The sequence below is a fragment of the Apodemus sylvaticus genome, chromosome 22 (assembly GCF_947179515.1).
Source record: "Apodemus sylvaticus chromosome 22, mApoSyl1.1, whole genome shotgun sequence".
NCBI classification, from domain to species: Eukaryota; Metazoa; Chordata; class Mammalia; order Rodentia; family Muridae; genus Apodemus; species Apodemus sylvaticus.
In genome coordinates this window covers 8915317-8969656 of record NC_067493.1, presented here as the reverse complement: position 1 = coordinate 8969656, position 54340 = coordinate 8915317, and the positions used below count along the sequence as shown (strand labels likewise).

The following is a 54340-nucleotide window of genomic DNA, read 5'->3' as shown; positions in this document are numbered from 1 at the left end:
CATAGGAGCTGAGGCTTGGCACCATGGAAAATGCCTTCATATGTGAAGCCTAGTTATGGCAGAAAACAGCAGTGTTTTGGAGATGCCAGTGCCATGAGATGACCACCAAGAACAGCAGCAGCAGTGGAGTACAGGCAGCTGGATCCTAGAAGAAAAGTTGTGTGCTACAAAGGGCAGAGTGGGAGAAATGAGCCCAGCCCTCAGAGGAGCCTGGAAGTTCTTGAGTTGCATTCCAGACATTGAAGAATTTAAGTTTGAGTTTTGCTTTTGATTGTGACTGTGCCCAGATATTTTTCCCTCTTGAAGGAAGAAAGTATTTAGTGGAGCCCACAGTTAAGAGAATTTGAATTTTTAAAATACTTTGAATTTTAATAGATATTGGACCTTTTAAAGGAATTGAATTTTTAACATGTAAAGAGTATGGGACTTGTAAAGTTATTTAGATCTTAGAGATGAATAAGAAAGTAGGGATATAGGATTAATAGTGATATGTTGGTGTGTCAAGTGACAAGGGGTCAAATATATTGGCTGGATTTGTGTGTCAACTTGACACAGGCTGGAGTTATCACATAGAAATGAGCTTATCTTGGGGAATTTCCTCCAAGAGATCCAACTGTGGGCCATTTTTTTTCAATTAGTGATTAAGAGGGAGGGTCTCTTGTGGATTGGGACCATCCATGGACTGGTATTCTTAGTTTATATAAGAGAGCAGATTGAGCAAGCCAGGTGAAGCAAGCCAGTAAGAAACATCCCTCCATGACTTCTGCATCAGCCTGCTTCCTGACCTGCTTGAGTTCCAGTCCTGACTTCCTTTAGTGATGAACAGCAGCATGGAAGTTTAAGCTGAATAAACCCTTTCCTCCCGAACTTGCTTCTTGGTCAAGATGCAGGAATAGAACCTTGACTAAGACAAGGAGTAATGAAAATGAGTAGCAGTTGAGCCTTGCCAGTATGAGAGGCCAGGAGAGGTCGGTGGAGAGGTGAAGACACATGGGCAGTTGAAGATTCAGGACTGAAGAGATTTTGAAATGAAGCTGGGTCTTGCAGAGCTTGTGTGTGTGTGTGTGTGTGTGTGTGTGTGTGTGTGTGTGTGTGTGTGTGTGTGTGTGTTGTAGGGACAAGCTAGTCCTTATCTGGTTACCAACTTTTTTCTATTGTCTTATCATGGAGGTTCACCATTCTTTACATCCCAAGTGTATTCTTCCTTTATTTCCCCTAATTGCTTTTGGAGAAACTTGGAAACACAGTTTTGCCATTGGGAAGGTGGTGGTGTAACTTAGCGGATCCTTGAAGAGCTTTGTTACTTTACTTTAAAAACAAAACAAAACCAAAGTAGAATTGCCCATCTGTTGAGTCTGAAATTCAAAGGAGTGAAAAAAATGTATAACAGCATTTAATCAACATTTTTGTATTTATTTGGGATTTTCAAGACAGTTATTTTTTTCTATGTAGCCCTGGCTGTTCTTGAACTTGCTCTGTAGACAAGTCTGGCCTTGAACTTACAAGAGGATCCACCTGTCTCTGCCTACCGAGTGCTGGGACTAAAGGCTTTTGCCACCACCAACAGGCTTAAGAATTCAGGAGAAAGGCATTTCAGTTTTTTGGTGACATGCTGATTATCATGTTTGCGGAAATTTAATTTGCATTTATGATGGAAATTAAGTATCTGGGTGGTTAAGATAATGTTCATCTACCTGTAGAAAGGAATGTGAGTTGATATCACTTAATAATGGCTTTCCCTGTTGTGCTACCACAGTTGGCGAACCCTACAGCTCCCACAGCATTGCTGATGGAGACCGTGCTAACATTAACACGGGCTGAGTTTGATAACACGTGTGTGTATGTGTTTGTGTGTGTGTATGTGTGTATGTGTGTATGTGTGTGTGTGTTAGGCATTAGGGATTCTGCACAGCACCAGTATCAGGTACAGGTATCACTTTGACAACTGTAATGGCTGCTGCTTATGCCTGGGATGGCAGAGATGATAAGAGTTTATTTGTTAAACAAATGAGATCGTGGAGTTGATGTGTTAATCAGGGAGCCTGGCATCTAATCAGTTATCGAGTGCCCAGGGAATGGAAATATGGAAACTTTGGCTGAGCCTTATTCAAGTATGCATGCATATATTTTAAAAATAAGAGCAGTGCATTTAAAAGGTTGACAGACTCTAAAATTAAATTTCTTACAGGAAATGGGCCAGATTTTCTTTTTAACTTTGAGAACTACCATAAAGTAATAATGAATGAATGTCCCCAGATGTCTAGAAAAGACAATGATAAATATGTTTTGATTTTTTTCTCTTTAAAGGCCTCCATAATAGACGTGCTATGAATAGGATTTGATTAGACAACTAAAACCACAACATACAATTTTTTAATTAAGAAAACAAACATATTTGGAGGTGGGATTTACCTTGCAATTAAATGCAGAAGTGTGACTCCTGAGGCTCAGACTTAACCCATCAGGGAGTGAGCTAGCTGGGAATTAAAGTGATGTTGACTTGTTATGGTGAGATGAGACTATGGGGGAAGATGATCTGGAAGGGTCTTCAATGGATTGGTAAGGGGGATAGCCTTGGATTAGGTTTGAGACAGGTGGAATATTTTGCATGTTTGTCAAGGGTGTTTTGTTTGATTGTTTGGTTTGCTTGCTTTTTTTTTTTTTTTTTTTTTTTGAGAAAGAGTTTCATCATTAGGACTAGCTGCCCCTAGATCTTGTTCTGTGGACCAGACTGGCCTCAAAATCGCAAGATATCCACCTCCCTCTGTCCCCCAAGTTCTGGGATTAAAGGTGTGTGCCACTACTGATTGGCTGTCGAGCTTCTTTATAAATGTGGGAGGACATAGACTAACAGTGAGAGCTAACTGAGTCCTAAAACCACATGGAAACTGCTAAGTGCCAAATATGTTCTTGCTGTCCTACTGTGTAGTTGAAGCAGTAGGGACACATGAGGGTTTTAGAAGGGTGGAAACATCAGCAGCCAAGCCATTAGCTCAATGGCGAAACTTTTGGCCCATGTATTTTTTTGACAGTGTTTGCAGTTATCACTGTAAAGCTGTAAGGTCGGCCAGTGTTATTTAATATTCCCTCTGAGAAAGGAGTCCATGTCCTGTGATCAGAGGATGCTGTGTTGAAGTGACTTGTCGTAATTTTTAAATGTTGCCTACACCATTTGTTCTCAAACTGAAGTCCTTTGCGTGCATACATGTAGTGGGTGATGTTTATTAACCTGCGAGTTTTGATACAGTATCTTGCAGCATCGTCTATGGCTGCCCTAGATCTCACTGTGTCTTCCAGGTTGGATGGAACTCACTGCACTCTCCTGGTTTACAAGTGCCCAGTGATGTGTGTGTGGTGGTGGCAGTGTACGCGTGCCTTGCCTGGCTAGGCTTATGATTTTTAAAGAAGCTCTCCTTGAGCCTGAGGAGCGATGAGGTGTGTCCTGACCTAGGAGTAAGTAATAAATTGATCAGCAAGTACTAACTAATAACAAGGACATTTTACTGCCATTCTTTAATAATCTTAAGAATTTCTTTAGGTGTAGTGTGTTTGTAAGCTTGGGAAAACTGATGTTGTGAGTCATATTTACTCTTCTGTTGTATGTGAACTGGGACCCATAATAATGTAAAGATATTTCCCATCTGGGAAATTTAGATTCTTGGATAACTCACATTGCACTTTAATTGGGGCAGGAAAGATTTTGATATTGTGAAAATGAGGACTAGGAAGGCAGATGGCCGAAGAGATAGAAGCTGAGTACACATAGCACAGCAAACAAATATTTTGACCTAATCCTGAGACTGACCCAATCCCTGACATTTTTTCATTGTGTAACAGGGATACTATTGATTCAGTGGGACCATCAAGAGTAATGGTGGCCATCTTAACCTTAAACATGACCCTAACCCTGGGACTTCCTCTAAATCTCTAATCCTATCTAAACCCCTTAATTTCCTAAGCATCCTAATCCTAAAAACCCTTATACTGATCCTAACCATAATCTCTACTCCCCTAACCATAACTATAGCCCTGTTTACTGTGGGGGATGTTTCTTAATTATACCTTTTGAAGTGAGAAACCCTTTCTTAATCTTGAACTTTTGAGATTTTCTGATCCACCTTTGATCTTGGCTATATGCGTTTTTTGCAGCCTACCTATAGAAGTGTCATGAAAGAGCAGTTCTTTTGTTTTGGTATTTGTACTATTTTATTTTATAAAACAAAGGTGATTTGTTTGTTTGTTTGCTTGTTTTTTAAACTGGCATTCAGAAGTATTTGTTTCTTAAATATACTGGTATATACTGAAGATCATCTACAATATCCTGCCACATGAAATCCACCAGTCCTTGATTTTTCTAACTCCCCTTGGCTGACAGCCTTTATTAGGACATTCTGTTAACTACCCTTTCTATATACATAGAAAGATTCATTTTCTATATGACTTGAGATAGGCTTATTTAGACAATCTGTACTAATCCAACTGTATTTTGCTTTTTAATTTGCCACTGTCGAAAATGTGCTGACTAGTAATAGTGCTCAACAGTGTTTCCATTATGTTTCTAGCTTTTCTTATGAGGTTGTTTGAGAAGGGAGCTTCAGTTTCCCTGAGCCCAGGATTTAGACAAAAACAAAACACTGAGTTTGTTTTTGTTAGTTTTTCTTTCTTTCTTTCTTTCTTTCTTTCTTTCTTTCTTTCTTTCTTTCTTTCTTTCTTTCTTTCTTTTTCTTTCTTTCTTTCTTTCTTTTTCTTTCTTTCTTTTTCTTTCTTTTTCTTTCTTTCTTTCTTTCTTTTTTCTTTCTTTCTTTCTTTCTTCCTTTCTTTTTCTTTCTTTCTTTCTTTCTTTCCTCTCTCTCTTTCTCTCTCTCTTCTTTCTTTCTTTCTTTCTTTCTTTCTTTCTTTCTTTCTTTCTTTCTTTCTTTCTTTCTTTCTTTCTTTCTTTCTTTCTTTCTTTCTTTCTTTCTTTTTTTGAGACAGGGTTTCTCTGTATAGCAGAGGCTGACCTGGAACTCACTCTGTAGATCAGGCTAGCCTCGAACTCAGAAACTCATCTGCCTGCTACCCAAATGCAAGGATTACAGGCATGTACCTGGCTAAAACTGTTGTTTCTAAATATCAATATTAAATGTTAGTAACCTGGGTGATACATTTGGTCATCAATCCCTGGGTCTGATTGATATGTCCAATGCATCTTCAGTAATGGCCTAGGCAAACTATCATGATTATGGGAAAAAGGCAAGTGCTTTGAGGAAAGCTCAGGCACAGATACTGGTAAGTGTAGAGTCTTGCCTCAGAGAGGGAAGGAGCAGGCAGCTGACCAGCCTGGGCTGGAATGTTGTTCCTCCCAAAGAGCTGGGTGGGGTGAGATACCTATTGGAATGTTACTTCAAATGTTAATGGAGTGCAAACCACTCCTGAGATGTTGAAAAGGTGTGGCCCTAGATAAGAAGCTCACTTTAACCTGAGGAAGGCTAAGAGTCACTGGCCAATCAAGGGCGTGAGGCAGACCTGCCAGTCAGACAAAGAGGCGGGATCTTCCGGGTGCCTTTTGGTGTGTTCCCTGTGGCTGTGCAGCTTGAATGATTCTCTGTGTCATGCTCTGAGCTCTGCTGTTGTTTGCTGTGAGGGGACCACAGGGAAGCTCTGAAATTAAGACATGGTGAGCACAGGATCACTGCCAACAATGGGGAGGAACATGCAGTTGAGCTGTATGCACTGGGGTGGTGAGTCCTCTATGGGGTTGGATTGGAAGCTTCAGCCAGATGTGACTACCTGTGAGGTTTCTAGTATTGCTTCTTACTTGATAGTTCAGGACATAACCTCTTAATAACTTCAGTATCACGGATGATTGTAATTCTGTCCAAAATATCTGGACCAGTTGCATTCTTGTAGAAGCATGGGTGCTTTCTGTGACTATGCAGTGCCTGTGCCCAAAGCTTTTTGTCTTTTACAATATACATTAAGAAGGCAGGATTAGGCCAGCAGTGATGGCTCAGAGGTTCAGAATTCTGGTTGTTCTTACACAGGCCATGAGTTCAATTCTTAGCAACCACATGGTCTCATGACCATATGTCATGGGACCTGGTGCCCTCTACTGGACTGCAGTAATACATGCAGGGAGAATATAATATATGTAATGAATTTATCCCTTAAAAAAAAGAACAGAGATATGAATCTAATAGTTCTAATTTCAAACATTACTAGTTTTTGTTTTGATTGGTTTGTTAATTTTTTTCTGCTGCAATGTTTTGTTGTTTTTTGTTTTTTTTAGCTAATATGTTTAGTGTTTTGATTAGGATGTGGGAAAAGTCTCTTCCCAATCTGTTTGGTATTTTTGATGCATTAACAGGCACCTTCCTTTAGTCAATGAAAGCTTTCATTTGTAGTTTTCTTGGAAATATTTTCTTTATGCTGATTTTCTTCTTCTTCTTCTTCTTCTTCTTCTTCTTCTTCTTCTTCTTCTTCTTCTTCTTCTTCTTCTTCTTCTTCTTCTTCTTCTTCTTCTTCTTCTCCTCCTCCTCCTCCTCCTCCTCCTCCTCCTCCTCCTCTTCCCTCTCCTCTTCCTCCTCTTCCTCCTCGTTCTCTAACATATATTGAGAAAGTAAAACACATAAGAGCTTTGATACAAAAGAGGTTGTTTGTGGAAAAGGAGAGAAGTGAGAGCCCGAGGATGGGGACTTATTTTCCTGGCTGGTATTACATATCTTTCTATGCTGGTCCTAGCTTTTGCATTTTTGGTGATTATTGGTCTAGGTACTAGTTTCTCAGTTTGTCTTGTTTTGTGGGAGTGTTATTTCTGTGTTACAGTTTTCTTTGTAGATTTTTAGCATGTTAGCTGAGTGCTGGCTCTGTTACTGACCTGTTTGATATGTTCAAGAGAGATTGCTTGTTGATGTTGGAAGCTAGGAGAGGAGGTGGGCCGGGTAAGAAAATCCTAGCAATCCATAAGGAAACATAATCAGGAGAGAGGTGACGTTGATAACATTTCAACCTTTCAGAGCTAAAGTCATCTGAAGGATGGCTGGTGGCTCAGTCTCTGAGAGCTTCCTAGTGCCCAGGCTGGTTGACACGGAGGGACTTCTTATGGGTTTCTTTTTCTTTCGAGACCCTCAGTTCTTTCCCCAACTCTTCCAAAGATCCCCTGTATTCTGTGCAATGTTAGGCTGTGGGCTCTGCATCTGTTTCAGTCAGGTGCTGGATGGAGACTCTCAGAGAACAATTATGCTAAGCTACTCTCTGGAAGTACTACAAAGTAATGGGATGGGTCTCAACTTGGGCAGGGTATAGATTGGCGAGTCCCTCGTTCTCTACTCCATATTTTTGCCTGTATTTCTTGTAGACAAGATAAATTTTGGTTGGAAAGGTTTTTGGTTTGGTTGGCGTAGTTAACTTTCCACTGGGAGTTCTGCCTGTCTTTAGGGTATGGCCCTCTTCAGTGTCCAAATCTCACTGCTATGTATTTCAGCTATGATCACCCCCCATAGACTGCCTGTTGCCCTCCCTTTCATGGTCTGTAGCAAATCCTAAAGATGCCTAAACTCTTAGATCCCTGTCAGCTGGAGATTTCAATTCATTTTCCTTGTCCTATGGCCCTTCCTTTTCTCTCACCACAGCTGTTCTTTACCTCCCCCTCCCCTTTCTTAACTACTGGACCTTCCAGTTCTATGTTTCACCTGCCTCCTTTGACTGTTTTATTTCCACTTAAGAGTGTGATTCAATCATGCTCATTTTAGTCTTCATTCTTTTTAAAAATATATTTATTTTGTATATGTAAGTACCCTGTATTTGTTTTCAGACACACCAAAAGAGGGCATCAGATCTCATTATTGGTTGTTGTGAGCCACCATGTCGGTGCTGGGATATGAACTCAGGACCTTCACAAGAGCAATCAGTGCTTTTGCCAACTGAGCCATCTATCTAGCCCTTTAGCATTCCTTCTTGTTTAGCTTCTTCCGGACCAAGAAATGTCATGTTTGTTGTTAGCAATTGTTCATACAATTTTTCAGATGTGTGCTCGGTATTGTGGATCTGTTTCCTCTGCATCTCCCTCTCAATTTGCATTTCTCTGGCAAAGCTGTACCCTATTCAAAGTGTTCAAAAGTAACAGAGGTGTATCTTATAATTAAAGTTCCTTCTAAAATGACACAGTAATTATAAAGTCTGAGTCAGAAAATAAGTAGAGAAAGCATGAGAATTATGTGAATATATATTTGAGAAAGCATATATTTATTTTCCGGTGATGTTAGTATCATGCTTTGTGTTGTACATGTACGGGATATTTAGGATGCAGTGACTTTTGATGATGTGCATGTGAAATTCACTGAGGAAGAGTGGAATTTGCTGGATCCTTCCCAGAAGAGTCTCTACAAAAATGTGATGTTGGAAACCTACCTGAACCTCGAAGCTATAGGTAAGACTGTTATTTTTTTTTTCTAAAGGAAAGAAATGTTTCTTGGTTATTGATGATCTTCTATTATTTTAATTGTGAATAATGAAGATTGAGCTGAATAATTCAGTTTTACTGAATTTTAATTGTAACATTCATAATGCAGTGATAATTCACAGTACCTTGAATTTTGCCTAATTTCCAATTGTATATCATTGATTTTCTGGTACTGTGTTTTAGGCTATTATCGGGGAGATCATCATCTTGAAGAAAATTGTCAAATTAGTAGAAGATATGAAAGGTAATTTTTATGTGCAAGCTGATACAAATTTGCCTCTGAGGAAGTGTCCGTATGTTCTGGAATCTCCATTGAAAAGCAAGAGTGTAAAATAACAGTCCTTTAAGAGTAGCTCTAATTATAATATTCTGACAAAACCATATATATACCTTAAGATCTGATATCTGGTTAGTGTATCCATTTGATATGTAGCTCCTTTAGAACTATGCTATGCACCTGTCAATCTGTATAGTCTCATAGTACTTAGAAGTTGTATATTGAATAGAGAAAAATTTATATCCAAAACATCCTAATAAGCATAGAGTCCATAGTAAGATTATAGTGATATTGAAGGAAGCAAAAAAATTTTTTTTTTGTTCTAGAACAAAGAGAAGATATGTAGCATTCTGCCTTTGCTAGACATTAGGAATATGATGTGCATTTGCAACTAAGTTGTCTTATAGTTTTACGGGGAATATCCCCAAACTCATAGTGTAGAAAATCTTTATGGGTACTAGGAATTTGGAAATTTTTCTGTGTATCCTGGTTCACAGTAAAATGTGTTGTAATTTACTCTATAGGGGAAATTATGAATGTAATTAGTGTTGCAAAGATGAGAATTGTTCAAACTTTCTTCAGATAGCTGAAATATATTATATAAAAATCCCTTATATAAAGAGGATGATATAAATATGAGCCATGTAATAACGATCACAAGTGACTTGAACAACTCATGATGAGGGAGAACACCATAAACATGCCAGTCTGGCCTCAAACTCACAAGATATCAGCCTGTTTCTGCCCCCCCCCAAGTGCTCGGATTAAAGGTGTATTCCACCACTGCTTGGTTGTCCATGTTCTTTTGAAATATGGTAGGATGTAGACCAACACTGAGAGCCACCTGATACCTGAGACCACGTGGCAACTGCTAAGTGCAAAACCTACTCTTGCTGTCCTACTGTATTGTTGAAAAGGAAGGGATTCGAGAGGGGTTTAGAAGGGTGGTAACTTCATCAGCCAAGCCATTAGCTCAGTGGCTAAACTTTTTGCCCATATTTTTTATTGACTGTGTTTGAAGTTATCACTGTAAAGCAGTAATGTTGCCCAGTGTTATTTAATATTCCCTCTGATAAAGGTGTCCAAGCCCCAGATCCAGAGGTTGCTGCGTTGAAGTAACTTGCTGTAATTTCTAAATGTCGCCTGCAATCTTTCTTCTCAAACTGGAGTGGTTTGAGTAGCACACATGTAGTGTGTGATGTTTATTAACTTGAGTGTTTTGAGACAGGATCTTGCTCTGTAGTCTGGGGCTGCCCTAGAACTCACTACATCTTCTAGGTTGGCTGGAGCTCACTGCAGTCTCCTGGTTGACAAGTGCCCAGTGATGTGTGTGTGGTGGTGGCAGTGTATGCGTGCCTCACCTGGCTAGGCTGATGCTTTTAAAGACGCTCTTCAGAGCCTGGGGAGGGATGAGCTGAGTCCTGACCTCAGAGTAGGTAATAAATTGATCAACAACGACTAACTAATATCAAGGACATTTACTGCCATCTTTAAAAAGCATAATAATTAGCCGGGCATGGTGGCGCACGCCTGTAATCCCAGCACTTGGCAGGCAGAGGAAGGCGGATTTCTGAGTTTGAGGCCAGCCTGGTCTACAGAGTGAGTTCCAGTACAGCCAGGGCTACACAGAGAAACCCTGTCTCAAAAAACAAAAAACAAAAAAAAAAAACAAAAAACAAAAAAAACAACAACAAAAACATAATAATTTTTTTTAGGTGCAGTGTGTCTGTGAGCTTGGGAAAGCTGATGTTGGGAGTCATAGGTACTCTTCTGTTGTACGTGAACTGGGCCCCATGATGACGTAATGATGTTTCCCATCTGGGAATTCTGCCTATGCAGATAACTCACTTTCTACTTTCATTGGGGGCTGGAAAGAAGATTTTAATATTATGAAAAAGAGGACTAGGAAGGCAGATGAGTGAAAAGATAGAACCTGATTTCACATAGCACAACAAACAATTCCTCTGACACGATCCTGAGACTAACCCTAACTCTGACATTTCTTCTTTGTAAAATAGGGGAACTATTGATTCAGTGAAACCATGAAGAATAATGGTGGCCATCTTGAACCTAACCCTGAGCCTATCCCTGTGACTTATTCTAAATCTCTAATCTTATGTTATCTCCGTAATTTCCTAAGCATCTTAACCATAACAACCCTTGTTCTGATCCTAACCACAACCCTCTAATCCCCTAGGGGTGTTTGTAAATTATACATTTTGTATTGAGAAACTGTTTCTTACTCTTGATCTTTACAGATGTTCTGACCCACCTTTGATCTAGACTAGAGATGCTTTTTCAACCTATATATGGAAAGGTCATTTTTGTTTTTTGTATTTGTACTACTTTATTTTACAAAACAAAAAGAGATTTGTTTAACTTTGCTTTTTTAAAACTCGCATCAGAAGTAATTGTTTCCTAAGTATTCCCTGTAAGATCCTGCAACGTGAAATTAACCAGTTCTTGATATATTTAACTTCCCTTGGCTGACAGCCTTTATCAGGACATTCTATTAATTACCCTTTCTATATACACAGAAAGATTCATTTTCACTATGATTTGAGATAGGCTTTTCTAGAAAATCTATACTAATCTAACTGTGTGTTTTTTCTCTAATTTGCCACTGATGAAAATTGTCTGGATAATAATAGTGTTCAACAACGATTGCCTTACATATCTGGCTTTTTATCTGAGGTTGTCTATTACCTATCATCTGTTTAATGGAGCTTCAGTTTCCCTGATCCAAGCATTTAGACATAAACAAACCTCTTGGTTTGTTTGTTTGTTTGTTTGTTTTGCGACAGATTTTCTCTATAGTCCCAGCTGTCCTCTAACTCACTTTGTAGACCAGGCTGTTATTCCTGTGTTACAGTTTTCTGTCTAGATTTATAGAGTGTTGGCTGAGTGTGGCCTCTTTCCCTGACCTCTTTGATATGTTCATGAGAGATTGCTGGTTATTGTTGACTGCTAGGAGAGCAGGTGGGCAGCAAGAGATCATCTTTTCAATCCACAAGGGGACATAGTCAGAAGAGAGGTGAATCTGCCAGCATTTCTTCATGTCAGAGCTAAGTTCATCTGAAGGAGCCTCAGTTGAGGGTGTGCTCTCATCACAATGGCAGTTGTTATGTCTGTGTGAGGTAGTATTCATGATTCTGAATGTGACAATATTCATAATCAAGTGGGCCTAAGCTGGATAAGAGAGCTACCTGAGCATGGGACAATGCCCAAGCCAGAGAGCAAGCCAGGAGGCACAGCTTGTCCATGTTTTTACCTTCAGTTTGTAGCTCCAGATTCATAAAAAAGGCCTAAACAGACACAAAAAGTTTGACGATAATCCCATGCATCCTATCACATCACCAAAGACTTCGGCTGGGTTTGAAATAATAAGAGAAGTCCCACATCAACATGGATGCCGAACAACACCCTACTCCAAGATAACTTGGACAAGGATGAATTAAAGAAAAAATGATTAGAATTTAGTGAAAATGAAGGCAGAACAAATCCAAACCTTTGACACACAATGGACGCAGTGCTGATAAGAAAACTCACAGCTCTGATTATTTGTAATTCACACAAAAAAACAAGGAGTAGGTGAATAGTCTCCCACTGACTACAGACAATGCTGTCCTCTGATGCATATGTGACCGGGGTCCCGCCCAAGCCCATGTGTGCTCTTTGCTGGATGGCTTAGACGCTGTGAGCTCCCAGGGGTCTGGGTTACTGATACTGTTGGTCTTCTTAAGTTATTGGAATTCCCTACAGCTCCTTCCATTCTTCTTCTAACTCTACCATAGTGATCCATGACCTGAGTGCAATGATTGGCTGTGAGTATCTGCGTCTGTCTCAGTTGTTGTCAGAGCCTCTCAGAGGACAGCCATGCTAGGCTCCTGTCTGCAAGAACATAGGGTTTCTTCCCTTCTCAAATGACTGTCTCCCAATATAGATTTTTGTATTGAAAAGAAGAATTAAAAACAGTTTATGAATAAATTGAAGATTTTCATGGAAAATATTTCTGATAATATAGAAGAGATATATAGAAAAGAGTTTAAAATTTAAAATTTTCATGGAAAGTTAAAGAGTAAAATGATATACATAAAACATTGCTATATTATTTCAAAAATAAAATAGAGCCTTTTATGGTTGAATTAAAGTTTTACATGGAAAGTATTTCTGATAAAATTATAGAAAATTTTAGAAAAAAATGTTAAAATTGAAGATTATCATGGAAAATATTATATAGATAAAATAATGGTAGGCATTAAAGGAATGGTTACATTAGGACAAGATTACATTCAGCTAAACATATGGATTTGAAGTTGTATGAAAGTGATATGTATCATGTTAGGAATTATTACCTGGATACTGTTTTGATGTAGACACATGAAGATACAATTATGTGTCAAATGGCCAAGAGATAGATTTGGATTCTGGGTTCTGAATTTAAAATATAAAATAGAAAGGCTTAGTTCCAGGCATGGTATTACATACTTTTTAACCCACCATTCACGAGACAGAGTCATGCATATCTTTGAGATCAAGGTAGATCTCTAAGCAAGTTCGAGGAAAAAAAAGCCAAGATTAGGCAGAGATATATTTGAAATATTGAAAGCTGCTGATAATGGAATAGAAGGAGCCATGTTCCAGCCCCAGTAAGCACCAGAACTCCGAGAATTTTATCCTGAAGTGGTGTTGAATATTGTGAGAGAATTTTACATTACCTCATGAGATGATCAATTCTTGGTTTTTCTTACACTTTAATCCCATTTTGTTGAACCATCACTGTTTCTAGAATGAAGCCTTCCTCACTGTTAATGGTGGACGATCTTTTGATGTGTTTTATATTTTATATTATTTGTTTTATCTTTTAAGTATTTTTGTATCTGTGGTTTTAGGGATAATTTGTCTGTAATTCTCTTTAATTGCTCAGTCTTTCCTGACTGGATATATGAGTAATCAGGGGTTCAGAAAATAAATTATTTTGTTTCTATATTGTTGAATGCACTGAATTCTTGTTCAATCCTCTTTGAAAGTCTGGTAGGATTCTACCCTAAAACTCATAGACGTGGGCTCATATTGGGGACATATTTTTAATGAATTCTGTTTTACTTCATGTTTATGTCAGTTTAAGTTGTTTTTCTCTAGTTTACTTTTGGGATGTGGAATCTATTGAGGAAGTTAGCTATTTCTTTTAGAATTTCCTAGTTGGTGGAATGCACCCTTTTTAAACTATGTCTTTACGACTCTCTAGATTCCATTACCTGTTATTTAATCCCCCATTTCATTTTAGATTTCATTAAATTGTATATTCTTTATCTTTTAATAGGGGTTTGTTTATCTTGTCTAATAAAAGGATCAAAAGACCAATTCCATGTCTCATTAACTCTTTGAATTGTTCTCATTCTATTTTATCAATTTCATCCCCCAACTTGCAAATTTCTTGATGTCTCCTCGTTTTTTTTGTTTTTTGTTTTTTTTTTTCCTCCCTCACTTCTTTTTGTTGTAGCCTTAAAAACATGCTGTTAAATTGCCTGCATGGGAGTTCTCCAATTTTTTCACGTAGGCATTTTGTGCTGTGAACTTTCTTTTAGCTCCACTTTCATTTTTTGTGTTCCATGAGATTGTGCATGTTGCATATTCATTTATATTGAACGCTAGAAAGTCTCTGATTTCTTCCTTTATGTCTGTGTAGACCCATTTTCTCTCACACAATTAGTTAGTAGTCATTTAGCTGTCTTCTGTCATCAGTTACAACACTGATACATCAACAGGATTTTGGCCCAGGTCACATCTTTTGTCTGATTAGGGAGTGTGGCTTCTCCTGGATCTGGTTCAATCAAGGATATTAGGAACCCAATTTCTAGGGGCCACCAACTGGGCTTTCTTGTTGCTCACTGGGTTGCAATTTAGTCCTTCCCCATCAAATCAGTCCTCTCCTTACAAATGGCCCCGTGGATATGAGAGGTAACAATAGCACACCAGCCATATGTGTCTTGTCTTTTCTCAGCTCTAATGACATTTCAGAGCTGCCAGTTCAGCTTCCTGGGCTGACATTCCTGCCAGGTGTGGTCCTCCACATGTGATCTCGGTATTTGACACCACCACTGCCCCAGCACACCTCTGTCCATCCTGAATGAGGCAGTTGCCATTGGTGAACACTGTTACCCCTACATCCATTTGAGCCATCATGCAGAGGCCCATCCAGTGAGGTCAGGGTCTGACAGCAGGACAGCTGAGTAGTTACTCTGGGGAGATTCAAGAAGGTTCGCTGGTAATGAGTCCTTCTGGTATCATTTTTACCCAGAAGCCATTGTGACTGAGGTGTAAATAGAGTGGTTGTTAGCTTGTGCCCATTGGTGACACATTGGCCATTTGCTAACGCCAGGACCCCTGGTCTGAGTATGCAGTCCACAGGTCTACAAAGGTCACCTGAAGTTGGCAGAGTAAGACTTTTTTTCTTTGCAGAGGCTTAAATAGCCTCAATTTTAAGGCATCTAAGAGGTCCTCCATTTTTATTTTCTTCAGGGTCCTCTATGGATCAAACTCACCAGAAGCCTGGAAGCATTTGGCATGCAGTACAGTTTTCTGGGTCTGTTACATGGGGCAGATGGCAAAAAGGAAAGAAACTGAAGCAGGTGTGGGTACCTGGGACAGTGAACTCAAGATCTAAAGATCCATGTTAAACTGCACACTGGGCAACAACTCAGATTGTGTGTGGACCAAAGCTCACACAGTGTTTTAGAATCTGCCTTAAGCAACAACACAGGCCAGGAGTGGTGGCTCACGCTTTTAACTCAGCTGTTGGGAGTCTGTGGCAGGTGGATTTCTGTGAGTTTCAGGCCAGCCTGGTCTACATAGTGAATTCTAGGACAGCCAGAGTTCCAGAGTGAGACCGAGTCTTAAAAAACAAAACAAACAAGCAAAAAAAAAAATTTCAAATTGGTCAAACCATAGCAATAACAAGAACACCACCGGACCCGAGGCCTTTCCCAGGGCGTCCAAAGCTGCAGATCCAAAGTGCGGCTTGAAGCCCGCGCTTCCAGCCTCTAGGAAGAAGATGGTGAGAGAAAGCAAACGGATGTTACACAACAGCAGTTTAAATACTGCAATGGGTTAAGTAAACACCAAGACATGCTTTGGATATTTGAAATGAGTCTCTTTGTCTACCCATTTAATAAATCAAGCAAAAGTGAGTGCTGGATATTTTCATTTCAGTTCTTTTTACTTCATTTCATTTCATTTCATTTTATTTTATTATTTTATTTTATTTTGTTTTTTGAGACAGGGTTTCTCTGTGTAGCCCTGGCTGCCCTGCCCTGGAGCTCACTCTGTAAACCAGGCTGGTCTCAAACTCAGAAATCTGCCTGCCTCTGCCTCCCAAGTGCTGGAATTAAAGGCATTCACTACAACTGCCCAGAGTCACAGTAGCTGGTAAAACAGCAACCATGCTGCAAACGACACTTCCCAGAAGCCCTCGGGCTCAGAGGAACATGCCTGCATCTCCCCTCCCCACCACCCGCCCAGCCATTAGGGGTTCAAAGACTACAATTTCTAGCATGGATCAATATAAGGACCACAACACACATCATGCCCACCGTAGTGACAGGTAAGTAAGGTCTTCCTCTTGTCCCACCTCTCCTCGCCACTCGCAGCCAATGGGAAGGCTCTGTACTAGGGGTGAGGCACTGTGGGCAAGTCAAGAGTCTAGGGAAGCAGATAGCCTTATGTGCAGTGTCTGCTGAGGCTGATAGGTTTGTTGCAGTGCATAAGGTTTTTTTTTAGGCTGTGCCCAGTGCAGATAGCCTTATGTAAAACTGTGCCACAGTCTTTGAGGGGTGTGTGTGTGTGTGTGTGGGTGTGTGTGTTTTGCGACAGGTTTTCTCTGTATACCCCTGGCTTTCCTGGAACTCACTTTGTAGACCAGGCTGGCCTATAACTCAGTTTATCACTCTCTCTGCCACCCAAGTGCTAGGGTTACAGGCATGCACCACCGCTGCCTGGCTAAAACTCTTTTTAGTAAAAATACATCCTTATTGTTAATAGCCTGGGTCATCCACTGGATCATCCATTCCTGGGTCACACTGATACCTCAAATGCACCTTGAGCAGTGGGCTTTGCAAGCTGTTCACCATGATTATGGGAAGAAGATAAGTTCTTTATGGAATGCTCAGGCAAGGTCTGAAGTAAGGTCCTGGTAAGTGCAGTGTCCTGGCTCACAGAGAGGAGGAACAGGCAGCTGACCAGCCTGTCTTGGAATGTTGAGTCCTCCCCCAGGACTGGGTGAAGTGAGATTCATCTTGGAATCTTATTTCAAATGGTAATGGAGTGAAAACCACTCCTGAGATCTTGGAAAGGTCTGGCCCTAGACCTGAAGCACACTTTATCCTGAGGATGGCTAAGACTCACTGGCCAATTCAGGGTGCCAGGCAGACCTGTCAGCCAGACAAAGAGACGAGATCTCCCAGATGTGTTTCTGTGTGTTCACAGTAGCATTGCAGCTTGAATGGTTCCCTGTGGGGTAATGAAAATGAGTAGCAGCTGAGTTTTGCCAGTATGAGAGGCTGGGAAAGGTCAGTGGAGAGGTGAAGACACAGGGGCAGTTGAAGATTCAGGACTGACCAGACTTTGAAATGAAACTGGGTCTTGCAAAGTTTGGTGTGTGTGTGTGTGTGTGTGTGTGTGTGTGTGTGTGTGTGTGTGTTTTGTGGGGACATGCTAATCTTGATCTGGTTACCCATTTTTTTTTCTATTACCTCATCGTGGAGTTTCACAATTCTTTTCTTCTGAGTGTAGTCTTCCTTTCCATCCCCTAATTGCTTTTGGAGAAACGTGGAAACACAGTTTTGCCATTGGGAAGGCAGTGGTGAAACTTAACAGATCTTTGAAGAGCTTCGTTTCTTTTAAAAAAAAATAGAAAACAAAACAAAACTAGAATTGTCCATCTGTTGAGTCTGGAATTCAAAACAGTGAAAAAAAAGTCTATCAGGACTTTATCACCATTACTATTATTATCTTGAATTTTCAAGACCTTTTTCTTTATTTATTTATTTTTCTGTGTAGACCTGGCTGTTCTGGAACTTGCTGTTTAGGCCAGGCTGGCCTCGAACTCACAAGAGATCTGCCTGTCTCTGCCCCACAAGTGCTGGGAATAAAGGTGTGCACCACCACTGCTTGGCTTTCCAGGTTCTTTTGAAATATTGGAGGACATAGACTAAGAGTGAGAGCTACCTGAGACCTGAGACCACATGGCAACTGAAAAGTGCAAAACCTGTTCATGCTGTCCTACTGTTTAGTTGAAGAAATAGGTATACCAGACTGGATTAGAAGTGTGGTAACTTCAGCAGCCAAGCCATTAGCTCAGTTGTGAAACATTTGGCCCATATTTTTTTTTTGATTCTGTTTTGAAGTTATCACTGTAAAGCTGTAAGGCTGACCGGTGTTATTTAATATTCCTTCTGAGAAAGGAATCCACTGCCTGAGTCCAGAGGTTGCTGCGTTGAAGTAACTTGGTGTAATTTCTAATTGTTGCCTGCAAATTTGTTCCTAAACTGAAGTTCTTTGTGCAGCACACATGTAGTGTGGATGTTTGTTAACTTGAGTGTTTTGAAACAGGATCCTGCTGTTTAGTTTAGGGCTGCCCTAGAACTCACAGTGTCTTCTAGGCTGGCTGGAGCTCACTGCAGCCTCCTGGTTTACAAGTGCCCAGTGATGTGTGTGTGGTGGTGTCAGTGTATGTGTGCCTCACCTGTCTAGGCTGATGCTTTTAAAGACACTCTTTAGAGCCTGGGGAGGGATGAGGTGTGTTCTGACCTCAGAGGAGGTAATAAATTGACCAACAAGTACTAACTAATAACAAGGTCATTTTACTGCCATTCTTTAATAAACTTAAGAATATCTTTAGGTGCAGTTTGTTGGTGAGCTTGGGAAAAATGATGTTGTGAGTCATATTTACTCTTCTGTTGTATGTGAACTGGGCCCCATAATAATGTAAAGAACGTTCTCATCTGGGAATTCTAGGTTCATGGATAATTCACTTTCCACTTTCATTGGGGGCAAGAAAGAAGATTTTGCTATTATGAAAACGAGGACTAGGAAGGCAGATGAGAGAAAATATAGAAGCTGTTAAACAAATTCTTTGACTTAATCCTGAGACTGACCCTAACCCTGACATTTCTTCTTTGTCTAATAGAGATACTATTGATTCAGTGGGAGTGGGACCATCAAGAATAATGGTGGCCAACTTTACCCTAAACCTGAGACTAAGCCTGAGACTTATCCTCAATCTCTAATCCTATCTTAACCTCTTAATTTCTTAAACATCCTAACCCTAACAAGCCTTGTACCTTAACCCTAACCTTAACCCTCTAATCCGCAACCATAACTAACCCTGGTTACTCTGGGGGTGTTTCTTAATTATATCTTTTAAATTGAGAAACCCTTTCTTGTTCTTGATCTTCAGAGATGTTCAGATCCACTTTTGATCGAGGATATAGATGGTTTTTCAACCTATATATGGAAAGGTCATTTTTGTTTTTTGTATTTGTACTACTTTATTTTACAAAACAAAAGTGATTAGTTTGACTTTTTTTTTATTTTAAAACTCTCATAGGAGGTAATTATTTCTTAAATATTCTCTCTAAGATCCTGGAATATGAGATTAACCACTCCTTGATTTATTTATGCTGGTGTTTGGGCAGCAGCTTTTGTGGTGATTATTGGTCTAGGTAAGGTTTCTCAGTTTTTCTTGTTTGTGTGGATGCTTATTCCTGTTTTACATTTTTCTGTCTAGATTTTCATAGTGTTGGCTGAGTGTGGCCTCTTTTACTGACCTTTTTGTTATGTTCAAGAGAGATTGCTGGTTAATGTTGAAAGCTAGGAGAGGAGGTGGGCAGTGAGCGATGCTCTTCTCAATCCACAAAGAGACATAGTCAAGAGAGAGGTAAATCTGCCAGCATTTCATTATTTCTGAGCTACAGTCATCTTAAGGAGCCTCAGTTGAGGGTGTGCCCTCATCAGAATGGCTGGTTGCTATGTCTGTGTGAGATAGTGTGGATGATTGATGTGGGAATGGCCTTCCACTGAGGGTGACAATATTCATAAGCCAGTGGGCCTGGGCTGGATGAGAAAGATACCTGAGCATGGGGCACTGACCAATGGGGAGGAACATGCAGCTGAGCAGTGGGTGCTGGGGTGGTGGGTCCACTGTGGGGTTGGATTGGAAGCATCAACCAGATGTGACTTCCTGTGATATTTGCTCTGGTGCTTCTTACTTGCAAGTTGAGGCCATGACCTATGAATAACTTCAGTATCATGGCTGATTGTAATTCTGTTCGAAACATCTGGACTAGTTGCTTTCTTGTAGAAGCAAGGGTGGTGTCTATGCACCTGTGTCCATTCTATATTTTCCTTTTATAATATACATTAACAAGGCAGGGTCAGGCCTGGGGTGATGTCTCAGAGGATAAGCGCTCTGGCTATTCTTACACAGTCCATGAGTTCAATTCTAGGCAACCACGGGGTGGCTCATAATTATATGTAATTGGATCTGGGATCTGGTACCCTATTCTGGACTGCAGGAATACATGCAGGGAGAACTTTGTATTAGTAATGAATTAATTCCTTATTGAAAGACTAACCCTAACCCTGGCATTTTTTCTTTGTGTAATAGGAATACTATTGATTCAGTGGGACCATCGAGAATAATGGTGGTCAGCTTAACCTTAAACCTAAGTTTAATCCTGGGACTTATCCTACATTTCTAATCCTATTTTAACCCCTTAATTTCCTAACCCTAATAACCCCTATCCTGATCCTAACCATTACCCTCTAATCCCCTAACTGAAACCCTGATTCTGTGTGGGATGCTTCGTTTGTTGTATGTAAACTGGTTTGGTTGGTGTAATCAAATCTCAACTGGGGTGGGGGGGTGTCCTGCTTGACTTTAGGATGTGGCCCTCTTCAGTGTCTAATTCTCACTACTATGCATTTCAGCTAAGATCACCCCCATAGACTCCCTCTTGCCATCCCTTTCATTGTCTGTGGCGCATCCTTAAGCCTGCACCCTTGAACCCTGACAGCTTCAGATTTCAGTTCATTTTCCTGACCCTATGGCCCTTCCTTTTATCTCACCACACCTGTTCCTTGCCTCCCCTTTCCCTTTCTTTACTACTAGTCCTTCCAGTTCTCTCTCTTTCATCTGCCTCCTATGTCTGCTTTATTTCCACTTCTGAGTGAGAGTCAACCATGCTCATTTTAGCCTTCTTTTTCTTTTTTAAAGATTTATTTATTTATTTATTTATTCATTCATTCATTTATTTATTATTATAAGCAGGGTACCTGTCTTCAGACACACCAGAAAAGGGTATCAGATCTCATTATGGGTGGTTGTGAGCCACCATGTGGGTGAGGGATTTGAACGCTGGACTTTCACAAGAGCAATAAGTGCTCTTACTAGCTGAGCCTTACTGCTTGTTTATCTTCTTCAGGGCCAAGAAATGTAGTATGGATATCCTGTACTATATGGTTATTATTCATTTGTTAGTGAGTACATATGTGCATGTCCTTTTGGGTCTGGGATTCCTCATTCAGGATGAAATTATCTAGTTGTACACATTTGCCTGCAAAATTTTTTGTAAAATAAACATGTCTTTAAGCTGTTTTATATACATATCTTTAGTTTTGAAATATAGCCAAATATATAGGTTCTTTTCTATTTCTCAGGATGGCATATATTCATGATGTCAATATTATCTGAAATTTCAGGGTCATTGCGTGCCTGGTGTATGCCATTCTGCCTCAGTCTTGTGTTTGTTCTGAAATGTTTGTATTAATACGACTCTTTTTCCTGTGTGCATGAATAAGAATATCATGTTTCTCACCTTTACTATTGTCAGAAGATGGCCTCAGAACTCTTGATTTTGAAGTAATGAGTAGTTGTTGGTCCTGTGTGTTAGTTAGAAATTGAGCACCATTATGTGGAAGACAAGTAAGAGCTCTCCACTGATGAATTCTCTCTCCAAACCTACATTGCTTATTTATAATCAACATTTATATTACTATTATTTTCATTTGTTCATTTGTAACTATTTAATCATGCATTGTCTTTTAGTAAAATTTTATTAATGTTATAGTTTAAACTGTTGCACTTCATGCACTAAAATATACATTTTAGTCTCCTAGAACACATTACAAAGGCCAGTGTCTAGGTAAATGGCATACACCTGCCTGTGCCTCTGTGATTAAAGACATGAGAACATACCCCCAGCTTGCCCATCATGTTTGTTGTTAGCAATTGTTCATACAATTTTTCAGATGTGTGCTCAGTATTGTGGATCTGTTTCCTCTGCATGTCCCTCTCAATTGACATTTCTCTGGAAAAGCTGTATCCTATTCAAAGTGTTCAAAAGTGACAGAGGTGTATCTTATGATTAAAGCTCCTTCTAAAATGACACAGTGATTATAAATTCTGAGTCAGAAAATAAGCAGAGCAAGCACGAGAATTATGTGAATATATATTTGAGAAAGCATATATTTGTTTTCCGGTGATGTTAGTATCATGCTTTGTGTTGTACATGTATGGGATATTTAGGATGCAGTGACTTTTGATGATGTGCATGTGAAATTCACTGAGGAAGAGTGGAATTTGCTGGATCCTTCCCAGAAGAGTCTCTACAAAAATGTGATGTTTGAAACCTACCTGAACCTCATAGCTGTAGGTAAGACTGTTTTTTTTTTTCAGAAGAAAAAAAATGTTTTTTGGTTATTGATGATCTTCTATTATTTTAACTGTATTAAAATTGAGCTGAATAATTCAGTTTTACTGAATTTTCACTGTAACTTTCACAGTACAGTTAAAATTCAAAGTATCTTTAATTTTGTCTATTTTCCAATAGTATATCATTCATTTTCTTGTACTGTGTTTTAGGCTATAATTGGGAAGACCATCAACTTGAAGAACATTGTCAAAGTAGTAGAAAACCTGAAAGGTAATTTTCATGTGCAAGCTTATACAAAATTGTCTCTGAGAAAATTTTAATATCTTATGGAATCTCCAGTTAAAAGCAAAATAACAGTACTTTAAGTGTAGCTATGATTATAATATTCTTACAAAACTATGTACCTCAAGATCCAATATCTGGTTTGTTTATCTATTTGATAAATAGCTCCATTAGAGCTATGCTGTGGACCTAACATTCTGTATAGCCTCAAAGTATTTAGAAACTGTATAATGAATAATGATAAATCTATATCCAAAACATTCTAATAAGCAGTTAGTCCATAGAAAGTTTGGTGATTCTCATATTCTTGTAGTAATATGGTTAAGTTTGGTGAGAGAGCATTTTATTAGTATCAGGAATGTTGTGGGGAGAAACATTAGACTATATTGCACATGGTATGAGAAGCAAAAATTCAAACAGTGTGAATGCAATGTGTAAAACTTTCATTTATCATTCTTTTTTATTAGGTATATCGTGTGTCACAATGGATAAAAATAATGTGAGCATGGGGATATTAAAAGAGGAAATATTTTTTTGTTCTAAAACAAGAAGATACATAGTATTTTGACTTTGATAGAAATTAGGAATGTGAAAGATATTTGCAATTAGTTAGTTTTCTATTTTTACAGGGAATATCCCAAAACTCATAGTTTAGAAAATCTTTATGGGTATTAAGAATTTGAAAATTCTTCTGTGTGTCCTGGTTAATAGTCAAAAGTGTTGTAATTCACACAAGAGGAGAAAATATGAATACAATCAGTGTTATAAAGATCAGAGTTGTTCTTTCTTCAGATAGCTAAAATGCATCCTATAAAAAGAGGGTGTTATAAATATGAGCCATGTAATAACTATCACAGGGGTCTTGAACTACTCATGATGAGGGAGAACACCATGAACATATAAATTGCTAAAACCTTAAGATCTGCTGCTTCTTTACCATTAGACAAATTGTAAACATAATTCATATTGATTACATGATTGATCAGAGTTATGAATGTGGTAAAGATTTCACATGTGTTAATTATCGTTGCAGGCATGTAAGAAGATACACTGGAGTGAAACTCTATGAGTGTAATATATGTGGTAAAGCCTTTACAAGATCAAGTGATCTCCAATATCATAAAACAACACATACTGGAGAGAAACCTGATAAATGTAATCAATGTGGTAAAGCCTTTGCAAGATCCAGTGATTTCCAAAGACATAAAATGACACATACTGGAGAAAATCTTTATGAATGTAATCAATGTGGTAAAGCCTTTGCATGTCACACTCATCTCCAAAGACCTAAAATGACACATACTGGAGAGAAAACATATGAGTGTAATCAATGTGGTAAAGCCTTTGCACAGCACAGTAATCTCCAAAGACATAAAATGGCACATACTGGAGAGAAACCTTATGAGTGTGATCAATGTGGTAAAGCCTTTGCACGGCACAGTAATCTCCAAAGACATAAAAGAACACATACTGGAGAGAAACCTTATGAATGTAATCAATGTGGTAAAGCCTTTGCACAGCGCAGTCATCTCCAAAGACATAAAATGGCACATACTGGAGAGAAAACTTATGAGTGTGATCAATGTGGTAAAGCCTTTGCACGGCACAGTACTCTCCAATATCATAAAAGAACACATACTGGAGAGAAACCTTATGAATGTAATCAATGTGGTAAAGCTTTTGCCTATTACAGTAATCTCCGATATCATAAAAGAACACATACTGGAGAGAAACCTTATGAATGTAATCAATGTGGTAAAGCTTTTGCCTATTACAGTAATCTCCAATATCATAAAAGAACACATACTGGAGAGAAACCTTATGAATGTAAACAATGTGGTAAAACATTTGCATGTCACAGTTCTCTCCAATATCATAAAAGAACACACACCGTACAGAAAACTTATTAATGTAATCAATGTGGTAAAGTGTTTTCACCAGGGATAAGTCTCCAAACTCTGTGTGCTGGAGAGACACATAATGAAAATGATCATGAATTAAGTGGGAGTTAAGAGGGTATCATAGTAGGATATGATAGACATGGGTGCTTGGGATTATTTCCATTCTGGAGATTTTTTTTTTTTTTTATGTTTTTGCAAAGTAGTTTGCTGCCCTCGTCTGAAGAGTTTCCTTGAGGTTAAGGTAAAGATGTTTACATTAATTGTATTGACAAAGTAAGTCATGAAAATCACCTCATAGAATTTGGCCTGAAAGTTTTTAACAAGCATAGAAACTAAGGAAGGAAAAATAAAAAAAGAAAGGTTCAAAATACAAGGCATCATCAGGAAGTTGAATGAAGTTTAATCTTGTGATCAAGGATATTCAATGGCATTAAAGGAATGTTTACATTAGGACAAGATTACATTCAGCTAAACATATGGGTTTGCAGTTGTATGAAAGAGAACTGTATCATGTTAGGAATTATTATTACCTGGATACTGTTTTGATGTAGACACATGAAGATACAATAATGTGTCAAATTGCCAAGAGATAGATTTGGATTCTGGGTTCTGAATTTAAAATATAAGCAGAAAGACTTAGTTCATGTCAAGATGTTACATGGTTTTTAACCCACCATTCAGGAGACAGAGTCATGCAGATCTTTGAGATCAAGGTAGATCTCTAAGCAAGTTCCAGGAAAGCCAAGATTAGGCAGTGATGTATTTGAAATATTGAAAGCTGCTGGTAATGGAATAGAAGGAGCCACGTTCCAGCCCCAGTAAGCACCAGAACTCTGAGAATTTTATCATGAAGAGGTGTTGAATATTGTCAGAGAATTTTACATTACCTCATGAGATGATCAGTTCTTGGTTTTTCTTACACTTTAAACCCATTTTGTTGATCCATCACTGTTTGTAGAATGAAGCCTTCCTCACTGTTAATGGTGGACGATCTTTTGATGTGTTTTATATTTTATTTCATTTGTTTTATCTTTTAAGTATTTTTGAATCTGTGGTATTAGGGTAATTGGTCTGTAATTCTTTTTTTATCACACAGGCTTTCTTGACTGGATATATGAGTAATCAGGGGTTCAGAAAATAAATTGACTAATATTTATTTTGTTTCTATATTGTTGAATACACTGAATTCTTGTTAAATCCTCTTTGAAAGTCTGGTAGAACTGTACCCTAAAACTCATAGACGTGGACTCATATTGGGGACATATTTTTAATGAATTCTGTTTTCCTTCATGTTTATGTCAGTTTAAGTTGTTTTTGTCTAGTTTAATTTTGGGATGTGGAAACTATTGAGGAAGTTAGCTATTTGTTTTAGAATTTCCTAGTTGGTGGAATGCACCCTTTTTAAACTATGTCTTTACCACTCTCTGGATTTCTTCATTACCTGTTATTCAATCCCCCATTTTATTTTAGATTTCATTAATTTGTATATTCTTTATCTTTTAATAGGGGTTTGTTTATCTTGTCTAATAAAAGGATCAAAAGACCAACTCCCTGTTTCATTAATTCTCTGAATTGTTCTCTTTCTATTTTATCAATTTCATCCCCCAACTTGAAAATTTCTTGATGTCTCCTTCCTTTGCTTCTGCTGATTCAGGGTCCATGGGTGTGTATTGTCAAAAATGCCTCCATGACCCTGTATAAAAAATCTGTAGGGCTTTATTTTTCTCTCTGCCTAATATACACTCTGGTCAAATTTTCAAGCCATCTTATGACCACTTTGAGACCTGGCAGCAGAGATGGACGGTGGACAAAAGGCCTCCTCTTACCTTAAGTGTTGTTGCAATCCCTGTCTGGGTGAGTTAGGGTAAAGCAAGCATATCGGGGCCAGTAACCAGCTCATATACCAAACCCAGACACTATTGTGGATGCCAACAAGTGCTTGCTGACAGGAGCCTGATATAGTTGTCTCCTGAGGGTCACTGCCAGTGCCTGACAAACACAGAGGTGGGTGCTCTCAGCCAGCCATTGAACTGAGCACAGGGTCAACAATGGAGGAGCTAGAGAAAGGACCCAAAGAACCGAAGGTGTTTGCAGCCCCATAGGAGGAACAACAATATGAACCAACCAGTACCCCCAGAGCTCCCAGGGATTAAACAACCAACCAAAGAGTACACATGGAGGGACCCATGTCTCCAGCCACATGGGTAGCAGAGGATGGCCTGGTCGGACTTCCATGAGAGGAGAGGCCCTTGGATTCGTGAAGGCTCATTGCCCCAGGGTAGGGGAATATCAGGTCAGAGAAGCAGGAGTGGGTGGGTTAGTGAGCATGGGGAGGGGGGATGGGATAGAGGGTTTTCAGAGGGGAAATGAGGAAAGGGGAGAACATTTGAAATGTAAATAAAATATAAATATAAACGTATGTATATATAATATAAAAATATATAAAAATATAAATAAATATAAAAATAAAAAATGTTAAAAAAAAAAGCACTTGGGAGGCAGAGGCAGGTGGATTTCTGAGTTTGAGGCCAGCCTGATCTACAGAGTGAGTTCCAGGACAGCCAGGGCTACACCGAGAAACACTGTCTCAAAAAACAAAAGCAAAAAAAAATGTAAATAAGAAAATAGCTAATTAAAAAATTCTTTAAACAAAACACAACATTACCTCTGATTGTGACCAACTTGAATGGATAAAGGTCAATTCACAAGTATCTTAATCACTGCTTCTGCTTTGATAAAACACTCTGTCAGGAGAACAGGTTTATTCCAGGTCACAGCTCACAGGAAAGTCCCTCATGGTGGGCAATGCCACTCTGAAGTGTGAAGGAGCTGCTCACTCACATCAGGTGTGTAAATAATCAGGACACCAAGAGCAATGAACGCCTGCTGCTGCTCAGCCCCTTTCCACACACGACCTGGGATACTAGCCAGGGAATGGTGCCACCTACAGTGGGTGGGTCTTCCCACACCAGTTAAGATAACCAAGGCAGTCCCTTAGAGCCACGCCCCGAGGAACCTCCCCCTTGTTAGGATTCTGTCTAAGCTCCTCCCCACAGTTACCTGGCAACAGCTAGATATGCCCCTCCCCACTGTTACCTGGCAACAGTCAGGTTGGTCTGGTGCACTATAAAAGGGGCTGCTTGCCCCTCCCCCTCTCTTATTCCCTCACTCTCAGCTTCTCTCTTGCCCCTTCTTGGGCTCCCCTCCCTTCCTCTTCTCTCCCCCCTCTCTCCACATGGTCATGGCCGCCTCTGCTTCTCTACTCTCTCTCTCTCTGCCTTTCTCTGCCTCTACGACCCTCTTAACTCCCCTCTCCATGCCCTGAATAAACTCTATTCTCTTCTATACCGTCTTGTGTCTGGTAACCTCAGGAGGAAGGGATGCCTTGGCATGGGCCCACTGAGGCACGCCCTTCACCCACACCGCCATTAGAACATAGTCTCTCACCTCTTTCTCTTTTTATGATCACAACACCCCTGGCCACTATAGATCTCATCCAGTAGACAATTGGGGTTAACCATCATGGTGGCTGTGACGCTCGGTCTATTTATCTAGACACTGGGGTCCTCTGTCTTGCTTTGCAAGAGTATATGAAATCATTTTCTCAGATTAATTATAATATATAATAATATATAATATATCATAATATATAATATACATAATTAATAATATAAATAATAGATTTTATATTAAAATATTTTATATTTCTAAAATCTATTTATTGGAATTTGTGCATTTACTAGCTTTCCCACCAGATCTTAAATGTATTGTGTGACTGTGCCTGACATAATAGACATTCAAAAGTTAAGGGGCTGGGTGGGTACAAGCCAGGGCTAGAGACTCCTACATATTCTGCTCCTTGCTCCCCTCTCATTTCCCTCCTTACCAGGGGTACTATTTTCCTTCATTACTGTTATTAATATGGCTGCCCAGTGGCTTCGTTCCACAGAGATCAAAGCTCTTCATAAGCTTTACCTCAGTTTCCCCCCTTGGTCTAGGAGGGGCAAATTGCTAGTTAGCGAAGGATGACCCCTCCCACTCCACAGATGAGAACAAGGGCAAGGACTCAAGAACTGACTCGTGGGTGGAGGGAGCACCTAGTGGCAGCCCTGCCAGGGAAACATGGCTCCCTAAGGACTGTGTGGGTGACTTGGATTTCCCAGATGGCATTTCCACCTTGAGCAAAAATGGACTCCACCTTCACTCTTTCCCCCAAAGTGACTCCCACTGTTGACTTCTTCACATCTCTGTGTAGCGTTGTCACTCTTTTGGTGACATGCTGATTATCATGTTTGGAGAAATTTAATTAGCAATTATGATGGGAATTAAGTCTCTGGGTGGCTAAGATATTGTTCATCTCCCTGTAAAAAGGAATGTGAGTTGACATCTCTTCATAATGGCTTTCCCTGTTGTGCTACCACAGATGGCAGACACAGCAGCTCCCCCAGCACTGCTGATGGAGTCCATGCTGACAGCAACATGGGCTGAGTTGGATCACACGTGTGTGTTAGGCATTAGGGTTTCCACACAGCACCAGTATCTGGTACAGATATCACTTTGATAACTGTCATGGATGCTGATTTTGCCTGGCGTAGCAGAGATGATGAGAGTTAATTTGTTAAATAAATGAGATAGTGGAGTTGTTGTGTTAAGCAGAGAGCCTGGCATCTAATCAGTTATGGAGTGCTCAGGGCATGGTTATATGGAAAGCGTAGGCTGAGCCTTATTCAAGTGTGCATGCATATATTTTAAAAATAACAGCAGTACATTTAACATGTAGACAGACCCCAAAATTAAATTTCTTACAGGAATTAGGCTAGCCTCTCCTCTCAACATTGAGAACTAACATAAAATAATAAAAATAATGAGTGAATGTCTCAGATGTCTAGGAAAGACAAAGATGTATAAGTTTGACTTTTTCCCCCTTAAAGCCCTCCGCAATAGATAAGCAATAAATAGGCTTTGATTAGCAAACTAAAACCGTAATTTTTATTAAAAAAACACACTTGGAAGTGGGATTTACCTTGCAATCAAATGCAGAAGTGTGACTCCTGAGGCTCAGTCTTAAGGCATCAAGCAGTGAGCTTGCTGGGAATTAAAGTGCTGTTGACTTGTCAGGGTGAGATGAGGCTGTGGGGGAAGATGATCTGGATGTGTCCTCCATGGATGGGTAAGGGGATGAACTTGGAGCGTGTTTGAGACTGGTGGGACATTTTGCATGCTTTCCAAGGGTTTTGGATTGTTTGCTTGTTTTATTTATTTATTTATTTATTTATTTATTTATTTTTGCGACAGGGTTTCATCATTAGCCCTAGATGTCCCTAGATATAGTTTTGTAGACCAGTCTGACCTCGAACTCACAAGATATCTGCCTGTTTCTGCCCCACCACCCCCCAGTGCTCGGATTAAAGGTGTATTCCACCACTGCTTGGTTGTCCGTGCTGTTATTAAATATGGTAGGATGTAGACCAACAGTGAGAGCCACCTGAGACCTGAGAACACATGGCAACTGCTAAGTGCAAAACCTGTTTTTGCTGTCCTACTGTTTTGTTGAAAAGGAAGGGATTCGAGAGGGGTTAGAAGGGTGGTAACTTCAGCAGCCAAGCCATTAGCTCAGTGGCTAAACTTTTTGCCCATATTTTTTATTGACTGAGTTTGCAGTTATCACTGTAAAGCAGTAATGTCGCCCAGTGTTATTTAATATTCCCTCTGAGAAAGGAGTCCAAGCTCCGGATCCAGAGGTTGCTGCGTTGAAGTAACGTACTGTAATTTCTAATTGTTGCCTGCAGTCTTTGTTCTCAAACTGGAGTCGTTTGAGTAGCACACATGTAGTGTGTGATGTTTATTAACTTGAGTGTTTTGAGACAGGATCTTGCTCTGTAGTCTAGGGCTGTCCTAGAACTTACTACGTCTTCAAGGTTGGGTGGAGCTCACTGCAGTCTCCTGGTTGACAAGTGCCCAGTGATGTGTGTGTGGTGGAGGCAGTGTATGCGTGCCTCACCTGGCTAGGCTGATGCTTTTAAAGACGCTCTTCAGAGACTGGGGAGGTATGAGGTGTGTCCTGAACTCAGAGTAGGTAATGAATTGATCAGCAACTACTAATTAATATCAAGGACATTTACTGCCATTCTTTAAAAAACATAACAATTAGTCTGGCATAGTGGTGCACACCTTTAATCCCAGCACTTGGGAGTCAGAGGCAGGTGGATTTCTGAGTTTGAGGCCAGCCTGGTCTACAGAGTGAGTTCCAGTACAGCCGGGACTACAAAGAGAAACCCTGTCTCAAAAAACAAAACAAACAAACAAAAAAAAACCAAAAAACAAAAAACAAAATAATCAAAAAAACCATAATAATTTTTTTAGGTGCAGTGTTTCTGTGAGCTTGGGAAAGCTGATGTTGGGAGTCATATGTGCTCTTCTGTTGTATGTGAACTGGGCCCCATGATGATGTAATGATATTTCCCATTGGGAATTCTGCCTATGCGGATAACTTACTTTCTACTTTCATTGGGGGCTGGAAAGAAGATTTTGATATTATGAAAAAGAGGACTAGGAAGGCAGATGAGTGAAAAGATAGAACCTGGTTTCGCATAGCACAACAAACAATTCCTCTGACACGATCCTGAGACTGACCCTAACTCTGACATTTCTTCTTTGTAAAATAGGGAAACTTTTGATGCAGTGAAACCATGAAGAATAATGGTGGCCATCTTGAACCTAACCCTGAGCCTATCCCTGTGACTTATTCTAAATCTCTAATCTTATCTCCTTAATTTCCTAAGCATCTTTACCATAACAAGCCTTGTTCTGATCATAACCATAATGCTCTAATCCCTTAGGGGTGTTTCTAAATCATACATTTTAAATTGAGAAACCGTTTCTTACTCTTGATCGTTAGAGATGTTCAGATCCACCTTTGATGTAGACTAGAGATGCTTTTTCATCCTATAATTGGAAAGGCCATTTTTGTTTTTTGTATTTGTACTACTTTATTTTACAAAACAAAAGAGATTTGTTTAACTTTGCTTTTTTCAAAACTCGCATCAAAAATAATTATTTCTGAAATATTCCCTGTAAGATCCTGCAATGTGAAATTAACCAGTTCTTGATATATTTAACTTCCCTTGACTGACAGCCTTCATCAGGACATTGTATTAATTACCCTTTCTATATACAGAGAAAGATTCATCTTCTCTATGATTTGAGATGGGCTTTTGTAGAAAATCTATACTAATCCAACTGGGTGTTTTTTCGCTAATTTGCCACTGATGAAAATTGTCTGGATAATAATAGTGTTCAACAATGATTGCCTTACATATCTGGCTTTTCATCTGAGGTTGTCTATTACCTATCATCTGTTTAAGGGAGCTTGGAGCTGATCCAAGCATTTAGCCATAAACAAACCTCCTGGTTTGTTTGTTTGCTTGTTTGTTTGTTTTGCGACAGATTTTCTCTATAGCCCTGGCTGTCCTGGAACTCACTTTGTAGACCAGGCTGTTATTCCTGTGTTACAGTTTTCTGTCTAGATTTATAGAGTGTTGGCTGGGTGTGGCCTCTTTCACTGACCTCTTTGATATGTTCAGGAGAGATTGCTGGTTATTGTTGACTGCTAGGAGAGCAGGTGGGCAGAAAGAGATCATCTTTTCAATCCACAAGGGGACACAGTCAGGAGAGAGGTAAATCTGCCGGCATTTCTCCATGTCAGAGCTACGTTCATCTGAAGGAGCCTCAGTTGTGGGTGTGCTCTCATCACAATGGCAGTTGTTGTGTCTGTGTGAGGTAGTGTTCATGATTCTGAATGTGACAATATTCATAATTAAGTGGGCCTAAGCTGGGTAAGGGAGCAACCTGGGCATGGGACAATGCCCAAGCAGGAGAGCAAGCCAGGAGACCAAGCTTGTCCATGTTTTTACCTTCAGTTTGTAGCTCCAGTTTCATAAATCAGGCCTAAACAGACACAAAAAGTTTGAAGATAATTCCAGGCATCCTATCACATCAACAAAGACTTCGGCTGGGTTTAAAATGATGAGAGAATTCCCACATCAACATGGATACCGAACAACACCCTACTCCATGATAACATGGACAAGGATGAATTAAAGAAAAAACTGTTAGAATTTAGTGAACATGAAGGCAAAACAAATCCAAACCTTTGACACACAACGGACGCAGTGCTGATAAGAAAACTCACAGCTCTGATTATTTGTAATTCCCACAAAAAAGCAAGGATTAGGTGAATAGTCTCCCGCTGATTGCAGATAATGCCTTCCTCTGATGCATATGTGACTGGGGTCCCGCCCAAGCCCAACTGTGCTCTTTGCTGGATGGCTTAGACACTGTGACCTCCCAGGGGTCTGGGTTACTGATACTGTTGGTCTTCTTAAGTTGTTGGAATTCCCTACAGCTCCTTCCATTCTTCTTCTAACTCTTCCATAGGGATCCATGACCTGAGTGCAATGATTGGCTGTGAGTATCTGCCTCTGTCTCAGTTGCTGTCAGAGCCTCTCAGAGGACAGCCATGCTAGGCTCCTGTCTGCAAGAACATAGGGTTTTCTCCCTTCTCACATGGCTGTCACCCATTATAGATTTTTGTATTGAAAAAAAGAATTAAAAAGAGTTTATGATAAAATTGAAGATTTTCATGGAAAATATTTCTGATAATATAGAAGAGATATATAGAAAAAAGTTTAAAATTTAAAATTTTCATGGAAAGTTAAACAGTAAAATGATATACATAAAACATTGCTATATTATTTCAAAAATAAAATAGAAGCTTTTATGGTTGAATTAAAGTTTTACATGGAAAATATTTCTGATAAAATTATAGAAAATTTTAGAAAAAATATGTTAAAATTGAAGATTATCATGGCAAATATTATATAGATTAAATAATGGTAGGTATCCACCTTCAATTAACTTAGAAAGGTTTTTATATCTACCATTTTATTTATAAAATTGCTATGGAAATATTAAATTTTAACGTGTTTGTCTATATATTTCTTGAATTTTATTAGAAATATTTTTACATAAATCTTCAATTTTACCTGAAAATGTTTGTAATTCCACTTTTAGTCAACTTAGAATTATTTTATACCTATCATTTTATCTGTATAGTCTCCATTATAGTGTTGAATTTTAACATGTTTTTCTACATATTTTTTCAAATGTATCAGAAATATTTTCCATGTCAATCATCGAGTTTATCAGAAAATGTTTACAATTCCAATGTAGTATTCACAATGAGACAGACCTATGCTTTTCACAATCAGAAAAAGGGGGCTTCAGGCCCACCAGACCTTGATGTTGGAGGTGACTCAATACTGACACTTTGAGCAGCTTGTACAAACCTGTTTTTTGTTATGAGCATGTACCAAGTAGCTGGTTGTACATCACATTTGTCTCCTTTGTTATAATTTGGAGACAGGTTTCTAAACAAACCTGATGAAGGAACATGGGAATCCTAACATCCTAGTTTCTAACCGGCCTGCTTAGCATCCTATCTGTGGGGTGTGTTTAAGGTCGTCCTCCTTCAGCTAAATGCTACTTACTGTCACTATTTCCTAAGCTCGGTAAGACCTGTCCTTCACCAAATCCAACCTTCTACACCTCAGTTTAATATTGCAGTGCACCCCAACACATGAGAGTCCTTTTAAATATTCCGCAAAATTAACAGCAGGTGGATCTTACACCTTGGTGTTAACTGCTAAGATCAGAACTTGTAGAAGATTCCAGAGAAACCAGGGCTGTCCAATTTTGGCATCCTGCCCATGACATTTCTTCAAGCAACCCCCTGGCCCAAGTATTTTGAGCAGATTCAGCCCTGATAGTGAAGTTACTCAGAGGTCACAGCCTGAACTAGCAAGGGAGGAGCACCACAAGGGACCTCACAGGTGCAAACATCTGGCTACACCTGGCCGATGCTTCCCATGCAGCTCTAGGGAGGACCAACCACCACTGCTCCCACTGCTCATATGTCTGCTCCTCCTCACTATGGGCAGTGACTCTGTGGTCAACATGTCTCAAAAATGGAGCTTACTTGAGGTTCCCTTACAGTACCTCAATTTTATTAGGATTGTTTTCCATGTAAATCTCCAATTTTATCAAAATTTTCTAATTCTCTATTTATTTAATTTAGAAATACTTTTATTTCTATCATTTTAGAAGCATCCATTTCCTTGTAAATCTTCAACTTTCACACTTCTTTCTATGTATTTCTTCAATTTTATCAGGAATATATTCCATGAAAATCTTCCCTTTCATCCCAAATTTTTCTATGTCCTTGGTCATTCAGTAAAAATAAAATTATCTACATTTTTTAACATTATTTTCCAACAAATTCTTCAATTTTAACACATTTTTTCAATATATTACTCAGAGACTGCTTGCCCTGCGCCTGACCTCACGCCAACCCCACCCCTCTCCCATCTATCTCAGCCCCAGGCGGGAGCCATGTTTGATTCCCTGACTGTCACCCAGCAACCGCTGACCGCCGTGCCCCTGACGTCCCCCCGAGCCCTGCCCCCGCCCCGTGACCTTGCATCTCAGCCCCTGGTGGGTGCCATGTTGGTGTCCCTGTCTGTCACCTGGCAACCGCTGGCACCACCCCTGACGTCACTGCAGTGCCCGCCCTGCATCCAGCCTCCTGGAATGATGTCATTTCCTGTCTTCTATTTTATGAATGAAAGTGGGCTGGGAGTTTGAATGTGCGTGTTGGTCAGAGGTCTGGCAGAGGCGGGAAGGAGGTGAGCTCTCGCATTTAGCGACTGCTGCGATTGCTGAGCTTCCCAGGCTCTGAGCAGCCCGGCCTGGAATTGTGGAACGGGACTGCATTCTCATGCGCATCCGGATGAAGATAGGGCTCCATGTTGCGGGTGTCTGTGAGCTCTGGAGTAACTCCACGCTATCCTCCTGTAGTATCCTCAGATGCTGTCTGTGAGTTTGGAGAGGCCTGGCAAGACGCGGGCTTCCTGCTCTGGAAAGTTTGCAGCAGGGCAGAGTGCAAAACCTCTCTGTGCTCCAGGCAGGGACAGTGGCCGGGCAAGGCGCGGGCTTCCCATTCTGGAAAGTTTGCAGTGGGGCAGAGTGCAAACCCTCTCTGTGCTCCGTCCTGGCAGGGACAGTGAACAGGCAAGATGCGGGCTTCCCGCTCTGGGAAGTTTGCAGTGGGATGGAGTGCAAACCCTCTCTGTGCTAAGGGCAGGGACAGTGGACAGGCAAGGCGTATGCTTCCCGCTCTGGAAAGTTTGCAGCGGGGCTGAGTGCAAACCCTCTCTGTGCTCCATGCAGGGACAATGGCCAGGCAAGGCACAAGCTTCCCGCTCTACTCTGTAAATTTTGCAGCGGGGCAGAGTGCAAACCCTCTCTGTGCTCCTCCAGGCGGGCACAGTGGCCTCCTGGCATGACCCTTTTATGGGAATGGAAGCTGAGCCTGGCCGCTATTGATCGCTGGGCTGTGGCCCGGCCCTGGCTTCTGGCTGTGACCTGTGAGACAGGTAGGGAATTCACAGGCCAATAAACTGCATCCTGTCCCTTAAAGACACAGGCTGGGCTGTGAAATGACAAGCACCTGGTAGAGTTTACAGAGGTCTGGGCTGGCGCTTTCCCAAGGAACATTAATGATCAAGTTGAAGCTGGCTGGGGTCAAGGGCTGTGGGATGGACGGGGCTAGGTCCCAGGCTAATTTTTTTTTTCTTTAGTTTTGTTAGTTATTTATGTAGTAGTTATTTATATTGTTTTCCTTTGATGTTTGCTGTTTTGATTACTGTGCAGCAAAGACACTTTTCTACAATCTGTTTGATATTTTGGATGCTTCTTTTACATTAACAGGCACCTCCATTAGTTTAAGAAAGTTTTCATTTATGATTTTATTGGAAATGTTTTCTAGACATTTATGCTGATTGATCTTCTTCACTCTCGCCCTCACATTCTCCTTCTGAGGTGTTCCCTGTGGCTGTGCAGCTTGAATGCTTCTCTGTGTCCTGCTCTGAGCTCTGCTGTTGTGTGCTGTGAGGGGACCTCAGGGAAGCTGTGAAATCAAGACATGGTGAGTACAGGATCACTGCCCACAATGGGGAGGAACATGCAGCTGAGCAGTGGGTGCTGGGGTTGTGGGTCCTCTATGGTGTTGGTTCGGAAGCATCAATAAGATGTGACTTCCTGTGAGGTTTCTATTGCTGCTTCTTACCTGCTAATTCAGGCCATGACATCTAAATACTTTAAGTTTCGTGGTTGATTGTAATTCTGTCCAGAACATCTGGACTAGTTGCTTTCCTGTAGCAGCATGAGTGCTTTCTGTGACGATGCATCACCTGGGTCCAAAGCTTTTTGTCTTTTATAATATACATTAAGAAGGCAGGGTTAGGGCTGGAGAGATGGCTCAAAGGTTAAGAGCTCTGGCTATTCTTACACAGGCCATGAGTTCAATTCTTCCCAACCACATGGTGGCTCATAACTATATGTAATGGGGTCTGGTGGCCTCTTCTGGTCTGCAGGAATACATGTACTGACAACTTTGTATAAATAATGAATTCAATCCTTAAAAAAAGAAGATTGATATGAATCTAATAGTTCTGATTTCATACATTAATTATTTTTATTTTGTTTAGTTTGTTATTTTTTTCTCCTGTAGTTTTTTTTTTTTCTTTAAATTTTCTTTAGTGTTTTGATTGTTGCAAAGAGACACTTTCCCAATCTGTTTGGTATTTTTGATGCTTCTTGTACATTAACAGTCATCTTCTTTAGTTTAGGAAAGTTTTCATTGATGATTTCTGTGGAAATATTTTCTAGACCTTTATGTTTATTGATCTTCTTCTTCTTCTTCTTCTTCTTCTTCTTCTTCTTCTTCTTCTTCTTCTTCTTCTTCTTCTTCTTCTTCTTCTCTTCCTCCTTCTCCTCCTCCTCATCTCCTTTCTCCTTCTCTTTCTCCTCCTCCTTCCCTAATATTTCTTGAGAAACTAAACTAAACTAAATGATGCAAAAGAGGTTGTATGAAGCGAGGCAGAGTATTAAAAATCGGAGGATGCTGAATTATTTTCCTGGCTGGAATACCTTATCTTTCTGTGCTGGTGTCTAGGCATCAGCATTTGTGGTTATTTTAGGTTAGGTAAGGTTTCTCAGTTTGTCTAGTATGGATAGGAAGTTATTACTGGGCTATAGTTTGTTGTCTAGATTATCAGATAGTGTTGACTGAGTGTTGCCCCTTTTACTGCTCTTTTTGTTGGGTATGTTCAAGAGGGAATGCTGGCCAATGTTGAAAGCTAGGATAGGAGGTTGGCAGGAAGACATAATCTTAGCAATCCACATAGAGATGTAGTCAGGAGAGAGGTGAAACTGCCAACATTTCAATATTCCAGAGCTACAGTAGCCTGAACGGGCCTCAGTTGAAGGTTTGCCTTTGTCAAAATTGCTGGTTGCTCTATCTGTGTGAGATAGTGTTGATGAATGATGTGGGAAGGCTCTTCCACTAAGGGTGACAATATTCATAAACAAGTGGGTCTGGGATGCATGAGAGAGCTACCTGAGCATGGGACACTGACCAAGCAGGACAGCAAGCCAGGAGACAATATTTGTCCATGCTTTGACCTTCAGTTTGTAGCTTCACTTTCTACACTAAGCTCCAAAAGTGGTGAACTGTGGTCTGACAGAAGCATTCACAACAACCATTTATTACCTGAGATCCTTTTGTGCACAGGATTCCATCACAGAAGCAGAATAGCAAGTTAGAACAGCAACAACAAATGGTATCAATATATGATTTTGCTGCTGGACAGAATCTATGTTCTCTTTTGAAGGAATATGGAATATATCAGAAATTGAGATGGTGAAAGTCATAGAAATCTGTAGATGGTATTTAATAATTTCCATAGGACCTGGAAGATGGAAGTGTTGACAGTATGCAGCCAGAGAAAATTGAGAACATAGCATATCAGAGGAATGCAGAAACTGTAAATTTTAGTGAGAGGTCATTTGTGTGATATTTTGCCAAAAATCCTTTTTCCTTGTCTTATCCCTGCATATAGAGTGGGACAAATTTTAAAAATAATGGGCTGATTTCTTAATTTTCATTCTATTATATGTATTTGTTTGTTACTTTCCCACTAATTTATTTATTTATTTATTTATTTATTTATTTATTTATTTATTATTTATTCATTTGATTTAAATTCCACTTTCTGCCATCTCTCTTTTCTACCTTACACAGGCTTTCATCCCTAATTCCTTTATCTCTTAAGAAGCACGAGCACCACTGGTGTATCAAACAGCTATGAAATTTCAACTCTCTGCATGGTTAGGCATAGCTCTCTTACTGAATTTAGACAAGGCAGCCAAGTGATTTGAAGAGTGTACTGGCTGGTTTTGTGTGTCAATTTGACTCATATTGGAGTTATCACATAGAAAGGTGCTTCAGTTGGGGAAGTGCCTCCATGAGATCCAACTGTGGGGCATTTTCTCAATTAGTGATCATGGGGAGATGGCACCACATTTTGGGTGGTGCCATCCCTGGGCTGGTAGTCTTAGGTTATATAAGAGAGCAGGCTGAGGAAGCCAGGGGAAGCAAGCCACTAAGAAAGATCCCTCCATGGCCTCTGCATCAGCTCCTGCATCCTGACCTGCTTGAGTTCCAGTCCTGACTTCCTTTGGTAATGAACAGATGTATGGAAGAATACACTCAATAAAACCTTTCCTCCCCAACTTACTTCTTCGCCATGATGTTTGTGCAGGAATAGAAACCCTGACTAAGAGAAATTTGTACCAGCGTAGTGGGGTATCCCTGTGACAACCTGGGCCATTGTTTTGGGAAGGACTGTGCAAAGAGTTTGGAGTTTTGGGTTAGAAGAGGCATTGGTTGGTAAGAGCTCTGTGGAATTTTCTGTAGGAGCTTGTATGATAATATGTTGAGAGCAGTTCAGAAAATGAAGGTCGTGAAATTTCAGAAGGAAAATTTAAGATTCTTTTCAGGGATGTTGCTGTTTTGATTGTGAAGATTCTGTGATTTTGGTTAGCTGGGGCTGAAGAATCTGCTAAGATTAACAAGATACTAGAACTATTAAAGCAAAACCTTTTGCATTACTGGGACTATTGATGGCTCCTTAGCTGGAACTAAGAAATTAGCAGTGATTAAGAAGAGCCCAGCACCACTGATCTGAAATCTTCTGGGAAGTGTTTTCTGTGAGTACAGAGGCTGTGTTCCAGAGATAACCACAACTGTACTCTGTGCTGTGGTTGGAATTTGTGCTGTGGTTGGAATTGATAATGTGTATATGTGTAACACAGACAGTACTAGTTTGAAGGTGTGAAGGTGCCAAGAAGAACAGCTGAAGCGCAGCACTGTGAGAGGCTGGCCATGTAAGCCCTTTGGTGAAGGTGCAATCTCAGTTGCAATTGAAAGCCCAGGACTTAAGGGTGTCATGCATAGGAGCTGAGGCTTGGCACCATGAAAAGTGACTATGAGAGGCTATATGTGAAGCCTAGTTATGGCAGAAAACAGCAGTGTTTTGGAGATGCCAGTGCCATGAGATGACCACCAAGAACAGCAGCAGCAGTGGAGTACAGGCAGCTGGACCCTAGAAGAAAAGTTGTGTTCTACAAAGGGCAGAGTGGGAGAAATGACCCCAGCCCTCAGAGGAGCCTGGAACTTCTTGAGTTGGATTCCAAACATTGAAGCATTTAAGTTTGAGTTTTGCTTTTGATTGTGACTGTGCCCTGATATTTTTCCCTCTTGAAGGAAGTAAGTATTTTAGTGGAGCCCACAGTTAAGAGAATTTGAATTTTTAAAATACTTTGAATTTTAAAAGATATTGGACCTTTTAAAGGAATTAAAATTTTAATATGTAAAGAGCATGGGACTTGTAAAGTTATTTAGATCTTAGGGATGAATAAGAAAGTAGGGGTATAGGATTAATAGTGATATGTTCGTGTGTCAGGTTGAGAAGGGGTCAAATGTACTGGCTGGATTTGTGTGTCAACTTGACACAGGCTGGAGTTATCACAGAGAAATGAGCTTAGGTTGGGGAAGTTCCTCCAAGAGATCCAACTCTGGGTCATGTTTTTCAATTAGCGATTAAGAGGGAGGGTCTCTTGTGGATTGGGACCATCCCTGGAATGGTATTCTTGGGTTCTATAAGAGAGCAGGCTGAGCAAGCCAGGGGAAGCAAACCAGTAAGTAACATCCCTCCATGGCCTCTGCATCAGCTCCTGCTTCCTGACCTGCTTGAGTTCCAGTCCTGACTTCCTTTTGTGATACACAGCAACATGGAAGTTTAAGCTGAATAAACCCTTTCCTCCCGAACTTGCTTCTTGGTCAAGATGTTTGTGCAGGAATAGAAATTCTGAATAAGACAAGTGTCATGAAAATGAGTAGCAGTATGAGAGGCCAGGAAAGATTAGTGGAGAGGTGAAGACACAGGGGCAGTTGAAGATTCAGGACTGAAGAAATTTTGAAATGGAGCTGGGTCTTGCAGAGCTGTGTGTGTCTGTGTGTCTGTGTGTGTGTGTGTGTGTGTGTGTGTGTGTCTGTGTGTGTGTGTGTGTGTTTGTGTGTGTGTGTGTGTGTTGGGGGGACATGCTACTCCTGATCCAGTTACCTGTTTTTGTTTGCTTGTTTGTTTGTTTTCTATTATCTTATTGGGGAGGTTTACCATTCTTTACATCTGCGTGTATTCTTCCTTTCCATCCTTTAATTGCTTTTGGAGAAACTTGGAAATACAGTTTTGTGATTGGGACAGCGACGGTAAATCTTATCGGAAAGCAACGTTGTTACTTTCCTTTAAAAACAAAACAAAACAAAACTAGAATTGCCCATCTGTTGAGTGTGGAATTCTAAACAGTGCAAAAACTTTCTATCAGCATTTATCATCATTATTATTGTTATTTTGCATTTTCAAGATAGTGTGTGTGTGTGTGTGTGTGTGTGTGTGTGTGTGTGTGATCCTGGCTGTTCTGGAACTTGCTTTGTAGACCAAGCTGGCCTTGAAATCACAGGAGATCTGTCTGCCTCTGCCTACAAAGTTCGGGGACTAAAGGCGTACACTACCACCACCAGGCTTAAGAGTTCAGGAGAAGAGAATTTCACTTTTTTTGCGACATGCAGATCATCATATTTGGGGAAATTTAATGTACAGTTATGATGGGAATTAAGTATGTGGGTGGTTAAGATGATGTTCATCTACCTGTAGAAAGGAATGTAAGTTGACATCATTTAATCATGGCTTTCCCTGTTGTGCTACCACAGATGACAGACAATGCAGCTCCCCCAGCATTGCTGATGGAGACCGTGCTGACAGCAACATGGGCTGAGCTGGATAACACGTGTGTGTTAGGCATTAGGGATCCCTCACAGCACTAGTATCTGGTACAGAAATCACTTTGATAATTGCCGTGGCTGCTGCTTATGCCTTGCCTGGTGTTGCACAGATGATGAGAGTTTATTTGTTCAACAAATGAGATAGTGGAGTTGATGTGTTAGGCAGGGAGCCTGGTATCTAATCAGTTATTGAGTGACCAGGGAATGGTTATATGGAAAGCTTAGGCTGACCCTTATTCAAGTATGCATGCATATATTTTAAAAATAGCAACAGTGCATTTAAAATGTTGACAGACCCTAAAATTAAATGTCTTACAGGAAATAGGACAGATTTTCCTCTTCACTTTGAGAACTAACATAAATAATAATGTGTAAATGTCCCAGATGTCTTTTTTCCACCTCAAAGGCCTCCATAATAGACATGCTATGAATAAGATGTGATTCAAAAACTAAAATCTTAAAATCTTTTTTTATTAAAAAATTCAAACACACTTGGAATCACCTTGCTATCAAATGCAGAAGTGTGACTCCTGATGCTCAGTCTTAAGGCATCCAGCAGTGAGCTTCAGGGAATTAAAGAGCTGTTGACTTGTCAGGGTGAGATGAGGCTGTGGGGGAAGATGATATGCATGGGTCCTCAATGGATGGGTAAGGGGATGAACTTGTAGCATGTTTGAGACTGGTGGGACATTTTGCATGCTTGTCAAGGGTTTTGTTGTTTATTTGGTTAGGTTTTTCTTTTCTTTGAGACAGTGTTTCATCATTCGCAAAAAACTATCCCTAGATCTTGTTCTGTGGACCAGGCTGGCCTCGAACACACGAAATCCACCTGCCTCTGCCTGCCAAGTGCTGGGATTAAGGGTGTGTACCACCAATACTTTGCTGTCCAGGTTCATTTTAAAAATGGGAGGATATATGCTAACACTGAGAGCCACCTGAGCCCTGAGATCACATGGCAACTGCTAAGTGCAAAACCTGTTCTTGCTGTCCTATTGTTTAGTTGAACCAGTAGAGATAAGAGAGAGGCTTAGAAGGGTGTTAACTTTAGCAGCCAAGCCTTTAGCTCAGTGGTGAAATGTTTAACCCATTTTTTGTTATTGTGTTTGTGGTTATCACTGTAAAGCTTGGCCAGTGTCATTTAATATTCTCTCTGAGAATGCAGTCCAAGCCCAGTATCCAGAGGTGCATTGAAGTAACTGGCTGTAATTTCTAAATGTCACCTGCACCCTTTGTTCTCAAACTGAAGATGTTTGAGTAGGATACATGGAGTATGTTATGTTTATTAACTTGAGTATTTGAGAGAGGATCTTGCTGTGTAGTCTAGGGCTGCCCTAGAACTCACTGTGTCTTCTAGGTTAGCTGGAGCTCACTGCAGTCTCCTGGTTTACAAGTGCCCAGTGATGTGAGTGTCGTGGCACCAGTGTATGTGTGCCTCACTTGGCTAGGCTTATGCTTTTAAAGAAGCTCCTCAGAGCCTGGGGAGGGATGAGGTGTGTCCTGACCTCAGAGTCGGTAATAAATTGTTCAGCAAGTACTAACTAATAACAAGGACATTTTCCTGCCATTCTTTAATAAACGTAAGAATTTCTTTAGGTGTAGTGTGTTTGTGAGATTTGGAAAACTGATGTTGTGAATCATATTTACTGTTCTGTTGTAAGTGATCTGGGCCCCATAATAATGTAAAGATATTTACCATTTGGAAATTCTAGGTTCGTGGATAACTCACTTTCCCCTTTCAATGGGACAGGAAAGAATATTTTGATATTATGAAAAAGAGGACTAGGAAGGCGGATGAATGAAGAAATAGAAGCTGATTTCAAACAGCACAACAAACAAATCCTTTGACTTAATCCTGAGACTGACACAATCCCTGACGTTTCTTCATTGTGTAATAGGGATACTATTGATTCAGTGGGACCATCAAGAATAAGATGGTGGCCATCTTAACCTTAAACATGACCCTAACCCTGGGACTTTTCCTAAATCTCTAATCCTATCTAAATCCCTTAATTTCCTAAGCATCCTAATCCTAAAAAAACCTTATACTGATCCTAGCCATAATCTCTACTCCCCTAACCCTAACTCTAGCCCTGGGTACTCTGGGGGATGTTTCTTAATTATACCTTTTGAAGTGAGAATCCCTTTATTAATCTTGATCTTTTGAGATGTTCTAATCCACCTTTGATCTAGGCTATATGTGCTTTTTGCAACCTACATATAGAAGTGTCATGAAAAAGCAGTTCTTTTGTTTTGGTACTTGTACTATTTTATTTTATAAAACAAAGGTGATTTCTTTGCTTTTTAAAAAACTGGCATTAGGAAGTACTTATTTCTTAAATATACTGGTAGATACTGAAAATCAGCCATAATATCCTGCCACATGAAATCCACCAGTCCTTGATTTTTCTAACACCCCCTTGGCTGACAGCCTTTATTGGGACACTCTATTAACTACCCTTTCTATATATACATAGAAAGATTCATTTTCTCTGTGATTTCAGATAGTATTATATAGAAAATCTGTACTAATTCAACTGTATTTTGTTCTTTAATTTGCACTGTTGAAAATGTGCTGACTAGAAATAGTGCTCGACAGTGTTTCCTTTATGTTTCTGGCTTTTCTTATGGGGTTGTTTGAGAAGGGAGCTTCAGCTTCCTTGAGCCCAGGATTTAGACAAAACAAAACAAAACAAAACAAAACAAAAAACAAAAAAACCGAAAAACAAAACAAAACAAACAAAGAAACAAACAAAAAACCACTTCGTTTGTTTTTGTTAGTTCTGTTTTGTTTTGTTTTCTTTTTATTTATTTATTTTTTGAGACAGTGTTTCTGTGTATAGCAGAGGCTGACCTGGAACTCACTCTGTAGACCAGGCTGGCCTCGAACTTAGAGATTTACCTGCCTGCCACCCAAGTGCAAGGATTCCAGGTATGCACCACCTCTGCCTATTTAAAATTGTTGTTTCTAAATATCAATGTTTAATGTTAGTAACCTGGGTGATACATTGGGTCATCAATTCCTGGGTCAGATTGTTATGTCTAATGCACCTTCAGTAATGGTCTAGGCAAACTATTCATCATGATTATGTGAGGAAGACAAATGCTTTGAAGAAAGCTCAGGCACAGGTCTTGGTAAGTGCAGGGTCCTGGCTCAAAGAGGGGAGGAGCAGGCAGCTGACCAGCCTGAGCTGGATTGTTGATCCTCATACAGGGTTGGGTGGGGTGTGATACCTCTTGGAATCTGATTTCAAATATCAATGGAGTGCAAACCACTCCTGAAATCTTGACAAGGTGTAGTCCTAGATAGGAAGCACTCCTTAACCTGAGGAGGGCTAAGATTCACTGGCCAATCAAGGGCACCAGGCAGACCTGCCAGTCAGACAAAGAGGCAGGATCTTCCGGGTGCCTTTTGGTGTGTTCCCTGTGGCTATGCAGCTTGAATGGTTCTCTGTGTTCTGCTCTGAGCTCTGATGTTGTGTGCTGTGAGGGGACCTCAGGGAAACGTTGAAATCAAGACATGGTGAGTACACAATATCTGCCCACAATGGGGAGGAACATGCAGCTGAACTGTATGCACTGAGGTGGTGGGTTCACTATGGGGTTGGATCAGAAGCAGCAGCCAGATATGACCACCTGTGAGGTTTCTAGTGGTGCTATTTACTTGCTAGTTCAGGCCATGACATCTCAATAACTTTAGTATCATGGCTGATTGTAATTTTGTCCAAAACATCTGGACCAATTGCTTTTTTGTAGAAGCATGGGTGGTTTCTATGACTATGCATCACCTGGGTCCAAACCTTTTTGTCTTTTATAATATACATTAAGAAGGCAAGGCTAGGGCTGGAGAGGTGGCTCAAAGGTTAATAGCTCTGGTTGTTCTTACACAGGCCATTTGTTTAATTCTTAGCAACCACATGGTGGCTCATAACTATATGGAATGGGGTCTGGTGCCCTCTTCTGGCCTGCAGGAATACATGCAGGGAGAACATTGTATAAGTAATGAATTAATGCCTTAAAAAAATAGAAGACAGATATGAATCTAATAGTTCTGATTTCATACATTACTCATTCTATTGTTTACTTTGTTTTTTTGGCTGTAGCTTTTTTATATTTATTTAATATGTTTAGTGTTGTGATTATTACGTAGCAAAGGGACTTTTTCCCCATTGTTTGGTATTTTTGATGTTTCTTGTACATTAACGGGCACCTTTTTTGCTTTAGAAAAATTTTCCATTCATTATTTCATTTGAAATATTTTTGAGACCTTTATGCTGATTGATCTTTTTCATCTTCCTCCTCCTTCTCCATCTCCTTCTCCTTCTCCTTCTCCTTCTCCTCTTCCTCGTCTTCTCCTTCTTCTCTTCTTCCACTATTACTTCTTCTTCTTCTTCTTCTTCTTCTTCTTCTTCTTCTTCTTCTTCTTCTTCTTCTTCTTCTTCTTCTTCTTCTTCTTCTTCTTCTTCCTTCTCCCTCTCTATCATGTCACGAGAATCTAAACGCAACTGAAACATGTAAGAGTCAGATGTGAAAGAGGTTGTTTGAGGGAAAGGAGAGAAGTGAAACCCTGAGGATAGTGACTTATATTCCTTCCTGGTATTGCTTATCTTTCCATGCTGGTGTCTGGGCAGCATCATTTGTAGTGATTATTGGTCTAGGTAAGTTTTCTCAGTTTGTCTTGTTTGTGAGGTTGTTTATTCCTGTGTTACAGTTTTCTGTCTAGATTTTCATTGTGTTGGCTGAGTGTGGCCTCTTTTACTGACCTTTTTGTTATGTTCAAGAGAGATTGCTGGTTAATGTTGAAAGCTAGGAGAGGAGGTGGGCAGTAAGAGATGCTGTTCTCAATCCACAAAGAGACATAGTCAAGAGAGAGGTAAGTCTGCGAGCATTTCATTATTTCAGAGCTACAGTCATCTTAAGGAGCCTCAGTGGAGGGTGTGCCCTATTCAGAATGGCTGGTTGCAATGTCTGTGTGAGATAGTGTGGATGATTGAAGTGGGAAGGGTCTTCCACTGAGGGTGACAATATTCATAAGCCAGTGGGCCTGGGCTGGATGAGAAAGCTACCTAAGCATGGACACTGACCAATGGGGAGGAACATGCAGCTGAGCAGTGGGTGCTGGGGTGGTAGGTCCACTGTGGGTTTGGATTCGAAGCATCAACCAGATGTGACTTCCTGTGAGATTTCTACTGGTGCTTCTTACTTGGAAGTTGAGGCCATGACCTTTGAATAACTTCAGTATCATGGCTGATTGTAATTCTGTTCGAAACACATCTGGACTAGTTGCTTTCTTGTAGAAGCATGGGTGGTGTCTATGCACCTGTGTCCAAACTGTATTTTCCTTTTGTAATATACATTAAGAAGGCAGGGTCAGGTCTGGGGAGATGTCTCAGAGGATAAGCTGTTTTATATCCATATCTTTAGTTTTGAAATATAGCCAAATATATAGGTTCTTTTCTATTTCTCAGTATTGCATATGTTCATGATGTCAATATTATCTGAAATTTCAGGGTCATTGTGTGCCTGGTGTATGCTATTCTGCCTCAGTCTTCTCTTTGTTCTGAAATGTTTATATTAATACGACACTTTTGCATGTGTGCATGAATAAGAATATCATGTTTCTCACCTTTACTATTGTCCGAAGTTAGCCTCAGAAATCTTTGTTTTGAAGTAATGAGTAGTTGTTGGTCCTGTGTGTTTGTGAGAAATTGACCACCATTATGTAGAAGACAAGCAAGAGCTCGCCACTGATGAATTCTCTCTCCAAACCTACATTGCTTATTTATAATCAACATTTATATTATTATTATTTTCATCTGTTCATTTGTAACTATTTAATCATGCATTGTCTTTTAGTAAAATTTTATTAATGTTATAGTTTAAACTGTTGCACTTCATGTTTCTGCAACATTAACACAGATCTGAAATGAATGCATGATTCTTTGTAGGAACTTTTAGAAAAGAATTGTGAGTTCTCTATCATTTTTGTTTCCTTGGTTGATTTTGGTAGAGTGTTGATGTTCTTAATTTATAACTTTTGGTCTCCTAGAACACATTACATAGGCCATGCTGCCGTCAATCAAGCTAAATGACATATACCTGCCTGTAACTCTGTGATTAAAGGCATGAGCAAATACACCCAGCTTGCCCATGAGTTTTGTAGTTAGTAATCGTTCATACAATTTTTCAGATGCGTGCTCAGTATTGTGGATCTGTTTACCCTGCATCAACCTCTCAATTGGCATTTCTCTGGCAAGGCTGTATCCTATTCAACATGTTCAAAATTGACACACCTAAATCTTATAAATCAAGATCCCTCTAAAATGACACAGTGATTATAAATTCTGAGTCAGAATATAAGTGCATCATGTGGCAAAATTATATGTATATGTTTTTGAGGAAGCATATATTTCCTTTACAGTGATGTTAATATGATCCTTTGTGTTATACACATGTTTGGGATATTTAGGATGCCGTGACTTTTGATGATGTACATGTGAACTTCACTGGGGAAGAGTGGAATTTGCTGGATCCTTCCCAAAAAAATCTCTACAAAGATGTGATGTTGGAAACATACCTGAACCTCGAAGCTATAGGTAAGACTGTTATTTTTTTTTCTACAGGAAAGAAATGTTTCTTTGTTATTGATGACCTTCTATTATTTTAATTGTGAATAATGAAGATTGAGCTGAATAATTCAGTTTTACTGAATTTTAATTGTAACATTCATAATACAGTGATAATTCACAGTACCTTGAATTTTGCCTAATTTCCAATAGAATATCATTGATTTTCTGGTACTGTGTTTTAGGCTATTATCGGGGAGACCATCATCTTGAAGAAAATTGTCAAGTTAGTAGAAGACATGAAAGGTAATTTTTATGTGCAAGCTGATACAAATTTGCCTCTGAGGAAGTGTTCACATGTTCTGTACTCTCAATTGAAAAGCAAGAGTGTAAAATAACAGTCCATTAAGAGTAGCTCTAATTATAATATTCTGACAAAACCATATACCTTAAGATCTGATATCTGGTTAGTGTATCCATTGGATATGTAGCTCCTTTAGAACTATGCTATGCACCTGTCAATCTGTATAGTCTCATAGTACTTAGAAATTGTATATTGAATAGAGAAAAATTTATAGCCAAAACATCCTAATAAGCATATAGTCCATAGTAAGATTATAGGGATATTGAAGGAAGCAACAATTTTTTTTTTGTTCTAGAACAATGGGAAGATATGTAGCATTATGCCTTTGATAGACATTAGGAATATGATGTACATTTGCAACTAAGTGATTTTATAGTTTTACGGGGAATATCCCCAAACTCATAGTGTAGAAAATCTTTATGGGTACTAGGAATTTGGAATTTTTTCTGTGTATCCTGGTTCACAGTAAAATGTGTTGTAATTCACTCTATAGGGAAATTATGAATGTAATTAGTGTTGCAAAGATGAGAGTTGTTCAAACTTTCTTCAGATAACTGAAATATATTATATAAAAATCCCTTATATAAAGAGGATGTTATACATATGAGCCATGTAATAACGATCACAAGTGACTTGAACAACTCATGATGAGGGAGAACACCATAAACATGCAAAGAGCTAAAACCTTAGGATCTGATGCTTTTCTACCATATACCAAATTGTAAACATAATTCAAACTGATTACATGATTCATAAGAGTAATTAATATTGTAAAGGTTTCACATGTGCTAATTATTGTTGCAGGCCTTTAAGAAGTCATAGTGGAGAGAAACCATATGAATGTAAAGTCTTTGCAAGACCCAGTCATCTCCAATATCATAAAAGAACACATACTGGAGAGAAACCATATTAATGTAATCAATGTGGTAAAGCCTTTGAAAGATCCAGTCATCTCCAAGATCATAAAAGAACACATACTGGAGAGAAATCATATGAATGTAATCAATGTGGTAAAGCCTTTGCAAGACCCAGTAATCTCAAATATCATAAAAGAACACATACTGGAGAGAAACCATATGAATGTAATCAATGTGGTAAAGCCTTTGCAAGACCCAGTAATCTCAAATATCATAAAAGAACACATACTGGAGAGAAACCATATGAATGTAATCAATGTGTTAAAGCCTTTTCAAGACCCAGTCAACTCCAAAGACATAAAAGAACACATACTGGAGAGAAACCTCATGAATGTAATCAATGTGGTAAAGCCTTTGTACTTCACAGTGTTCTCAAAAGACATAAAAAAACACATACTGGAGAGAAACATTATAAATGTAATCAATGTGGTAAAGCATTTGCATGTCACAGTCATCTCCAATATCATAAAAGAACACATACTGGAGAGAAACCTTATGAATGTAATCAATGTGGTAAAGCCTTTGCAAGAGCCAGTCATCTCAAATATCATAAAAGAACACATACTGGAGAGAAACCTTATGAATGTAATCAATGTGGTAAAGCATTTGCCCGTCACAGTGGTCTCCAATATCATAAAAGAACACATACTGGAGAGAAACCTTATGAATGTAATCAATGTGGTAAAGCCTTTGCAAGACCCACTCATCTCCATTATCATAAAAGAACACACACCGGACAGAAAACTTATTAATGTAATCAATGTGGTAAAGTGTTTTAACCAGGGATAAGTCCCCAAAATTCTGTGTCTTGGAGAGAAAATTAATGAATATGATCATGAATTAAGTGGGAGTTAGGAGGGTATCATAGTAGGATATGATAGACATGGGTGCTTGGGATTATTTCCACTCTGGAGATTTTTTTTGTTTGTTTGTTTGTTTTGTTTTGTTTTGTTTTTTATGCTTTTGCAAAGAAGTTTGCTGCCCTCGTGTGAAGAGTTTCCTTGAGGTTAAGGTAAAGATGTTTACATTAATTGTATTGACAAAGTAAGTCACAAAAATCACAGCATAGAATTTGGCATGAAAATTTTTAACAAACATAGAAACTAAGAAAGGAAAAATAAAAAAAAAGAAAGGTTCAAAATACAAGGCATCATCAGGAAGTTGAATCAAGTCTAATCCTGTAATCAATGATATTCAATGGCATTAAAGGAATAGTTACATTAGGACAAGATTACATTCAGCTAAACATATGGGTTTGCAGTTTTATGAAAGAGAACTGTATCATGTTAGGAATTATTATTACCTGGTTATTGTTTTGATGTAGACATATGAAGATACAAGTTTGTGTCAAATTGCCAAGGGATATATTTGATTTCTGGGTTCTGAATTTAAAATATAAGCAGAAAGGCTTAGTTCATGTCATGGTGCTACATGCTTTTTAACCCACTATTCACGAGACAGAGTCATGCAGATCTTTGATATCAAGGTAGATATCTAAACAAGTTCCAGGAAAGCCAAGATTAGGCAGTGATGTATTTGAAATATTGAAAGCTGCTGATAATGGAATGGAAGGAGCCATGTTCCAGCCCCAGTAATTAGCAGAACTCAGAGAATTTTATCATGAAGTGGTGTTGAATATTGTCAGAGAATTTTACATTACCTCATGAGATGATCAATTCTTGGTTTTTCTTACACTTTAATCCCATTTTGTAGAACCATCACTGTTTCTAGAATGAAGCCTTCCTCATTGTTAATGGTGGACGATCTTTTGATGTGTTTTATATTTTATTTTATTTGTTTTATCTTTTACGTATTTTTGAATCTGTGGTTTTACGGATAATTTGTCTGTAATTCTGTTTAATTGCTCAGTCTTTCCTGGCTGGATATATGAGTAATTAGGGGTTCAGAAAATAAATTGACTAATATTTATTTTGTTTCTATATTGTTGAAAACACTGAATTCTTGTTAAATCCTCTTTGAAAGTCTGGTAGGACTCTACCCTAAAACTTGTAGACGTGGGTTCATATTGGGGACTTAGTTTTAATGAATTTTGTTTTCCTTCATGTTTATGTCAGTTTAAGTTGTTTTTCTCTAGTTTAATTTTGGGATGTGGAATCTATTGAGGAAGTTAGCTATTTCTTTTAGAATTTCCAAGTCGGTGGAATGCACCCTTTTTAAACTATGTCTTTACGACTCTCTGTATTTCTTCATTACCTGTTATTTAATCGCCCATTTCATTTTAGATTTCATTAATTTGTATATTCTTTATCTTTTATTGGGGTTTGTTTATCTTGTCTAATAAAAGGATCAAAAGACCAACTCCATGTCTCATTAATTCTTTGAATTGTTCTCTTTCTATTTTATCAATTTCATCCCCCAACTTGAAACTTTCTTGATGTCTCCTCCTCGTTTTCTTTGCTCCCTCACTTCTTTTTGTTGTAGCCTTTAAAGCATGCTGTTAAATTGCCAGCATGGGAGTTCTCCAATTTTTTCACATAGGCATTTTGTGCTGTGAACTTTCCTTTAGCTCCACTTTCATTTTCGTTGTGTTCCATGAGATTGTGCATGTTGCATATTCATTTCCAATGAACTCTAGAAAGTCTCTGATTTCTTCCTTTATTTCTGTGTAGACCCATTGTCTCTCAAACATTAGTTTGTAGTCAATTAGCTGTCCTCCCTCATCTCTTACAACACTGAGACATCAACAGGTTTTTGGCCCAGATCATATATTTTGTCTCATTAGAGAGTGTGGGGACTCCTGGGTCGGGTGCAATCAAGGACATGAGGAACCCAATTTCTAGGAGCCACCCACTGGGCTTTCTTGTTGCTCTCTGGGATGGAGTTAGTCCTTCCCCATCAGATCGGTCCTCTCCTTACAAATGGCCCCATGGATATGAGAGGTAACAATAGCACACCAGCCATGTATGTCTTGTCTTTTCTCAGCTCTAATGACATTTTCAGAGCTGCCAGTTCAGCTTCCTGGGCTGACATTCCTGCCAGGTGTGGCCCGCCACATGTGATCTCAGTATTTGACACCACCGCGGCCCCAGCGTACCCCTGTCCATCCTAAATGAGGCAGTTGCCGTTGGTGAACCCCATTACCCGTACATCTATGTGAGCAGTCATACAGAGGCCCATCCAGCAAGGTCAGGGTCCATCAGCAGGGCAGCTGAGTAGATACTCTGGGGAGATTCAAGAATGGTGGCTGGTAATGAGTCCTTCTGGTATCATTTTTACCCAGAAGCCATTGTGACTGAGGTGTAAATAGAGTGGTTCTTAGCTTGTGCCCATTGGTTACACATTGGACATTGGCTAATGCCAGGACCCCTGGTCTGAGTATGCAGTCCACAGGTCTACAAAGGTCACCTGAAGTTGGCAGAGTAAGTCTTTTTTTTTTTTTAACAGAGTCTTAAATAGTCTGAATTTTTAAGGCATCTACGAAGTCCTCCATGTTTGTTTTGTTTCTGTAGCCACTGGAAAGTCATTTATAAACTGATGAAGAGACTCTATCTGTAGGTTTTAGTACAACATAATGTTGAACTGTATCAACAAAAGATGATGGGTTTCCATTTTACTTTTAGGGTAACCCTGGTCTTGTGGTGGGGACACTTTTGATTCTCAGGGCCCCCTTATCTCCTTTTTAGGCATCACTTACGGTCTTCTGATTTGGCCTTGGCTGACAACAGGATCTTTCCCAGGTCTCCAGGCTGTTCCTTCTGTCCTCTCATCTGTGTCTCCTCTGCAGTCTGTCCTCCATTAAACACTCTCTTTGCCACTGTCCTTAAATCTCTTAGACAACTGTGTCCTAACTACTCCACCCTCTGGGGCTTTGTCTTCATAGCTGGTGTTCCCTGATTGACAAAAGCTCGAGCCACTGCTGCCGTTGCTTTGCTCTGGTGATTTAGACCCTGTCTAAAAAACCTGTATGGCTTTTATTTTCTCTCTTTTATTTTTTCATACACTCTGGCCAAATTTGTGAGCCATCTTGTGGCTACCTCGAGACCTGCAGGCATAGCCGGACTGTGGTCAAAGTGCCTCCTCTTACCTTCAGTGTTGTTTCAATAACAGTTTGGGCGAGTTAGGGCAAAGCAAGCATATTGGGGCCAGTAACCAGCTCATGTTCCAAACCCAGACACTATTGTGGATGCCAACAAGTGTTTGCTGACAGGAGCCTGATATAGCTGTGTCCTGAGAGTCTCTGTCAGTGCCTGACAAACACAGAGGGGGACACTCTCAGCCAGCTATTGAACTGAGCACAGGGTCCCCAATGGAGGAGCTAGAGAAAGGACCCAAGGAGCTGAAGGGGTTACAGCCCCAAAGGAGAATCAATAATATTAACCAATTAGTAACCCTAGAGCTCCCAGGGACCTAACCACCAACCAAAGTGTGCACATGGAGGGACCCATGGCTCCAGCCACATGGGTAGCAGAGGATGGCCTGGTCGGACATCCATGAGTGGAGAGTCCCTTGGACCCATGAAGGCTCCTTGCCCCAGGGTAGGAGAATACCAGGTCAGGGAAGCAGGAGTGGGTGGGTTAGTGAGCATGGGGAGGGGGGATGGGACAGAGGGTTTTCAGAGGGG

At 39.7% G+C, this 54340-nt stretch overlaps 1 pseudogene; it reads left to right on the top strand.

The window, feature by feature from the left end:
• Window positions 1-22308: 22308 nt before the first annotated feature.
• LOC127673263 (zinc finger protein 431-like) lies at window positions 22309-50547 on the top strand (annotated as a pseudogene).
• The last annotated feature ends 3793 nt before the right edge of the window (window positions 50548-54340 follow it).